Here is a 72,089-nt window from a genome sequence, read left to right as displayed (position 1 = left end):
CATAGATTATGATGAAACCTTTGCTCCTACTTCTCGTACGTCCACAATTAGATCACTAGTTTCAATTGCTGCTCATCATGGTTGGAAAGTGCATCAGTTGGATATCAAAACTGCTTTTTTGAATGGTGATTTGCAGGAAGAAGTTTATGTAAGTCAACCAAGTGGTTTTGTTGTAAAAGGTCAAGAGAAAAAGGTATGTAGATTGCGTAAAGCTTTGTATGGTCTCAAACAGGCTCCAAGAGCATGGTATGAGAAGATACATACTTATTTGATTGGCCAGGGATTTCAGAATAGTCCAACAGAAAGTACTTTGTATGTCAAAAAGAGAGATGGAGTTCTCATTATGCTAACACTTTATGTGGATGATATGCTTCTTACAGGCAATAATGCAAATGAAATTGAAGCGTTTAAAGATGCTTTGAGAAAAACCTTTGAGATGTCTGATCTTGGTTTGCTACATTATTACTTGGGTATTCAGTTTGTGCAATCAGAGGATGGCATATACATGTTGCAGGCAAAATATTTGCATAAAATTTTGGACAAGTTTGGTATGCAAAATTGTAAGCCAATCTCTACACCCATAGAAAATGGATCAAAGTTGAGCATGCATGATGCTGGAGAAACTTTTGATGTACATACTTATGCAGCAGCAGTTGGTTGCTTGATATATTTGGCAGGCAACACTCGTCCAGACATTCAATTTGGGGTTTCACAAGCAAGCAGATTTATGCACAGCCCAGGTATGCATCATTGGCAGGCTGTGAAGCACATACTTCGTTACCTTTCAGGTACCCCTAATCTTGCCATGTTCTTTCCAAGGGGGGATATGTATGGAAAGCACAGTTCTATGCAGCTTCTTGGTTACAGCAATTCAGATTGGGCTGGTGATTTTGACACACGACATTCCACAAGTAGAAATTGTTTTTTCTTGGGAAATGCATGTATATCTTGGCTAAGCAAGAAGCAACCCACAGTGGCTACATCAACTTGTGAAGCTGAGTACAGGGCAGCTTTCACGGCAACATTTGATTGTGTATGGATACGCAGGTTATTGGCAGATCTTTGTGAGTGTCAACAGGCACCCACTACCATTTTCACTGACAGTCAGAGTGCTATGGCAGTTGCAAGGAATCCGGTATTTCATGCAAGAACAAAGCACATAGAGGTTCACTACCACTATGTCAGGGAAAGGCTACATGCAGGGGAGATCACACTAACTTACTGTCCTACACAGGATAACATTGCAGATCTATTTACGAAGGCGTTATCACGAGAAAAGTTTGAAGCTTTCCGAAAAGCTTTGGGCTTACTCTCATACACATGATGATCTACTACCTTGTACGGATTCACACTATCACTACAGGGGGGATTTGTAGACATGTAGTAGTGTTAGTGTGTATACGCGCTTCACCAGGGGCACTTTTCTCCCACTGGGTTTTTCCCCCTGGACATCCGGTGTGAAAGGACACCTTATCTCTTAGGGTTTCATATAAGCTTTGTTGCTCTGAGTTTGTACATATTATTATTATTCCAATACAGAGAGAGACTACAGAGATCTCGTACCCAAGCTCTGTGTCTTCTCCTTCTCCATCTTCTTCCTACTCTGAGTTGCTGTCTTCCTTCTGTTTCCTGTTTCATCATCTTCAACAAAGATCAAGAGGCTTCTCTAGAAAGGGGATGCTTGCTCAAGGATGCTTGCTCAAGGATGCTCAAAAGAGCATGAATAGGTGTAATCCTTCCATGATTTTGCTCTCTTCTCATCTCTTCATTCTCTTGCTTGGCTTAAGTGAAATTTTTCTTCTAAACTATGGGTTTTTCATATTTGAAAGCTAGGCATCCTAAAGTTTCAACACTTTGCTTTGTGAAAATTAACTCATCAAAAAATTAGGTTTTATGTGTGCTAAGCATAGGTAATTGGCCTTGACCTTAGGTTAATGTAGATTCATTTCTCATTAGTCCTAGACTCTTAGTGATAGTCTTAATACTCCGTTCATTTTTAACATGACCTAGGGCTATGATTAGGCTTTAGTCTCTTTAGACCAATTGCCATTAGCATCTCAAGTTGGAAGCAAGAAGTGCTAAACAAATGAATCAATGAAGAAAAAAAGTGTCAAGAAAAAGTAGTACAAATGCTACTAGACACATGAAAAGAAAATTTATATGTTATGTTGTGTCTATGTGAGGCCTAGCACCTTATTGGCACTTGGCACGCGAGGGGAATCACATTGGCTCGCTTGGTCAAGGCCCTAAACCAATGCCTTGGGCTGATAGGGGTTAGCCATCACCTCAGTAGGCTAGCAGGCTTTTGGAACACCTTCTTGAGTGATCAAGAAGCCGAGAGTCGCACCTAGACTTGCCTTGGGGTGGTAGCCTTGTAATTGTGCTTTAATTTTTTCAATGAATGACAAAATCAAAACTTCCATGAGCTTCAAAAAGCTTTGACAATGTACTAATAGATTATGATCTTTTTTATAGCCCATAGACATGCTAAACTTGAATGATTTATTAAGATTGTTCACATAGTTTTCACGCTAGTAGGTTTATAAACTTGGATTAGCATAGGGTCATAATTGATTGCTTGTGTTTCATGCATAAAACTGAAATTTCAAAGTGGTTTAATCTTCATAATAGTTTATGTTTATTTTTGCTTTATGTTGTCTAGTTTTCGACTATGATTGATCCATTTTTTAGAAGCAAAAAATCACTTTGCATGATTGTTCATTTGTGCTTCATGTTTTATTCATTCTTGGTGGCCTTTGATGCTCATTACTTGTTCTTATGTTTTGCAGGTCAACATTTCTTCCATGGACTTGCTTTCTACCATGTCACCATGTCTTGCTTCACCGGCATACGACGACGTGGGCCAAATTAGGAAGAGGGGAATGTTAGCAGCGACTAACACAAGCTACACCAATTATGCACCAAGCTATGGATGTGGCATAGTGCACAACATTTCCTTTTCATTGTATAGGGCTTGGACTCATGTAGGAGTTTCAAAGTTGTATGAGTCTAAGCTAGAGAGATCAACTCTATCCAATAGTTGAACTAGGGTTTCAGACCCAAAGCTATAAAAGAGCCCTATGCTTAATGAGAAGTCATTCTTGGGTGAGGACTCCTCTTTGTAGAGTGTATGGTCATGAGGCTCATGGGCTTTCCATGCCCATGTAGCTCTTGATTTCTAATAATCAATTACTCTTTCTTTCTTATTAGTCTTCTTTGCTTGATTATGTGGCGTGAGATTGTATTAGTGTGATGGTAGATCTCTAATCCCTTTTTTGAGTTAATCTATTCTATCCATACCCTTGGCCATGGTGTGTGAGGGCTATGCCTTTCTTCTCTTCATCTCTCTCTACAAGGTGCAGTTAGTGTGTGTGCATACGTAGTCGTATTGAGGGGTTGTGCCGGAATGGACACACTAATGCGGAGTAGGTATGTTAATTGCACGCTTATGTGGTTGTGATTAAGAGTTGTGAATAAGAGTGATTGATGTGAGAGGTCAATTTCAACCGCATGATTGTGTGCAAGTGATTAGTAAGTAGGAATGTAATGTTGATTAGAGGAAGCCCCTTTCCATGGCTTCTCTCTATGATGAGAAGAAGGATCCCTTGAATCCTCTATGTCTATACATCTTAGGCTCGTGCTTCCTTGCCCTAGCCGGGTTGCTAGATCCACCATTTTACAATTTTGTGGGTTGCGATTAGGTCGTGCTACAACCCATCCATACATTTGGCGCTGTTGCTGGGGATAATAACTTAAGCTAGTGAGTTTAGGATATGTAGAATAGAGTAATTTTACTACTAATTTTGTTTGTTTTTTAGTGTGCGTAACTCAATTTTGATTTTGATTTGATGATGATGTGTAAGAAATTGATGCTAATGTTGAGTTATGAATACCCCAAACCCCCAATTCCACCCTCAATTTCACTAATTTCATGCTAACCCTTACTAATTTTGCTTATTTCCATGCTAAGTTTTACTAATTTTATGCTAATTTTGACTAACCTTGCCTACCTAACCACTAACATTTGAAGTGTAAAGTATGTTAAATACCCTTGCAAGAGGTGGAATAAACACTTTTATCAAGTTAATTGTGCTAATCTATGCCTAATTTGATGATTTAAGTGTATGATTTTTGACCTACAAATGGTCAATCTTTTGGCTAATTTGGAAGAGCCACACATGTGTGTGCATGATGGAATTGTCGCGTGGAGCAAGGATTAGCTTGGATGCAATCAATTGTAAGTGCATTGACCTACTCCATTCAATTTTTGAGTGCTTAATTTGATTCCAATGTGTTGCTAATTTAGTGCTAAAATTAGGTGTGTAATTCAATTAGCATACTTTGAATGCCTAATTTGATTGTTTTGGGATGAAATTTATGGTCAATTTTGACTAATGAATGATGTTTGTGTCAAGATAATGCTTAATTCCCAAGAAAAAATCATGTGTGTGCATAAAAATCATTGTGTGTGTGCATGCACCAAAGAGGAAAAAGAACTGTCAAATTTTTCAAGTGTGTGTGCACCTAATCTTGAATGTGTGCATATATAAAAATTGATGGAATTAATGATTTATGAATATGCAAGCATGTAAATGATGTGTATGCTAGGCTAATTTAATCCTTGGATAAGCCTAAATGCCAAAAAATTGGGCAAAGCTTGATTGTGTGTGCCTACTCAATGGCATGTGCAATCCGGTGCTTGGGTCGAGCAGATGATTAATCAGCATGTCAGTTTAGGACGGCAGGTCATGGAAAATGGAAATTCTTTTTAGGCCAGGTGGCATAAAATCTCCACTCTCCAACCACATATTTTTTCAATCGCTTGCTTTCAGTGGATGCATGGCATGTTTACATATGTTTGGTCCACGTAGCTCATGTCCTTTGTGCAAAAATCTACAATGCTCCTGGTAAAGTGTCTTGCTCAAATGCTCAGAGCGACGGAAGCCAAGTCGAGGAATAAATTTTAAACATGCATGATTGCCCAAGTAACTCGAGCCTAAAATAGCACAAATTTAAAATATAAAAGCGTTGGTATAGCCAGGAATAACATGTGTATGAGGCACTTACCTGAACACTCACCGAAGCCTGACCAATCGTGCATGGTCCACATGAGAATGCCTTGCACATGTACATTCTGTCGTCTGATTGGTTGGGACGTATCAACCACATCAATTTATGTACACACGATTTGGAAATGTTCTATAAGTGTTGCGAGATAGATGTACATGTTCTTTGCTTTGTACTTTCCTGGGAGGATCAGTGACAACAACAGATGGCCCTTCTTGATAGCTAGCCATGGTGGATGATTATAATTAACCTGACAATTAGGCCACAAATGGATTTACTCCATCCATTGCGAGACCAAGGTGGATAGATTGAGGCTCATTCTTTAATGTAGGCCAAATTTCCTCTATGTGCTTCCATGCATGAGAATCAGCAGGTACCCGCATCACATCATCTGTCGATCTAGTATTTCAGCGCCATGTCATCAAAGCTACTATAGGCTTGCACCTGAGCATACTCTTTATTCTTGGAATGATAGGAAAGTGTTGAAGGACCTATGTAGGGATAAATTTTCCTTGTGTGTCCTCTTTATACCTGTTTGATCCACAATTGGAACATTGTTCCAAATCTGCATACTCATTGCAAAAAAGTATACAATCATTAGGACATGCATGTATTTTGTGATAATCCAATCCCAAATTAGTTAGAAGATTTTTAGTGGCTGGACGGGTAGGGGGCATGTGATTCCCTTTATCATGCCATGGGTAGGACTAGGCGGGCACAGCCCTGGCAACGTGCCACACACACATGCAGTAAAGGTGTCTATATATGGAAGAGGGCCAAGGGCCTATATATATAGGATAGTTGGGACGTTATTAGCATGTTTTCCTACCCCATTGCCTTTCACTGGTATCAGAGCTCAGGGGCTAAGGGCATGGATGAATAGCCATGGAGGAAGGAGAGGACTAGTACTTGTTCTTGCATGAGGTTGCATGGTCTCTCTCTCTCTCTCTCTCTCTCTCTCTCTCTCTCTCTCTCTCTCTCTCTCTCTCTCTCTCTCTCTCTCTCTCTCTCTCTCTCTCTCTCTCTCTCTCTCTCTCTCTCTCTCTCTCTCTCTCTCTCTCTCTCTCTCTCTCTCTCTCTCTCTGAGTTCCATGGACACAGGTCACGGGAACGGTCCCTAGGAGGGCGGAGGAGTCGGGGTCGACGACAACCATGTGCACACCCGCTAAGAATTCCTTGAGCCCTATCCTTGACCTGCAGTAGGAAACCACGAAGTGGTGGACTCACTAGGGTCACCCTAGCCTCTGGAGCATTTTTTGACACTGTGTCTCCCCCCAAATCGTCCTGCAAAGCAGCGGGCTCCCTACCCCCTTCTCTTCCCTGCGCATATGCAACGGCCACCATTGTTGGTGTTTTTTTTCCTCCTTGTGTTCATATGGTGCCCTAAGTTGGGGAACCTTCCCTCCTAAGAGGTGCGCCCCATGCGATACGGCTGGGTAGCAATCGACGAACTGGCCAAGCTAAGAAGCATCATGAGGATCATGCGAAGCAAGAGAGAAACCTGTCAGAGGCGGCGAAGCACGGTAGGGACATGCACTTTCGCATGGCTGTGGATGCGAAAAAGCTTGGCATGCATGGTAATGCCATATGCAAGATATCGACAACAGGGCACGTCAAGTTGCACGATTCTTAAGGTATGTGATGATTTTTAGTTTGTTTGACAAAGTTTCAAAAAATGCTTGTCATGTAACATAGGTGAGTGAAAGTAAGGAAATTCAAGAGCAAGAACGGCTTGTCAAAGGTTACCATACACATTAACCTTTTGATGAATGCATTGTTAGCAACGACCACCGACTATTTTGTCCACAAAAGTCAAGCACAGCTTGAGTACAAAACATTCTCACTCAGAAGCATGGATTCTACCAAGTCCCTTGATAGAATATGCTTATCAAAGGTTGAATTTTTTTCCAAAGGCAAGGTCAACTGAAAATGTTTCAACATCTCAAGGAGTAAGGGTGCTCGGCATGGCCGACCACTGGTTATAGATTATGATGCCGATTATTTCACGTTTTAGATTTGAATTTTTTGTTATGGACATGGTTCCTAGGAATGTTTGATCACATTTTCACTCGCCCATGACAAACCTAAGTGATCAAGGGCAATAGAAATCACGCTACACATGTACGCATGCATAACTTGCACATATTATTCTACTTCTCCATAAGATTTAAAAGTAGACAAGGTCAATTTTTTCTGCATGATCGACAAGGTTGACTCTCTTTGCTATGACATCTGTCGTCAATAGCATTTGTTGGCAATAAGTCCAGACGTAGGTATATGAAGCAAGGCTTCAATTTATGCATCTTGCATTCAGACTCCCCACGTTTGGCATCTGCTATGAGCATACAGACTTGGGAAGGATTTGGCAATATGCTTGCTAGTAATTTCATTATGTGCCAGACGAGCCTATATGTCATGAGGTGCATGTACATACGACCGCTACCACTTGTGCAACAGATATGGCTATGAGCCATCTTTGAGTGTGTTTTCTTCTATGGAATCTTGGGACAATTGGTTACAGCAAGACAACCAGGTTAGACAATTTTAAGTTTTCCTTATTTCTTCATGTTTTCCCGTTTACTTTGGAAACTCTTGTTGCTGTGCAAAGAAAAGTTCTTTGACAGTTTCAGGTGAAGCAAGGCTTCTATCGTGTGTCATGATACAACCCATTGACTTCAAATCCACGGCATTGGCACACAAGTTTGGGGAACTTCTACAATAGGGATATCATATCACTGCATCCCTACCAGTACAAACTGTGCAAGGCACTTATGGTTTTGGCTCTCATGTTTGCGGCCATCTCTGTAACCAAAGGCTTACAATTCTGTATGTAAGGCATGCTAGCTAGGTGGATTCAATTCTACTACCCTTTGTTTTGTTGATACCATGATTATTCTCGATGATACCATGATGCTTTTTGTTGATACCATGATGATTTATTCATTTTTATTGATACAGTGATGATGTTTTGTTAATACTTTGATGATATTCATTGATATCACTACATTGATAAATGTCGTTTTATGTGCTATATACACATGTCATTTGCATCACATAATCATGTATCTTGTACTTTTACGTTCATACTTTATATACATATATATTGTCGTGCGTATATATGTTGTCAAAAGAGTGGCGTCATGAACCATCTCTTATGGCATTGTGAACATATATTATTTCACTAACGATGCTAAAAAAATTCATGACTATGTTTTTTGAGTCTATGATCTACGTAGGACTGATCAAAGAATTGATTTCATGAAGACAACTTGGTGAAAATAAAATATTTATGAAGACATGTTTGGTGATGTCATATTCATGACAACATGAAGACATGTTTGGTGATTCCATATTGATGACAACATTAAGACATGTTTGGTGATTCCATATTGATGACAAGCTACACAGCAGATTCACGGAGACACTTCTGATCACGAGCTAATCAATAGCATTTACACCTCTTTATTGAATCTTCTAATTCATTATTGTATTTGATAGGATAGGAGTGATGTAACTCCTCATAAAACATTCATTGTAAAAGGAGTGATGTAGCCCCTCATAAAATATTCATTGTAAAAGGAGTGATGCAGCCCCTCATGAACGTTTGTACATTCAATGATTTTTATAATATAACAGTGGGTGTATATAGAGCTGTGGATTTTTCCCTTGATCCCCCAAGGGTTTTTTCATCCACAGTTAAGGACCCTTATTTGAGCAGGGGGGTTGAGCTTATATGTGAAGCTACTCAATATATGGCTTCTCTATATATAGCACCCAAGTCCTCTCTATATATACATCATCTCATGTGTGTATTCAACACACTTTGGGGTTCTATTTCTGTGCTCTCTCTTTCTCTCTCAACAATGTAGAGAGTAGATGGATAAGATTAAGATTTAAGAAGAGATTAGGGTGTAGAGAGATGTGTGGATAGAGTAGATATAGAGGGTGTAGAGTTGAGGTAAATTAGGTAGAGAAGGAGGATACATAGAGATTCTAGATAGAGATTAAGTCAAGGGGAGACAGATAAGGTTAGGATTTAGGAAGAGATTAGGGTTTAGAGAGAGGTGTATATGGAGTAGATAGAGAGGATGTAGAGATTAGGTAGAGCGTTAACACAACCTTGTCCTCCCAACCAGAAACGCCTTGCACACACATCTAATCATTTGCACGATTTTGACTTTGTTGAAACTACCCACACCCCCAACTTTATCGCATGCCCAACCTCGACTCTGCCCGAGCTGTCCTCAACTCTCATACTCATCTTGAGCACCAACTTTGACTCCATTCTAGCTGCATGTGACTCTCTAGGAGTTATGCTTTGAGTCTCTTCATAGGAAGCATGTGCCTGTCGTGGCCACTTGAGCCTCATCTCAAGGCAAGTCTACATTCTCGGGGATCGAGGAAACACCCCCAGAGACAAAAAACCTAACACACAGGTCTTGAAAATGAAGTCGAGAAGCTTCACAAGGAGAATGAGAAGCTAAAGCATAGACTTGTGACCATCGAGGCTCAATAGTGGAGAACCACAAAAAGAAAGAGATGGAACATATGGAGCTCAATCTCAATAACACAAAGGTGGAAGTAGAGACCACCTTCACAAAGGAGGTCAAAACCCAAGTATAGGATATCATCTTTCGTAACGTTGAAGACTGTGTAGTGTCCACGCTACGTGAACGATAGTGCCAAGACAATATTGCCCTCAATGTTCTCATTGGTAGGCTTCCAAGTGATTGGAAAGGGAAGGGGGACCTCAATCTCAATAACACAACGGTGGGAGTAGATACCACTCTCACAAAGGAGGTCAAAACCCAAGTTTAAGGTATTACCTTTGGTAAGGTTGAAGATCATGTAGTGTCCACCCTAGGTGAATGACACTGCCAAGAGGATATCACTGTCAATGTTCCATAATTACTTTGCTCACATCCAAACAACAGCCTACATGGTACAATGGGGTCAACCACAATCGCCTCTCTTACACACGAACATCGCACCAACCATGCAATCCTCACTTTCAATATCAAGGTAGATCAAATCAAAATCCTTGAGCAATTGCGGATTCTCAAGGACACCAAATTTTGGTTTGGAGAAGATATAACACCCACCTAACTCAAACAGAAGAAAGAAGAACTGCAAAACATGTGAAGAAGGTAAAGCCAGTTATCCAAGAGTTTTGAACTACCAAATTGGTTCCCTCCTCACCTACCCCTTCTTAGGTTTTTTTCATTTCATCTTATCTTCCTTTTATCACACCTCGCTAGATCCTTACTCCTTAATTGAGATGTATTCAACACCCGGGGGTCCACCTTTCAAAAATACCTATAGCACGTGCGCTCAAGAGGTATTTTTAAAACCCCTATACACACACACTTCATCATGAATTAAAAGACCCGTCTTCCTTCATAAACCTGTAACTTTTTTTCAATTTCCCATTTTTAAACCCCTCTTGTACATGGAACTCTCTAACTCTTTGGTACATTAAAAACCCCTCCGGGTGAACTCACGTGCTACACTTAAATATTTTTAGGTAGAGCCCCCGAGATCCAACAAACCCTTTATTCAGAAGGAACTTTGTAATTAAAAAAATTTGGTCTCATAGGTCATATTTGACCTTCATAAGTGATAATTAAATCTATTTGTCTATATATATCTACCTATCATAGATGTCATAAGGACCAGAATGCATAATCATTGAGAATGCCAAATGGATGTCGGCACAAACATGGCAATGGCAATGTAAATGGCAATGGAAATGCTACAAAGTTTCAAATATGATGGTTATCTTCAAGATTATGAGTATGCTCCTAGTACTAGAATTATGATCATGCACGAAGGTTCTTAAGTCAATCATTAACTGCATCAGCTTCCAAATCATTAGTTGATTTTACTCACTCTTCAATGTCGAAGATGAGTATACCAACCCCCTATTTTAAATAGAGTTGCCTTGTGAGAAAAGAGTACCAAGAAGAAGCGACCAATATTTGTTGATGTGAACTATGTGCTAGAAGAAGACAGTCATAGACTAGATAAATTAATACAAGTTAATAATAAATATGCTCATCTGGGCCATCCAAATTGGATGGACCAGATGAGCATCTTTATTTTTGAAAATCCGTACAACGGTAATATGAGTGGTAGTATGTGAGGTAATATATGCGGTAATATGTGAGGTAATATGCATGGTAATACACAGTAATATACGAGATAATATGCACGATAATATTTTGGCTAATAAACACGACTATATTACCGCTCCTATTCCCGCATATATTGTTGTCAAACCACTACCGTGTCCTTTTCCGCTGTTATTGCCGTACACGCAATATTTTCTCTTTCTATTTTTTGTTAATCTGCGGCAATGCTAGCGGTTCTGGAGTTTTCCTCTTATAGTGTTTGAAACCCTCACACACCCGTTATTCCTGGCTATACCAACGATTTTATAATTTAAATTTGTGCTTTTTTAGGCTTGAGTTACTTGGGCAATCATGCATGTCTAAAATGTGGTCCTCGACTTGGCTTCCGCTGCTCTGAGCATTTGAGCAAGACAGTTTACTAGGAGCATGGTAGATTTTTGCATGAAGGACATGAGCTACATTGGCCAAACATGCCATGCATCCACTAAAAGCGAGCGATTGGAAAAACATGTGGCTGGAGAGGGGAGATTTTATGCCACCTTGACTGAAAAGAATTTCTATTTTCCATGAACTCCAGCCCTAAAGTGACCACCTGATTAATCATTCGCTCGACCCAATGCACATCTTCAAGAATGTGGGAGAGATCATATGGAAAACCATCACTAGAAAAAGGGAGAGCAAGGCCAAAAGAGATGACCTGTAGGTTGTGAGTCGAATGCCAGTGATGTGTCCTCAACTTAAACCCAATGGAAAGTTTGCTATACCAAAAGGACCATGGGTTTTGAGTCATGCAGAAGAGAAACAAGTGAAGAAGACTATATCTTCATTCAAATTCAAGACTCCCACTGGGTGCATGTGATGTTTCAAGACGGCCTTTACGAGAGATAAAAATCTTAGTGGTCTTAAGTTCCAAGATTGGCACAAATTTTTACAGTTTATCGTACCAATTTTCATAAAGGATTGTTTGGCATATGACATTGGAAGAAAATCTACAAAATCAGTGAGTTGCTACACTGGATTAGTTCATCTGAGAGATAAGAGTAGACAACATCGATGCGGCACGCTTAAATGCTATTGAAGCAGTGTGCATGGTAGAGAAGTACTTTCCAACAAACATTCTTACCATCCAAATGCATGTACTTGTGCATGTGGTCGATAAAGTTGTAGTTGTTGGGGTAGTCCATAGCAGGTGGATGTTCTTTTTTGAGAGATTTATGAAGACTTTAAAGGGGTTCCATCGTCAAAGGGCTCACCTCGAGGGTAGCATGGCCGCAGGATGGCTTGAACAAGAGTCTCTTGTCCTCATCAGTGAATTTTTGGGTCAATTGATCTAGACATGCCCCAAATGCGGACTATTGAGATCAACGTTAAGGTGACACGGGATGAGCCGCACAGACAAGGCATCATTAGGAATATGGAAATCACAATGCAAGAAAAGGTTATGAGATTTGGCCTTCTCAACTCAGACATCATGCAAAAGTGGCTAGAGAGGTACGAAGGGAAAAAGCAACAATGCTTGATAGATCGTCTGCAATTAGAAACCTTCCTTTTCCAGATCATCCTCAGTCACACCGTTGGCGAGAGACAAATACAATGCTGGAAGTCCAAAGCCGTCATGGTTGGATGCAGAGGAGTGGGCGGGGATTGCATGAGAGACACAAGACAATCCTGACAGATTTCAACAGGAGAGAGATACAGCTAGAGTACCTTTGGACTTTGTTGGAGAATCACATCCTGGTAGTGGAGGCTACCACATGCTTCAACATGAGTTTGTAAGTATGATACATATGCTTTAAATTATTAAAAATATGTTATTTGAAGATTTATCTCATGATTAAATCATAATTTTATAGGAAATTTTCGTGAAGCGCCTTCCGAAACGCCGAGAGAAGAAGTAGGGTACCAACATGGACTTGTGGCCCTTCTGACCCAGGTGCAGAAGGAGGGAGAGGACGTCGACTGGGAGACATTACCATGAGGGTCTTCTTGATATAGTTTTACCTAGTCATCTTTATACAGTCTTCTTGGTACAATATTTCTTGTAGTTGAGGTCTTCTTGATACAGTCTCACTCAGTGATTGTTTGCATATGTACAGATTTGCAGTGCTTATGTTCATGGTTTATGGTTATGTTTATGGTATGGCACAGATGTTATGGTTAGGGTTTGGCAGTCAAGTTAAGGTTATGGTTTTGCTATAATAGTATGGAAATCATGTGATGGTTATGGTTATGGTTATGGTTATGGTCATGGTTATGGTTATGGTTATGGTTATGGTTATGGTTATAGTTATGGTTATCGTTATGGTTATGGTTATGGTTATGGTTATGATTATGGATATGGTTGTGCAATTATGGTATGGCTGTTATGATTATGGTATGACAAGCAAGTTATGGTAATGGTTATGGTATGGCAAACATGTTATGTTTATGGTTTTGCAGTTTTTGACTCTTGGTTTGATTATGGTTATAAAATCTTTATGCCGTTATGCTATGATCAAGCTTTTGATTTTGGTTATGTTATTTTTACAATTTTGCTAATTGCCATACACTCGCTCTTTAGTGTCAGCTTGTAGGTGGAGTGCAGTTGTTTGTGCACTCTTCCTTTGGGCAGAGAGGGATGTTTCTCTTGCTATAGTACATGCAGCATCCACTACAAGAGGTACTTAATAGTAGCGACGCTCGGAGTGTGACGGTCAAATGTGAAAAACCACGGTGTCGTTATAAGCGTCGCTAAATTACAAGTAACTTAGCGACGCTCATAGAGACGCCTATAGCGACGCCGTCAGGGCTAAAAAAAATAACCGAGAGCGTCCGAAAACTCAAATCTCAGATCTGAGTTTTTGACGCGCGCTCAAGCAAGCAAGGTAACACGCGCTCTCCCCCTCTCTCTCTTTCTTCTCCACACACACACACACACACACACACACACACACATACGAGGAGAGGAAGGAGAGCCAGGTATGCTCCTTCCCTCTCCTCACTCTCATGTTCCCTTCCCCTCTTTCTCTCTCCCTCTCCCTCTCTCTCTCTCTCTCTCTCTCTCTCTCTCTCACACACACACACACACACATTGTGTTTTTGAGAGAGAGAGAGAGAGAGAGAGAGAGAGAGCACAAGCATAAACAAAAAACGCACACACACATGCATAAACAAAAAATGCACACACACATTGAGAGAGGAAAAGAGAGAGAGAGAGAGAGAGAGAGAGAGAGAGAGAGAGAGCATGCATAAACCAAAAATGCACACACACATGCATAAACAAAGAATGCACACACACATTGAGAGAGGAAGAGAGAGAGAGAGAGAGAGAGAGAGAGAGAGAGAGAGAGAGAGAAAGATAAAGATATAAAACAAAGAGAGAGAGAGAGAGAGAGAGAGAGAGAGAGAGAAGAAGAAGAAGAAGAAGAAGAAGAACAAGAGAGTCTTAACATCGTAGGAAACTATCCCAAGAGACCTTAAAGATCTAGTCGACAGGAGTTGAACTCAAGACCTGTTATTCATGAGGGAAATGGCATAACCAATCTATCACACTTCGGTGATAGAAAAGTTATATCATTTTTCTCCTTTTTTTATTGGCGTGCACACACACCCACACACACACACCCGAGAAGAAGAGATTTTAATTTAACGTTGTAGGAAACTAATTAAAGAGACCTAAAGATCTAGCCGGCGAGGAGTTGTGAACTCAAGACCTGTTATTCAAGAGGGAAATGGCATAACCAATCTACCACACTTGGGTGATAGAAAGTTTATACCATTTTTTTGTTTTTATTGGCACACACACACACACACACACACAAGAAGAAGAGAGTTTTAACGTCGTAGAAAACTATCCAAAAGACGTTAAAGATTCTAGGCTAGATGTAGACTTACGTTAAATTGGATTTAGGTTTATTTAAGTTAAATTAAATTAGATTTAGGTTTATTTTTAGTTAGATTTATGTTTGATTAGATTTAGGTTTATTTACTTTAGATTTAGATTTACGTTATATTAAATTAAATTTAGGTTTGTTTACGTTAGATTTAGATTTACGTTATATTAGATTAGATTTAGGTTTATTTACGTTATTTACCTGTTATTGAAGAGGGAAATGGCATAACCAATCTACCACACTGGGGTGATAGAAAGGTTATACCATTTTCTTCTTTTTATCGTTTAAGATAAGGTTAGATTTAGATTTACATTAGATTAGATTTAGGTTTATTTAAGTTAGATTAGATTAGATTTAGGTTTATTTTGATTACACCGAAGGATTATACTGCCTACACATTTGAGAGTGGCCGGTGTCTCGGTCACTGCGTCGGAGATGCTTAGGAGTGACTCGAACACTGCGTCGAGGTCACGTAGAGGCAAAGAATGAAATATTAGCAAGCAGGGGGCAGAAGAGAAGTCAAAGCAGCATGCACCAAAGAAGAGGGCACTCATGGAGAGCTGCTCACAAGCTCTAAGGAGAGTCAGATAGCTTTGTAGAAGTTCCAAGAGACGTGCAAGCAAGCAAGCGGGTCCACGCAATAACTACTACACAGCTACATAGCTTTTGAAAGTGCCATTTTTTCAAGCGCTGATCGCTTTGTTCTCAGATTAATTATAATGGGAGAGACCGCCTCCCTGATGGGCAAACTGGAGAAAGCTTGCAAATTGTCACAGGAGAAGCACTCTAGATATCGCATTACAGCTCTAAAAGCTGAGAAGAAGAGTTTGGTATGTCTTTTACCCTTCAATGGAGCGAATCACCACATGTTCAATTAGGTTAGATTTAAGATAAGATTTTGGATTGAGTTTTTATATTAGAGTCTAACTTCGAGATTACAGTAAAAAAGTTAGAGTTAGACGAACAATGAAAAGGTCTACTATGAAAAGATGTTAAGATGCTGTGAAATGCTACAGCTAGAGAAGAGGCAAAGGGGTTTTGTCCACTACATGCAGTATCATGTAGACGTGGGTGTGTAGATTTCTTGTACCCACAAATATAGGCATTGACCAATAAAGACGAGATTATAACCCGTTGGTTCTGATCTCCATGCACCTCTAGACCGAGGTGTGTGGGGATTGGACATGACTAGAGAATGTGAGGTAGTTTACAGTGTGAACAAAGAGAGAGAGAGAGAGAGAGAGAGAGAGAGAGAGAGAGAGAGAAAAGATGAAGAATTCCAATAGAAGATTAAATTTATTTTCCAGGTTATAAGATTTTTACCCTCATTATGAGTAGTGACGAGGATGTGGGGCCGTCCAACCGAAACACCTATATCTCAACAAGGATCTTATGTCCTTGTAATCATTGCAAGCATGCTGAGCGACGGACAAGACGCGTTTCTTTGCAGCACATTCGCGAATTTGGCGAGTTCAATCCATCTATTATAAATCGAGTTGTTGCCAATTATAACTCGTCGGACTCTGACATTGGCCAACAGGCAGCAATCTTGCAACCCAATAGACGTGTTCGCAGGCGCTTTGGTCAAACAGCATATGTGAGGCCACAAGATGTAGCCTCTGATAGCTCGGGGGATGATCATGCAGACCACATTCCCAAAGAGGCAATGTTAGAGCCCGAGATTGATGAAATGATCGAGACGATCATGGATTCAAAAGGGCCTATCTATGATGATATGAAAAGTGAAGCCGATACGCCATTGTATTATGGAGCACGTGTGTCTAGATTGAAAGCGCTCCTAGTTCTTCTCAACATGTAGGCAAAGTTTGGATGGAGTGACACTAGCGTCAGAGCGCTTTTCAGGTGATCTATTAAAATTAGTTTACTTTAATAAAACTCTAAATGTATAATGATCTGATAGATTTTTACACAATTGTACCGTATTTTTATATTGTGTAGATTGCTCAATGAGCATGTACTACCAGCTGATAATGTGAGAAAGATTTTTGCGAAACTTGGGGATGGACTACAATTCGATCCACGCTTGTCCTAATGACTGCATTCTTTTCAGAGGGGAATACATAGACATGGAGAAGTGTCCGAAATGAGATTCCGAGAGATATCCAGTATATCTCCACGGAACAAAAATTCCGCAAAAGGTTTTGCGACATTTTCCTCTGCTTCCTCACATCAAGCATTTCTTCGAATGTAAGTCCATGGCCGCCCTAGAATCATGGCATGAGGAGAATAAATCTTCGGATGGTGTGCTACGGATTCCTGCAGATTGCGCAGCCTCGAAACATATAGATGGAACATGGTCGGATTTTGCCAGGGAAGCTCGAAATTTGCACTTAGGCCTGGCTATGGATGGCGTAAATCCATTTGGTCAAAGATCAACATCTTACAGTGTATGGCCCGTTGTCATCGTCAACTACAACATTCCCTCGTGGTTGACTACTGAGGGGCACCTATGGCTAAGCTTGATTGTGTCGGGGCGATATAAAGTGAAGAATATGGATGTGTATCTTCGTCCACTATTGGAAGAGCTACAACAATTGTGGATTGGCATAGAAGTGGTGGATATGAGCCGACACACAGGTCGACGGAATGCTTTGATCAGAGGCATTTTGATGTGGACCATGCATGACTATCCCGGACTAAGAGAATGCTCAGGTGATCTATTTACACTCCTTACTCAGACAGTGTAAATCTTGGTTTTTCTCAAGCTGATCTATTATCATGTGTATACATGCAGGGCTTCAAACAAGCGCATATAGAGCATGTTTCACATGTGGTCCTAGACTGAATGCACGTAGGGCGCCCTCATTGAAGAAGCAAATCTACGAAGATCATCAAGCGTATCTTCCAGAGAATCATGTGTTACGCGATGGCTATTTGGGAAGAGAGCCACCGAGGATGTCTGCACAAGCATGGTTAGAGCAGAAGGAGATGTATGATGAGCCACCGAGGATGTCTGCACAAGCATGGTTAGAGCAGAAGGAGATGTATGATGACGGATTGTCCCCAGGGATGAAGAGACTATCTCTATGGTACGAGTTACCATATTGGCCCCGACTCATGATCAATCACTTGCTCGATCCAATGCACATATTCAAGAATGTGGGTAATCTACTATGGGATCATCTGACCGGCAAGAAAGATACTTTGGGAGCCAGGGTTGACCTTAGAAATGTGGATCGTATGGAGCAATATTGGCTGCAAACAGCGTCCGATGGATCAATAAAACTCCCTAAAGCACCATGGATTTTCACAGGATCCCAAGAACACAAAGTAAAAGAGACCATTCGATCTTTGCGGACCACCACTGGCGTAATGCACTCGCACCGAACGTGTTTTACTAAAGAAGGAAAGCTTACCGGTTTAAAATCACACGACTGGCATAAAATGTGTCAGGTATGATCATAGTGGGAATTGTGTAACAAATTCGTGTGTGGACTTTAATATCATTGTTGCACGTGTTTTTCAGTTTATTTTACCGGTTGCCATTGAGGGATGTTTGTCTCTTGACGTCCGTAACACAATCTACAAACTTGCGAATTTGGTGCAATGGATCTCACAAAAGGAGATCAACATAGACTCCATACCATTCACCAACTAAACACTGCGGAGGTTGTGTGCATGTTTGAGAAACATTTTCCTACTACCATGCTAACCATTCAGGTGCATCTTCTTGTTCACATAGTTGATGAGGTGGAAATAGCTCGCACAGTACATTCCAGATGGATGTTCTTTTTAGAACATTTCATGAAAACGCTCAAGGGATATGTGCGTCAGAGAGACCCCTGTCGAGACACCCAGGTTCACGCGTCAACGGTGAGAGGGCTTGCCTTACTCTGTCGACTTCAGCGGCGGCATCATCTTGGATGATGAAGGCAAGAAGGTGATTTTACGCATGCGCGGTCTTTGCTCTCAGGTGTTTAGACACTACATACTAAACACCTGGAGTGAATTATCGAATGATTTAAAAGATAGAGTCATCAGCATGCTTCATGTGACGAGTTTCCTGTTCCAACACGGGATGACCGCTTCAATGAAGACGTGATGAAGGTTCGAATGCGCGAATACTGCAAGCACAAGAGTTCTGAAGTGCAAAAAGCAATCAAGCATGGGTGGAACAGACCAGATTGGATGGCCAAAGAAGATTAGAAGAATACGAAGAAAGCAGCGCGCGAGAATCCCGACAAGTGGAAGCAACAAAAGGAGGCATCCAGAGCGCGAGTAGAGGGAGGGAGCTCGCGCCACTTGGGGAGCGGCGGGTGGGCATCATTTGAGGCCGATTTTGTAAGTGTTTTTGCATTGCTCTCTATGTTTGATAGTTTAGGGTTTATGGGTTTTGAAATTCTAACATAATGGATTCTTTGTATGTTTTGACAGTGGTCGATAGACAGGACGTGATCCCACACCGTACGAGCGTGAGTACGCAGGCAGGAAGGGCTTGAACACCCTTATGGACATTCTGAGTTCTCGCGGCGGCATGGTTAGTATTAGGGTTTATTCTTTTCTATTTGTTGTATTGTTTTATAAACGTCGCTATATGTTTATACTTACAAAAAGCTATCTTATTGTTTTTTTTTTCAAAATCCGACCGATACGCCTCTTGGACGCGATGAGACGTCTAATTAGACGACGTCACTTTAGCCATAGCTAGATAGCATTAGTTTCTTTTTGTCATAGCTTATGTATCATGAGACGACTTTTATACGTCTATTTGAAAACCATGTATATTTTTTAAATAATGACAATGGTTTGTAACTATTACATTTGCAAAGTTTAACAATCAAGTGATTTTGTCTAAGTGTACAATTGTCATTGATTTACTTTCATCAATTCACGCTTGTCAGTTTTGTATCTTTATTTTGCAAACAATGCGTACTATGGATGATGGAGTTAATGGTCATATTGTCTTGTGGGTGACTATTTTGGGTCTATATCTACCTTTGCACTTTTTTTCAAAGGTGAATCAATTAATGAAACATTCAATATGGTTGATGGGTGGATGCCCTGCCACCAAAAATTTTTCCTCTCGGGCGTCGCTATGAATGTTGCTATTTAAAGCTCTGCAGCGTCGCTATAGATGGCTCTGTAGCGTCGCTATAATCGTCGCTATAGACATCGCGATATAGCGACGCATATAGCGACTGTCATAGTGATGCTTATAGCGACGTTCACGTATCGACGCTAGTAACGACGCTCTTAGCGACACCGGGGGTTATAAAAACCCAGTGTATTTCCGTCGCTAAAAGCGTCACAAGAGCACACAACCTCTTGTAATGATCAGTTCCCAACCCTCTCTGTCCAAAAAACAAATCAAGTTTGGTCGTCGGTATAGAATACGGTACAGGTGTAGATACACACTTCGGAAGAAGCATCGGAATATCCTATAGAATTACCGGTGCATATACGGACGCTTGCTTAGACATGTATTTTAGAGATTATTTTGACACCAGATATACCGACAACGCGAGATCGGCATCTTTTTCGATGCCTATTTTAGTTCTTTTTATGCAACAAGAGTGTTTTAATTATTTTTTGCATCATTGGTAGATAAAGTATGGACAATAGGATGGCGTGTCCTTGTGCACATTGTAAGCATGAGACCTTTCGAAAATGAAAAATTTGTGACCACCACATACGCAATCACAGTCTCTTTCCGATAGAGCAACTACAAAACATGTGCTATCTATCTCATGGTCCAAAGACAATAGATCAAAATCCACAAGTAGATATTGCTCCAACTTCATCCCAGAGTAGACGATTTTCAGATGAACACCCATCGGCTGAGTCCTCCCAACCAATAACTGATGTGGAATTTCAAGAAGTAGAGTGGAGAAGATGTTAGATGCGTTCTTTGACATGCATCCCATCATTGAAAACATAGAAGAAAACATCATTCAAGGCAATACTACTAACCAACCTCAGTCCTCCCGTCCATATCAACGGCATGATAGCAACAATAAAGAGGGCGAGATGATGCAAAATCTTTCACGCATGCCGCTTTACAATGGTGCAAAAATCTCAGTTCTCTGTACGCTTTGGCAATGCTTAATTTGCAGTCTATCTATGGGTGGTCTGACACCTCCGTCATAGAGCTTTACACGTAAATACATTCTATCCTAAGCGTGAGAAGCGCAAGCTATATTTCAATAATTTGATCAAGGGGCTGACTTGTTCATGTAATGACAAGTTTCTCAACAAGCAAATCCTACCAAAAGGGAATCACATGTCCCTTACCCGTTGTCATGAGTTTTTTGGAGCAAGGGATTGCGCATATGTACATACACATGCATGGTGCATCAAATAAAGAATTGACCATTTTCCAGAGCCAGGTGGTTACGTGGGGCCCACATGTGTACAGGTAGGACAGCATGTACATAGTTCATCGATTTTCACTATCACCAGTACCAGTATATTTTTTCTACAATAATGAGGAGTTTATAGCGCGTAAAACTTCTCGAGGAAGCTATCCGAGGGCCGACGAAGTGAGGTCAGCAGGTGCGTCAGATGGCATCTAGTGGCGTCAGGAGGGCGAACAGGGTCAATACTTGCACGCGGAGAAGTACGCACACAACGTGGGTGTTTGCTTGTGAGAATTATGCAGAAAGTTCATCATGAGGACCTTTATTTGGGGCCACTTCACGTGGTTGCGGGATGCATTATTGGGGAAAGCTGAGTGCTAGGTGTGCGGATGATGCAAAAAAGGTGACAACTATGCACTGCGAGGTCAGTTTTTGGCTTGTTCGGGGTCCGTTTCAGGTCATCTAAAAGGCCAAGGGTGCCCAAGTAATAAAGCTAAGTGTGGGAACTGAAAAAACAGAGAGAAGACCAGAAAAAACATGGAGAAGAGAGGAGGAACAGCCGCAGCTGTGTTTTTGCTCATTTTGGAGCCTGTTTTGGCCGTAAACTGCTCATCCGAGGTCGGATTTGAGCACTTTGACATTGTAGACTGGGGTTTTGGGCCGTTCCGGACGCGATGGCGCTGTCCATTTTGCCAAATTCCTCCCTCTTTTTCTGTTTTTTTTCTGTGTAAGTTTCTCCTATGAGCGAAGTTTCTGCTCCAGTTTGTGATTGTATCTAGCTTATTTTACCCATACTGTGTGAGCTATTTGCCCCATTGGTGTTGGCCCGAGCTCATTTGTATCTACACATCAAAAATTATTCTCTTTTGAGCTGAGTTTTTTGGGTGTGTGTGTGTGTGTGTGTGTGTGTCTGTGTGGAGTAGGCAAGTGGATAGTCTCTCTCCTCTCACTCCAGAGGTGTGTTCCCTGTCTCGGTCAGGTGTGTTGTGTAAGCCGAGTGGTGCCCCATAGTGTGTGTGTGTATCTTCCCAAGAGTGTGTGTCGGGTTGTTATAGAGGCGCTGTGTGTGTTTTCATCCCGCTCACATTCTTTTGGTGCTCCCACGGAGGATCTTCTTCGAGTACCTTCTGCTTCGAGCTTCAAGCTTCGAGATTCGGGATTACAGGTTGCAGGTTGCAGATTATAGGTTACAGGTTACAGGTACAGGTGATTCACACAGGTACAGGTAGCTGGAGTTCAGTGATACACTAGCAGTGATGTCACTTGCAGTTGTTGTGGGTATGCATCACTTGGCGCCTATTTGAGCGCATTGTCTGCTGGATTGTACGTTACTTGTGGAAACTGCCATTGTACGCATTTGTGGAGCCATACTTGGTTGTATTTGGCAGTCCCAGCCATTTCTGAGACTTGGTCTGGAAGATAGTCATTTCTGAGACTTGACTATACACGATTTGCATAAGCCTTCGTGTGAGGGTCGATAGCGTGAGGTTTTTATTGAGCTGGGGGATTCTCAAATATGGAGATCCTTTCGGTGATACAGGTAGCTGGAGCACCCTTTTCGTGACCTCGCCATAGGCTATGTACTAGTGAGTCCTATTTGATGCTCGGGTTCTATTGTTGGCAGTTTATGCATACAGATACAGTCTATATTTTAAGTTCTCATTGCTCTACTTCTGGGGAAACTCTGTCGAAATTTTCCCAAGTTATGATGGCTGGTTTTTTGGTATTTTGAGCCATTTATGCTGTTATGCTGCTGAAATTCTGGCAAAATCAGAGGTTGAGTCAGGTGTGCCTTCTTGGGAGCTTCATGGTTGGCTTTAATGGATGATCAAAATGGCCCCCAGTTCACTCCTTTTCATTTAACTCAAAGAATTCAGATTAATGTTCATGTGTCCAGGAAGATCTTTTTCCAGCAGCGCATAGTCTTTTTGTTTGGGCCAAGAAGATTGAGAGAGATCCTGGAATGTCCTTTGCCTGTTGTCATTCCGATGATTAACTATGAAAACTCATTTGATGTGCATGTGTTTGTCCTTATCTAAAGTTGAGCTCCATTGAAGTTTCTCGGGATTGGGTAGTGAAAAGTTTTGGGTTCTTGCACGTGTGTTCGAAGGGGTTCTCAAAGCATCATAATTTGGGTAGCCATGGCTTTCTCTTATCCGGAGTTTCATGGAAGAAGTGATGAAGATGTGGAAGAATTTTTGGAAAAGATGGAGGTTGCCTGCATTAGCAACCAGATTCATGACCCTACGCAAATGTTACGCCTTATCCAAATTTGTTTGAAGAGTGATGCACGAGTTTGTTCTAAAGCATTTGAAGAGGAGTTGCGTGCAACAGATCCACCTATAAGATTGAGTTGGGACAATCTAAGGCATGGATTGGAAGTGGAGTTTGTGAAGATAGAAGATCCTGACAAAGTGTGGCAAGAAGTACAAGGTTTGGTGCAGAAGGAAGGTGAGCCAGTAGATGCGTACATACGTAAGTTTTCATTGGCATGGGAGCGAATGTGCAAGGCTTTAGCACCACAGGTACCCCCGCCTGACATGATGAAGAAGGACAGGTTCTTGGCTGGTCTTTGGGAGAATATACGTTGGAGAGTGGAGCTAAAGAAGCCTAGGACATATGAACATGCACTAGAGGTAGCAAGGAACAAAGAGTGGAAGCTGAGGAAAATGAGCCAGTTAGGGGTGGAGTCTTTGCCAATGAGGTCTGAATTTCAGCCTATAGAGTCTTTACAAGGGCGCATGTCAGGGGTTCATCATGAACCAGTAGTTCCTGTTACTACTCAGGTTATGCCAGCAGTGGTCACTACAGCAGTGCAAGATGATGGGCTAAGGCAGGACATGAGGCAAGTGGTAGATTTGATGAAGAATCTCAGCCTAAACATGCTAGGTCAAGTGGGAAATAATCGAGGTCGAGGGAGGTTTGCAAATCAACCAAGAGGTGAAGAAAGGCCTAGGAATGGTGTTGGACAAAGCAATGGTAGGTTTTGGAGGCAGACGCCCACATGTTTTAATTGTGGAGAGTTGGGTCACATCACCCCGCAATGTGATAAGCCACCAAGGATAGGGGGAGACATGTATCCATTGCCAAGACAGGTGCTAACTAGGTCAAATGATTATGGCATCGAAATTAAGGGAGACGAAGGAACCAGTGGACTGACCCAGGAGGAAAAAGGGAAGACAAAAGTGCTAAGTGTAGTCACCTTGGAGAAGGCATCAAAGCTAGAGGATACATTAGTGATGCCTATTGGGAAGAGGACCACAGAGGAAAAGGAAGGAAGAAGTGCCCCAGGTCCTAGTAAGAAGAAAGGAAAGAGCCATGAAGGCGAGGATGTCAAGGCCAAGAGGAAAAGGAGAGCTCGTCGAAAGTTTCATGTTTCAGATTTTCCACTAGGGGATGGGCAATTAAGCTATGACTTGAAGGAGGATCTGATGAGCAGGAAGGCAGATGTTACTTTTGGGCAGCTTATAGAGATGGTGCCTAAGCTAAAGCGACAGTGGAAGAGGATGGTTAACCCAATGGAGAAAGAGCCAGAGAGAGGTTCAGTGAAGGTGTTGGCAATGGACAAGCTACCAAACATTTGCCCAATAGTAGATGTGTGGCATAAAAGAAAAAATTTGGAACAAGGTTATGTGGATGGCGGAGCCCAAATATGCGTCATAACACACTCATGTGTTGAGAAGATGGGTCTCACAGTGGCTGGGGTGTCAGGTTTTCGGATCAGATTGGCAAACCATCAAAAAGTAAAATGCTTGGGTGTTGTAAAGAGCTTAGAAGTGGAGGCATATGAAGCAAAGGCAGTGGTTGATTTTCATGTGATGCCAGCAGGGTTGGGAGCATATCCCATTATACTGGGCAGACCATGGTTACGTGCAGTGGGAGCTGTTCAAGATTGGCGACATGGTACGATTAGCCTCTATGGAAAGACAGGTACCAAGAAGCTTTATAATATGGACACAAGGAAACAATTAGAGGAGCTTTATGAAGATGAGGATGAGTCTAGTGATGAAGACTCTTCCACGGTGACAGATGAGGACAGTGATAACACTACCAGCAGTGATGAGGATGCTGATGTTGCATTTCTTTTGATGGACAAAGAAATCCAAGAGATTGGTTTAGTTGCATTTGTGAATGAGGTTGAAGATGAAAGTGAAGGGCCTTATGAAGTGATTGAAGGGCTGATGCAAACCAAGGTTGAGTTGTCAAAGAAGCAGGAATTAATGACGCAAATGATTAGTGGAGACCTCTCAGCTATGGAGAAGGATATATTTTTGCATATGCTGGCTAGTTTTCCTGATTTGTTCATTACTTCATATGAAGAGATCAGAGGGTTCAAGGGTGGAGAGATGCATATAGAGCTGAAAGAAGGTGCTAAGCCAGTGCGGCAAAGGCTAAGAAGGATGGGTCAAGAGCAAATGGAAGCCTTACGGGTAGAGGTGGACAAGTTATTGAAGGCAGGGTTCATAGTCCCTGTGGAGACCACAGAATGGGTGAGTCCAGTAGTAGTCAGTCCAAAGAAGGATGGGAAGTGGAGGATTTGTGTAGATTTTAAACCCTTAAATGCAGCCACTAAGAAGAACCCATATCCTCTTCCATTCATTGATCAGATCTTGGATTCAGTGGCAGGTTATGAGAGGTACAGTGTGTGTGATGGTTTTTTAGGCTATTTTCAATTGAAGATTTCTCTTAAAGACCGCACAAAGACAACTTTCATTACGCCATGGGGCTGCTATTGCTACACAGTGTTGCCGTTTGGGTTGTCAAATGGACCATCTTTCTATCAAGAGAGAGCGAATTGGGTGTTGGAACCATTCATTGGTAGTTGTGTTAAAGCTTTTATGGATGACTTCTGTGTTTATAGCAGTAGGGCTGAACACCATGAGAAGCTACAGATGGTATTGGCTCGATATGATGAATGTGGAGGACAACTAAATCCAAAGAAATGTCATCTAGCATAGCCAAGGGTGAAGTTATTGGGCCACATGGTGTCAGAAAATGGCATTGAGGCTGATCCAGACAAGGTTAAGTCTATTATTCTTCTTCCATCACCTACGAGTACGAAGCAATTGGCAACCTTTATACACAAAGTGAAGTACATGGCACGGTTTATTCCATTGTCTTCGCAGCTTCTTTATCCATTACAGCAAGTGGCAAAGCATGATCCATTGCAATGGGATGACAAGTGTGAAGAAGTGTTTCAAGAGGTGAAAGAGGTGTTAGGGGGTTTGTCAGCCATGCAAGCTCCTGATTGGGAGAAAGTTTTTTATGTAAATCCATCAGTAGGGGATGATGCCATTGGAGCTATGCTATTGCAAAAGGGGAAGGGCAGCCATTATATGAGGCCAGTGTATTGTGCAAGCCGAGTGAAGTTGGTAGCGGAGAGAAAGTTATCGGAAGTAGAGCTAGTGATGGCCAGTGTAATATTTGCTTGTCGACGATTTCGTCATTACTTGCTACCACGGCCTTTTGTTTTCTTGACGAGTTATGCCTTTTTGCCACAGTTAATTAATGGTACTAACATGTCAAATGTGGTGAAGAAATGGGTAATTGAGCTGCAAGAGTTTGAGTTCTCTTTTCTAGTGGAAGATAGTACAAGGGCTACCCTAGCTGATTTGTTTACCTACAAGGAGAATCCCCTTATTGTTAAGGAAGAGGTGGTGAGAAAGGTAGTTGAAGAAGTGCCACAGATCAGCAATGCACATGTGTTGTTCTTTGATGGTTCATACAGAAAGAGCCACGATGCAGCTTCAGGGGGTATAGCACTTTATGATCCAGAGGGGAAGCTAGTATGCAAGAGAGGGTTCAAATTGGATGCTCATAGTAACAATGAGGCTGAATATGCTACTCTGGAAGCCGGATTACACATTTGTTTGAAGCATGGGGTTCGAAGGTTGAGCATAAAAGGTGATGCCTTGTTAGTGGTGAAGCAAGTGCTGCGTGTGTGGAAGAGCAAGAACAGCTCATTGAAGGAGACGTGTTTCAGAATTAAAGGCATGTTAAAAAAGTTTGAAGCATGGAGCATCAGACACATTGAACGTGCTCTAAATGGAGAGGCACATGAAGCAGCTCAAGGCATGATTGGGGAGCTATTCGTGTTGAGGACCAATTTACCTCTTTATCATGGCCGGGAAAGTTTGGCTCAAGAAGAGGAGTTTTTGCTAACAGGAATCATTCCAAAGGAGATTCAGAAGTCTAAGAAGTATGGCTTTGTGCGTAGAGCATACAGGTACAAATTGATTGGTGATGTTTTATACATGAAAGGGGCTGATCTCGTGTTGAGACGTGTACCTTGGCGGGAGGAGCTTTACAGAGTGTTGGAAGAGAATCATGAAGGCGCATGTGGTGGCCATTTTGCTCTAAAGATCACCTTGCATAAGATTTTGCAAGAGGGGTATGTATGGCCTAGTTTGCACAAGGATGTTCACCATTGGTGTATGTCTTGCAATAGGTGTCAAGCATTTGGGAAGAGAGTGTTGAAGCCAGAGCTACGAAAAACCATTATGGCATTTGATGTGTTTGAAAAGTGGGGGATTGATGCAATAGGCCCGTTACCTATCACAAGCAGGGGCAAAAGCTATATCTTGACGGCAGTGAACTATCTTTCTAGATGGGCAGAGGCTATAGCAGTAAAACAGATCACTGCAAAGGATGTGGCAAAATTTGTGTATGATGAAATATGTTGCAAGTTTGGGGTGCCATTAGAGCTACTTTCAGATAAGGGGCCAGGATTTAGAGCTAAACTGCTAGACTTCCTATGCACAAAGGTGAAGATTAGGCACCAGCATACCAGTCCTTATTACCCACAGTGTAATGGCTTAAATGAAAGATTCAATGGTGAGTTGGTACAGATTCTTTCGAAAGTGACAGAGCACCAAGGAAAGAATTGGGATTTGGAATTGCCTAGTGCATTATGGGCTTACCGTACTTCGGTGAAGACAAGTACAGGGTTTACTCCATTTCATTTGGTGTATGGAAAAGAAGCACTATTGCCTGTGGAAGTAGAGTTGCCTGCAGTCAAGATGTTAGAGAAGTTTCTTGGGCCGCCTAGTGATGCATTCAAAGAGAGGCTCTTGCAGTTACAAGAGGTCCAGTTGGATAGGATGAGCGCATTGGAGCATTATGGGCAGATGCAGGATAAGGCTTTGACAAAGATAAATGAAAAGGTCAAATGTAAGGGTATCAAGAAACATGACTTGGTTTTGCACTACAACAGTAAGCTGGATAACACCTTCCAAAAGAAGTTTCAAATTAAGTGGGAAGGCCCTTTCAAGGTAGTGGAGTGTTTCCCGAATGGTACATATCAGTTGGCTAACCTGGATGGGATTTTACATACGTCAAGGGTAAATGGATTGCGTCTTAAGTTGTATCATGCCAGGTTGATGATGGTAGAGCAAGATGGGTTTTCTGAAGAGCGAGTGATGTCTGTGAGGGATGAGGAGACCTGTGATGCGGCGAGTCTCATATCTCTCTTTGCTGCTGCTGATCATGAATGATCTAGCAGGCTAGGGGGTGGGCAAATTATGTCAGGAGTTTTTTGGAGCAAGGGATTGCGCATATGTACATACACATGCATGGTGCATCAAATAAAGAATTGCCCATTTTCCAGAGCCAAGTGGTTACGTGGGGCCCACATGTGTACAGGTAGGACAGCATGTACATAGTTCATCGATTTTCACTATCACCAGTACCAGTATGTTTTTTCTACAATAATGAGGAGTTTATAGCACGTAAAACTTCTCGAGGAAGCTATCCGAGGGCCGACGAAGTGAGGTCAGCAGGTGTGTCAGATGGCATCTAGTGGCGTCAGGAGGGCGAACAGGGTCAATACTTGCACGCGGAGAAGTACGCACACAACGTGGGTGTTTGCTTGTGAGAATTATGCAGAAAGTTCATCATGAGGACCTTTTTTTGGGTCCACTTCACGTGGTTGCGGGATGCATTATTGGGGAAAGCCGAGTGCTAGGTGTGCGGATGATGCGAAAAAGGTGACAACTATGCACTGCGAGGTCAGTTTTTGGCTTGTTCGGGGTCCGTTTCAGGTCATCTAAAAGGCCAAGGGTGCCCAAGTAATAAAGCTAAGTGTGGGAACTGAAAAAACAGAGAGAAGACCAGAAAAAACGTGGAGAAGAGAGGAGGAACAGCCGCAGCTGTGTTTTTGCTCAGTTTGGAGCCTGTTTTGGCCGTAAACTGCTCATCCGAGGTCGGATTTGAGCACTTTGACATTGTAGACTGGGGTTTTGGGCCGTTCCGGACGCGATGGCGCTGTCCATTTTGCCAAATTCCTCCCTCTTTTTCTGTTGGTTTTCTGTGTAAGTTTCTCCTATGAGCGAAGTTTCTGCTCCAGTTTGTGATTGTATCTAGCTTATTTTACCCATACTGTGTGAGCTATTTGCCCCATTGGTGTTGGCCCGAGCTCATTTGTATCTACACATCAGAAATTCTTCTCTTTTGAGCTGAGTTTTTTGGGTGTGTGTGTGTGTGTGTGTGTGTGTGTCTGTGTGGAGTGGGCAAGTGGATAGTCTCTCTCCTCTCACTCCAGAGGTGTGTTCCCTGTCTCGGCCAGGTGTGTTGTGTAAGCCGAGTGGTGCCCCATAGTGTGTGTGTGTGTGTATCTTCCCAAGAGTGTGTGTCGGGTCGTTATAGAGGCGTTGTGTGTGTTTTCATCCCGCTCACACCGTCTAGCCACTAAAAAGCTTCTAACTAATTTGGACTTGGATTATCACAAAATACATGCAAGTCTTAATGATTGTATACTCTTTTGCAATGAGTATGCAGATTTGGAACACTGTCCCAATCCTGAATGAAACAGGTATAAAGAGGACACACAAGGAAGATTTATCCCTACAAAGTTTCTTTCACACTTTCCTATCATTCTAAGAAGAAAGAGCATGTTGAGGTGCAAGTCTATAGCCGCTTTGATGACATGGCACTCAAATACTAGATCGATAAATGATGTGATGCGGGTACCTGCTCACTCTTGTGCATGGAAGCACATAGAGGGAAGTTGGCCTACATTTAAGAATGAGCCTGGATGTATCCTCTTTGGTCCGGAAATGGACGGAGTAAATCCATTCAGATTACGGAGTTCATCATGGAGCACATGGCCTAATTGTCGGGTTAATTATAATCTTCCACCATGGCTAGCTATCAAGAAGGGCCATTTGTTGTTGTCCCTCACTGATCCTCCCAAGAAATTACAAAGCAAAGAACATGGATGTCTCTCTCACACCACTTATAGAAGATCTCCAATTCGTGTGGACATAAATGGATGTGGTTGATATGTCCCAACGAATTGGACGATGGAATGTACATATGCAAGGCATTCTCACGTGGACCATGCGCAATTGGTCAGGCTTTGGTGAGTGTTCAGATAAGTGCCTTTGAAACCCTCACACGCATGTTATTCCTGGCTATGCCAACAATTTTATATTTTAAATTTGTGTTGTTTTAGGCTTGAGTTACTCGGGTAATCATGCATGTCTAAAATGTGGTCCTCGACTTGGCTTCTACGCTCTAATCATTTGAGCAAGGCAATTTACGAGGAGCGTGGTAGATTTTTGCATGAAGGACATGAGCTACATGGACCAAACATATGCAAACATGACATGCATTCACTGAAAGTGAGTGATTGGAAAAACATGTGGCTGGAGAGGGGATATTTTATGCTACCTGGACTGACAAGAATTTCTATTTTCCATGAACTGCCGTCCTAAAGTGACCTGTTGATTAATCATATGCTCGACCCAATGCACATCTTAAGAATGTGGGGGAGATCATATGGAAAACCATCATTAGGAAAAGGGAGAGCAAGGTCCAATGAGATGACTTAGAGGCTGTGGGTCGAATGCCAGAGATGTGGCCTTGACTTAAACCCAATGGATGCTATACCAAAAGGACCATAGGTTTTGAGTCATGCAGAAAAGCAACAAGTGAAGAAGACTATCTTCATTCAAATTCAAGACTCCCACTCTGGGTGCATAGGATGTTTCAAAACGGCCTTTACTAGAGATGAAAATCTTACTAGTCTTAAGTTCCACGATTGGCACAAGGTTTTACAGTTTATCTTACCAATTTTCATAAAGGATTGTTTGACGGATGACATTAGAAGAACAATCTACAAAATCAGTGAGTTGGTATGCTGGATCAGTTCATTTGAGAGATAAGAGAAGACAGCATCAATGCAGTACGCTTCAATGCTATTGAAGCAGTGTGCATGGTAGAGAAGTACTTTCCAACAAACATTCTTACCATCCAAATGCATGTACTTGTGTATGTGGTCAATAAAGTTGCAGATGTTGGGATAGTCCATAATAGGTGGATGTTCTTCTTTTAGAGATATATGAAGACTTTAAAGGCGTTCAATCGTCAAAGGGCTCACCTCGAGGGTAGCATGGCCGAAGGATGACTTGTACAAGAGTCTATTGTCCTCATCAGTGAATTTTTGGGCTCAATTAATCCAGACATGCCCCGAATGTGGACTACTGAGGTCAACGTCAAGGTGATAGGGGACGAGCTACATGGAAAAGGCATCATTAGGAAGATGGATATCACAATGTGAGAAAATTTTATGATATTTTGCGCTCTCAACTCAGACATCATGCAAAAGTGCTAGAGAGGTAAGAAGGAAAAAAGAAACAACACTTGATAGATCGTTTGCAATTAGAAATCTTCCTGTTCCAGATCATCTTCAGTCACACCATCGGTCACTAGCGAGAGACAGGTACAATGTTGGTAGTCCAAAGTCGGCATGGTTAGACGCAGAGGAGTGGGCGGGGATTGCACGAGAGACACAAGATAATCTTGACAAATTTCAGCAGTAGAGAGATACAACCAGAGCACGTTTGGATTCTACTCGAGCGTCACATCTTGGGAGTGGAGGCTATGACACGCTTTGACATGAGTTTGTAAGTATTATATGTATGCTTTGCATTCCTTAAAATATATATGCTATTTGAAGATTTATCTCATGATTAAATCATAATTTTACAAGAAGTTACTGTGAAGCGCCTTTCGACACGCCGAGAGAAGAAGTATGGGTACAAGCATAGACTTGTGGCCCTTTTGACCCAGTTGCAGAAGGAGGGAGAGGACGTCAACCAGAAGGCATTACTATGAGGGTCTTCTTGATACAGTCTTACACAATCATCTTGATACAGTCTGTACAATCTTTTTTTTAGATGTGGTCTTCTTGATATAACCTTACTGAGTGATTGTTTGCATGTACAGTTTTGTAATGCTTATGTTTATGGTTTTTCATTCCGTTTGAGATTATGATTTGTTTCGCAATTATGGTATGGTACAGAGGTTATGGTTATGGTATCTCATAAAGGTTTTGGTCATGGTTTGGCAATCAAGTTATGGTTATGGTTTTGCAATGATGGTATGGAAATCATGGTATGGTTAGGGTTTGACAATCAAGTTATGGTTATGGTTTTGCATTGATGGTATGGCAATCATGTGATGGTTATGGTTTGACAATCGGATAAGGTTATGATTATGGTTTTGCAATGATGGTATGGTTGTTATGGTTATGGTATGACAAACAAGTTATGTGTTAAGTATGGAGCCTGATTTACCCTTGTAATTTTTTGTGGTAAAAGCGCACATTTGTAAGGCCCCCATTATGAGGAGAAGCCATCGTGCGTGAAGGAAAATCACTCACCGGAAACCAAAATTTTCACGGACAAGAATCAAGGGCAACTTTAAAGGCCTCGGGGACGGAGGCCCCCGAGACTTTTTTTCACCGGAATATTCCTTTTCGTCGGAATATTATGGCCGGACGACGGTCGGAAAACAACCGGTCGGTTGGCCGGTGACCGGTAGTCAATGGCCGATGGCCTGTGGTCGGAAGTCAATGGCCGGTGGCCGGTGGTCGAATTCAAAAGCGGACTTGTCTTCTCAAGGGCGGCCACACATGGGCGGATTGGAGGGTCCGATTTGGACTTATTCGCACAAGGGCGGCCACACATGGGCGGATTGGAGGGTCCGATTTGGACTTATTCGCACAAGGGCGGCTACACATGGCTGTCTCTCATGAGAGAGGGCAGCCCTTTTGGCCTATAAAAGGAGGCCATTTCTACACACATTTCATAGTGTGAAGTTGATGCAACAAGGTGAGTGTGAGGTGGTGAGAGTGAAGCAAGGCGGGAGCTCCATTAAGGGTATAATCCCTTTGTAAACTACTTCTTGTTTTGAAGTACTAAAGCCATTGAGTGGCTGCTTTCCCGTGGACGTAGCCCACATTGGGTGAACCACGTATATCGTGTGTACTCTCTCTCTCTACTCTATAATCTCGTGTATATAAATCTGTCTCTCTCCATTAAGTAATCTACTCAATTATCTATTTAGCTACGTCTTATTTCCTAACATTATGGTAATGGTTATAGTATGGGAAGTGGATTATGTTTATGGTTTTACATTTTTGAATCATGTTTTAATTATGGCCATAAAATCTCTACGCCGTTGTGCCTATGGTTTAGGAGTCGACCTTATGGTTATGCTTTTGAGAACTTGTCAAGATTAAGCTTTTGATTTTGGGGTTTTGTTCTTTTTACAGTTTTGCTAATCTGTATATACTCACTCTTTAGCGTCAACTTGTAGGTGGAGTGCGATTGCTTATGCACTCTTTCTTTGGACAAAGAGGGTTGTTTTTTGTTGCTGCAGTACATGCATCATCAGTTCTCACTCCTCTCAATCCAAAAATAAATTTGCAGGTTTGGTCATCGGAACAAAAATCGGTATATGAAAACATTTTCTGCTTAGATAACTGCATTTATAACAGCGTATATTCCAGTGCAATAACAACGTGTATTTTGACAGGTTCTACCGGTGCATACCGACGCTACGATACCGGAGTTTATGACGCTTATTCCAGTGCATTTTACTTTTAAAAGAAGCTTTGTCTCGACGGTATCTACGCCGATTTTTGCACGACTTTATAGTGAAAATATCCATAAATGCTAACAAATTTCACCATCTATAAACTGGCCGTGCTTTTTCACATATCATGTACAATAATTAAATATCAATGCATCATAAATAAATCCCAGTACATGTAACATGTGACAAATTAATCTTTTAAGAAAATTATGATTCTTAATATCAAATGGTTAGTCAACTTGGAAGAGTTGTTGTCTTAGATACTCATCATGTGTTTGATAACGTGACCACTACTATGTCTAATAGCCATGTTAATGTCAAAATTGCAAACAATGTGATGGTATTTTGAGTTTGTTACCTAAACTTCTAAAAGATTACAGGATGTGGCTGCTTATGCAGCACAAAAGAGTACACCGAATATATTGTAAGTTGTGAAGGGTGGTTATGCCAGCTTGTATTGAGTCCCCAATAAGGCTGTCGGGCTTGAATTAGGATTAAGTACAGGTTCAGGGGCAATCCTCTTGCCCCTCTCGCCTCGACTGTTCTCTGCAAACTTAAGGCTAGCATGGTGCATGCCCTTATTCTGCTCCTCCTGCGACCACTCTTTCGAGTAGTAAGCCTCCTCCGTGGCAGTAGGACTTGTGGAGGCTGGCCTAAGCATGCCTCCCCATTGGGGAAAGTAGACTCCCACAATGGGAAATGTGCAACACACAATCATGATGCCCATGAGGCTTATTCCGGTCTCTGTCGAGTAGGCAGAGCTTGTGAAGAAGATAAGTTGTGTAAGGATAGCTCCCAAAATCCCACCTGCCCCTATAATCCCAGAGATTACACCCAACGACCTGCTAGCAACAATATAGACATGTACAAGCATTGGTGGGCATTTTATACAAAATATCAAAATACAAGCTAAAAAATACTAAATCCCACCTCCGTGAAACAAAAGGAATGATCCCAAAGGTGGCTCCTGCCGCTGCCTCTGCAAAGCAAGAGAAGATGATCATCACCACAATGGCCGCACCAAGGTGCCCAAGTCGCCCGAGAAAAATACAAGCAAGCCCGCCTGCTGTCTGCACCAACCACAAAGTCCACAATCGACCACGCATTCCAAATCTTTGAGCCATCCAATCGGATAGATATCCACCGAATGGGCGGGTCACAATGTTGGCCAAGCCGAAGGAGGATGCCACTACGCCCGCAGTATGAAGTGGCAAGCCAAAGCGGTCATAGAAGTATTGAGTCATGATGTTGTCTATTGTTAGCTCCACCCCAAAGCAATACCCGTAAGAAAGGGCGAATACCCATGTCTTGTGGTTGCTGACGCCATGTCGAATGACCTGGTCAACATCAATGATAAGCACTTAATATTTGTATGGCCAAAATGACCAATGAAAGAATGAATTTAGATTTACCTTCCAAGAGCTGTCCTTGATTTGATTGCCCGTCCTCTTCAGCTCGCCAAAGTTGCCATCGGGAAGATCTTGGCCCAATGTAAGCACCATGAGAGCGCTGACGATGTGCATGATGCCGGGCACGAAGAAGGCGATGCGCCAAGCAACGAAAGCAGGGAAGCCGAGCGGGCCGGCGAGGAGATTGTGGATGAGGGGCATGACGAGAAGTGTTGCTCCGCCGCCTAGATTGGCCCAGCCGGCAGTAATGCCATTCGCGGTGCCCACGATCTCTGTGGAGAACATGGAGCTCATCCAAAACTGGCAGGTGACGAAGCTGGCAAGGGAGAAGCCGATGAGGAAGCGGGCCAGGACGAAGCCGGTGGCGGTGCTGACGGACGCCATGCTGAAGACGGCAGGGGCGGTGAGCAGGATAAGGAATGCACAGGCGTAGCGAGGACCCACCAGATCGCAAAGTGTTCCGATGAGGAGGCGTGAGGCAATGGAGCCCGCCACCGATGCTGTGCCGGCATTGCCGATTTGCTGCTTAGTGAGGTCTAGGTTATCGCGGATGACAGGCAGAAGCGGCGCCGCTGCGAAGCTAGACACGAAGCTTGTAAAGAAGGACACCCACGACAGGTGAAACGCCCTCATGTGCGGCTTCGCCACCGAAAACAGCTTTATCTTCCTGGCCTTATGCTCTGAATCCACTGGCAGTGGAAACAGGTCGTTGTTAGTATCAATGTCAGCAGTCTCCAGTGGCAACTCGTCCGCTTCCCCCTCTTGTGCGGTTCTAGGGTGAAGGGGCGTGGTGTTACAGCTGCTGGACACAGACAGCGCCGACATGGAGTGATTCCTATCCATTATCACTCCGTACTCCAGTGGCTTCTGCTTGTTCTGCTGATCTTCCCCCATTAATCGGATTCTAGATTTTGTTCTGATTACTAGCCTATGTGTGATTTAATAAGATTAGCAATATGCTTATAATGAACAGCCTCTGTTCTTGTGGGCGCTGTGGATAGTAAGTATCCCCTACAGATACTGGCACTTCGTGCGCAGGTATATGGAGATTCAGGATAGTGCCATCCACGTTTCCAAGAATCTCATAGATGCCGGGCGTTCTCTATGGGTTCGTACTGTCCACGCTGGCGAGGGCTCACCTACACCCGCTTTTAGGAAAGTTTGTCTTCCCACAATGTTGCACAACAATGCAGGTCGTTTGGGTCAAATTGAGCTTCCCATATAGGCTCATAGTACTATGTAGAATCATGTGCGATCCGATTTTCTATGTAGGATCATAGAAGCCTTGCTGATTGTGCAATACCCCTTCAACTCTTCAATTTTGAAGCGAGTAGGTGTCTAGACCTAGCCAATTTTCATCTTGGGGTGTTTTAAAGGGTATCTTGAAAGATCCCCTTTTGTCTTCAAGAAAAAGTGGGTAGGCGAAAAGAGAAGTCGATGGCACGTGGAGGGGGAAGAGAGAGAGAATGAAGGAGAAGAAGAAGAAGAAGAGAATTTTAACCGTGGTAGGAAACTATCCCAAGAGACCTTAAAGATCTTTAGAGAGAGAGAGAGAGAGAGAGAAGGTGTGCGTCGATTGAATCTCAACCCCTCTGTCTGCGAAATCGGGCCTGGAGCAGCAGATGCAAGTGCGAAGGAGACACAGCTTAGAGAGTTGCGACAAAAAGGATGCAGCAAGTTGCAGGCTGTGGTATAAGAATGAGTTAGGACAGACATTGAGATTTTCGAGGCATGCGTAAGATCTCTCTCTCTCTCTCTCTCTCTCTCTCTCTCTTCTACAACGCAACATGCCCATTCTCCGACAGTCCACCCTCCTGTAGAGGATGATGAGAGGGGGTTGTTCCACGTGGTGGTGAGAAGGGGAGGAGGTGGGGAGGAAGCACCATAGGATGGCGGGAAAAAGGGGGCAACCTCACATGGAAATCTTTCCAAGCTTGCTCACATTACTAGTTCAGTCAGGCCCAATGTATCGCCCTCTGGAATGTATGGAACTACTGTGTGCAGCCTTGTTCACATGAGCGAGTGCGTTAGCACAAGGCTGCTTTTTGAGGCTTACAGATTTTGTTGTCCGACGGTGCAATGGATGAGAGGGTCTCCGTTTCCATGACTTGCTAGCGTTGATGGGAGGAAGGCGCATAGCGCGTGCGTTAGCGCAAGGCTGCTTTTTGAGGCTTAGATGAGAGGGTCTCCGTTTCCATGGTTTGCTAGAGTTGATGGGATGAAGGCACACGGCGCAGCAGTGGCAAGCCACATGGGGAAGAGAGAGAGAGAGAGAGAGAGAGAGAGAGAGAGAGAGAGAGAGAGAGTAGTAGTGGCTTCGATGAGAGCGAAACAAGCGGGTACCATGGTGAAGGGGGCAAGCACAACACAGAGATGGCAATGGCAAGGGCGGCTGGTGCAGGCATGGCAATGATGGCGACATCCAGGGTTTTGCCTTTTTCCAAATTTTGGGTGAATCTTGGAATCTAAGGCATTAATTAATGGGTTTTGCGATTTTGGCCCGAGTTATAGTTTTGTTTTGGAAAGCACGCATCCAAGCATATCTTCTCCTACTTTGTAGCCCAAGTTGACCTTCTCTATGGGTGCAGCCAGAGACTTTCTCCTCTTACCCTTGCAACTCTTGGTGTGACTCTGCCCTTCGATAGGGCACTGCCGCTGGCCTCTTCGAGACTCGAGTAAAGAGTATCACTCACATGAAGGACATCAAACTGCAGTCAGGACACCATCCACAAACTACATAGTTAATCGTACTTTCAAGGAATCAACTTGCGGAGAAAATTTGTCTGCCATGCTAACCCCCTCTAGACACTACATCAAATTTTCCTTCAAGTGCGCATCTTTGCATCATTTACTTATGCTATTTACACAAACTTTTACTGGCAATGGAAAAGCAATGTTATGGGAAAATGCCTAACTCACTCACGTGAGATTTTGATTTTCTATATGAGGCTGTCCCCCTTTGGATCCCTAATTTTTCCTCCTTTAGATCCCTGTTGAGACCGGTCTGGCAGCCTTACCAATATTCTATCTTTTACTCCCCTGGTACCTCCCCATATTAAATGATCAGTTTAACATGAGAAAATCATTTGGGAGCATTAAATATTAGTTTTTATGACATTACCTCTCTCTTGAAATCATAGTTTGTCCTCCACTATGAGGTAGAGAAGAGAAAGCCTAGTCATTAGTCCGTTTGCTAGCGGTAGAGGATCCCTATTTTACCCTACGACACCATTCCAAAATGGATGACTAGTCCATTTGGTGCTTGAGAGCCTTGGCTGCCCTGCAAGGATGTCTGCACATTAGTCCGTATCAATCTTCCATAGTAGAGTGATAAGCTCTACTTAGTGTTTGGGAGACGTCGTCTCCACAAACATTATCCTAAGCACAATTTTTTTAAAAAAAGAGAGTCCTATAAGACAAAAACTTTGTTTATTTATATATATTTACATTTGCTTACTCTAGGGAATCATTGTAAGAATTGACAAGGTTTAGGTTATCCTTTAATTGTATGTCTTGCATCCATCTAGCATCTTCAAAAGGATAATTTTTAAACTTGATAAGATATTGTCTCGGATAGTCTTACCACCTCTCAATACCTTGTCTTTATGCCAGAGAATGGACTCGGACTGTAGCACCTCTTCTTGGTCCTTGATCTCTAGTGGGTCTTCAATGGTTGCTTCTTGAGGTGGATCTCCTTCGTAAGGATTAAGTAGGCTGATGTGGAAAGCATCGTGTATGAGCCAATGGTTAAGAAACTTGAGTTAATAGGCCATCTCATTGATCGGCCTAAGAATCTGAAAGGGGCCATAGTATCTTTTTGCTAACTTAGCATAGTACTTTTGGTGTCTCATAGGATTCTTGCCCACCGTGTGCCTTAATCAAGCCTTGGGAAACTTAAGCAAGACCCAATCGTTTTGTTTAAAGGCTAGGGATCTTCTATGTTTATGAGTAGCAAGCAGTCTTTTACCTTTGCTGAGAGATGGATATAGCATCCTTAATCTTTTGGAAAGATTCTTGCAGGTCTCGGCTATATTCATCTATAACGAAGATCTTCCCATGCACCTCGAGTAGTAGGGGACTTTTTTATCTTCCCTCCATCACTTCAAAAGGTGCTTTTCCCGTGGAAGTATGTACAATGTTATTATAAGCATACTTCACTAAAGGTAAGTACTTCTCCATTGTGACTTTTGATCTACTCCTGTAACATAAGCTTTTAGTAGATCAAGGATTGTTAGGTTAGCTATTTCACTTTGACCATCGGTTTGGGGGTGATAGGCCGAAGAGAAGTTTAGCTTTGTATCTAAATTCTCAAAGAGACCCTTCCAGAAATTACTGGTCATTCTAGGATCTCTATCCAACACTATGGACATTGGCAAGCCGTGGTACTTGAAGATTTGTGATATAAAGAGGGTTGCCATTTGATGGGTCTTGATAGTCTTTTTGACAGGTATGAAATGTGCTTATTTGCTAAACCTGTCCACTATCGTCCATATTCCTGTATTCTCATAGATAGACTTGGGAAATCCAAACATAAAATCCATGGATATGCTCTCCCATGGTGAATCAGGGATTGGCAAAGGTTGAAGCAATCAAGGTTGCTTCCCTCTATCAAAATTCGTCTTTTGGCAAACCACACATTTTGAAACATACTCTTGTATGTTTGCTTTCATGGCAGGCCAATAGAAATATGTTTCTATCCCTTTTAGGGTACACTACAAGAGGTCACTTAAATTTCGGCTCCAAATTACTGACGTCAATGACGGGCCTCGGTATATGTGTAGGTAAGTATGGAGGGACATGAACATTAAAAAATATATTTTTTAAAATTTTCAACGCCTGTACCGATGTATCTTCCGGCGCCTGTATAGATATGTATTCCGATGCCTCTTCCGATGTTTTTTCTGACGCTTACACCAACACTTGTACCAAAAACCGAACCCACGGGTCTTTCCTTGCACATTTCTCTAGTTTGTGCGCCTCTTCTCTTGCTCTCCTCCTCCTCACCTACTGCAGATTTGGTGCCCAACAACTTGCAGCAGGTGAGAATCTTGCTTGTGGACTACCCCTTAGCATCAAGGTGAGATTCTTTTCAAGTTTGTTTGTAGGTTTAAGGTTTAGGGTTTAACATAGTGTGTGTGTGTGTGTGTGTGTGTGTGTGTGTGATGTGCGCGCGCATTTTTTATAAGTTTGAAGACGTTTACAAGACTCTTTCTTGCTCAAATAGGCCGCATATGAGTGCTCGAAAATTTTATGCATATTTAATTAATTTAAAATTATATTGTATATAGACAAAATAAAATTTTATTCATTAAGATTTCAATGCTTTAAATTTTTATGCAATTTTGTTTAAAAATTATGCTTTGAAAAAATTTGTTTTGAAATTATGGTTTGGGATAATTTTGATTTGAAATTATGCTACGAGGAAAAAAAAATTGAAATTATGCTTTGAAGAAAATTTATTTCAAAATTATGCTATGGAAAACCCTAAACCCTAAACTCTAATCCCTAAATCCTAAACCCGGTTTTTAAAATACTTGCTATTTATCGTTGTTTAGGGTTTGGTTCATGCTGTTTATCGCTTTAGGAATATCAACCATTGAGGCATTTGCGGTCTTTGCTTTAAGACGGTTATTACTTCTTGGATCAAGATTTGCGTCCACATTGACGCATTTGAGATTCAATCTTCTATGACATTTTAGGTGTTTTGACACTATGTATGACGCTTGCGAATCTATGGTCGTGACTCATGTAAGTTGGAGTTCTCGATCTCTACAATCTTTGAGATGTTGGCATTGCGAACATATTGGGTACATTCGGCGGCGTTGCTTCCGTTTTATGAGACAGCGCAAGAGATCATTGCGCGATGCAAACATACCTTTAACACAGAGAGCTAGTTGCAAAGCATACTTATGTCAATGACGGTAATGTCACTTACGCTTCTGGAATACCTCTTTCTACTTTTGTTTCGTGGATGACACACGGTCTTCTCATTGGTTGCTAGATGTTGATGCGCTTTTCCATGTCACGTGTTGCTGTAAGTGATTCAACTGTTTTTCTATTGGGAGATTTGGTAGTATACAAATTGCTGACGGATTGGCATATGATATTCAAGGAGTCAGAGATGTATGCTTGTCATTGTCTAGCGGCGCATCTCTTACACTTCGCCATGTACGATTTATTCCTGAGATGAGACAGAGTATCAATTCAACACCACAGCTACGAGCTAGTGGTTGTCAAGTATCGCTAAAACGTGGTCTTGTCAGATGCAAATGAGATCTCATGTGATAGCTAGAGGAGCCCGCAATGACTTTGTTTACCCAATGTACGTTTCTGATGTACGAGACGATAGTCTCAATTATCCTACAGTCGTGTAGTAGACAGAAGACCAGACATGTGTTTTTCGCAGACGTTGTGCATTTTTTTGTGGATTCAGAGGGAGAGTGGCTATGCTCTAGTGTGCTCTAGTGAGTCACAGCAGGGTGAGTCAAAGATGACACATATAGAGTTATTTGATACACTCATGCATGAGACTGACATGGTCATGATAGGATATGTGGGTAGAGTTCCTATGGAGTTCAAGGAGGCAAGACAGTCTTATGTGACTACTCCTAGTGATGCACATAATGTAGTAATATTTACACCATTCCATCAAAAAACTCATCCTAATCACTAGGACCACATTCAAAGGCCAATTTCACAAAGCTTAAACCGCAAACCGAAAGGCATAGCTTACAAGTGCTTGGAATTCAAAGAATCTGTAATATTTACACCATTCCATCAAAAGACTCATCCTAATGACTCCCTAACACTTCTTTCATTTTCACTATTCAAAAATATCATCCTCATCATTTTCCATAGTAGCAGCTACAGATGTATTGCACATCCAAATGTACACTGCAGCAGACCTTTCATCAACCTGTACTGCATGCTCAAGGGCCCACCTGCCAAGCTCTATACTTGGCCAATTACGAGAAGCAGCTATGAATGCTGACCACAACAGAAGACTGTCACAAGGAGAAACGTGCTTCATCACATTCAAAGCCCTGTCAAATAGCCCTGCACGACTGAAAACATCAAGCATGCAAGTTTGGTGCTCTTAAGTTGGAATGATGTGGTAAAGGCTGCTCATCATATGAAAAAAGAGTTCCGCTTCCTCTACAAGGCCTTCATGACAGCAAGCAGTGAGTAAAACAACAAATGTGACTTCATTTGGCTCTATATCTTCCTCTACCATTTTACAAAAAAGAGAATAAGCCGTTTTGACCTGCCCAACCTGAGCATATCCACAAAATAATGCAGTCCATGTGGCTACAGTCCGTGCTGAAAGCTCATCAAAGACTTCTTGGGCCTGTTGAAGGCTGCCACATTTCACATACATATCCACCAATGCATTGCCAACATTGATGTCAGTCTCCAGTAAACCCTGCCTATCCACATAATCGTGTATCTCTTTGCCTTTATTGAATGCTCCCAGGATACAACAAGCTTTTAATTAACTGATATAGGTGACTGCATCTGGGGAGACGCCCCCATCTACCATACGTTCAAACCAGCACAGGGCTTCATCACCAAGCCCATGCTGAGCATATCCAGCAATTAATGCATTTCATGTCACTACATTGTGTACTGCAAGCATGTCGAATACTTCTTGCGCTTTTGCAAGCACACCACATTTGATATACATGTCCACTAATGCAGTGCCGAGTACAGTAACTTTCTCCAATAATCCCCGACTTTGGATCTCATCATGCACCTCTTTGCCCTTGTCGAATGCTCCTATGCTACCGCAAGCCTTCAAGACGCAAACAAACGTGACTGAATTTGGACAATGGCCCTCGTTCTGCATTTGTGAAAAACACATTACCATGCCCATGTTCTGCATATCCAGCAATCAAAGCAGTCCACGTAACCACATTCCGGGCTGCAAGATTACCACAGAGTGCTCGTGCTTTCCCAAGTGCACCACATTTGGCATACATGTCCACTAAAGCATTGCCCACCCTAACATCATTCTTCAAGAAGCCTTACTTGTCAATTTCATAGTGTATCTCCTCCCCTCTGTCTATTGCTTTAATACTCCCACAAGCTTTCAGAATGCAAATAAAGGTCACTACATCTGGATCAAAGCCTTCCTCTCACATCTGCACATAGCACCCAAGAGCTTTATTTGCAAGACCATGTTGTACGTAACCAGTAATCAGAGCATTCCATGTAGCAACATCCCGTGCTAGAAGCTCTTCAAACACTTCTTGAGCCCGTGCAAGATCACCACACTTTGCATACATGTCCACCAATGCATTTCCTAACACTATATCTTTTTCTAATAACCCCTGCCTACTGACTTCGGCATGTATCTCTTTGCCTTTCTCAACTGCTCCTACGCTGCCACAGGCTTTCAAAATGCAAGTAAATGTGACTGTGTTTGGGGAGAGGCCCTCATCCTGCATCAGTTTGAAGCAGTTTAAAGCTTCATCACCTTTCCCATACTGGGTATAGCCAGTGATTACTGCATTCCATGTGACTACATCTCGCGCCTTAAGCTCCTCAAACACGACTTGTGCTTTTAAAATAGCGCCACATTTGGAATACATGTCCACCAACGTAGTGCCAAGTACTTGATGTCTTTCTACCAAACCCAGCCTCCTAATCTCAGCATGTACTTCCTCACCTTTTTCAATTGCTTTGACATTGCCACAAGCTTTCAAAACACAAATAAAGGTGACTGCAGTACGAGATATACCCTCATCTTGCATCCGAACAAAGCAGTGCAGAGCCTCATGGCCAAGTCCATGCTGCGCATATCCAGCAATCAATGCATTCCAAGTGACAGAATTATGTGCAGGAAGCTCTTCAAACAACTGTTGTGCAACTGGAAGTGCACCACACTTGACATACATGCTGACAAGGGCATTGCTGAGGTAAATATCTGTTTGAAGCAAGCCTCAGTTGGCAACATCTCTATGTATTCTGCAGGCCAGGCGCAGGTCCTTCGCTTTTCCACAAGTTTTTATCAAGTCCAATAAAGCAGAATGGGTTTGAGACCCATGCCTGTCCCCCGCATTACTCAAGCCTCTTTTTTGGAGTTCCTCACTGACCCAATTAGGCGGGTTGTGCCAATCGTTTATCGATAACGGTTCCATTGTATGTAAAAGCCTAAAGTCTGAGGACCCTGAGCCTTCCTATGATGCAAAACAGCACCAGTTAATACTGATCCTGTGAAAAATCATAGGAAAGATTGAAAAACACTCCCATGGACATGCACGCACACGCACACGCACATGCACACAAAGAGAGAGAGAGAGAGAGAGAGAGAGAGAGAGAGAGAGAGAGAGCTCACCTTGCCGTTCCCATGGTCCTGAAAACCAGAAGGAATTCCTTCCGTAAGATATGAATAACTTTGCATGCCATACGCTTTTGGACCTCACTAGGTTCCCTTTCAAACTTCTCCATTCAAAGGTGTTAAACGTGCCGGCGCAATCATGTCGACATCTCAGGCTTTCAGAAGCTTTGGCGATGCAAGCAGAAATCTTTAGCTTTACCTGAACCTCATCCATTTTCAGCTTCTGTAAACAGCCAACCTTTGCGAAAACGCGCAGGGCATTTGAGTGTTTCATATATAGAGTTTTTCTCTCGCTCTCGCAAATCCTTTTCTTTTGGTTTTCCCCGCAGCATTGCGCAATAGAGTTAAATCAAACGAGGTGATAAAATCACTAGGTAGGCCTGCCATAATAAGATACATAAGGGGAAGAGAGTTGTTATGATGATATGAGAGAGAGAGGTTGTGATCCTAGAGTAAACATCCTCTATGTGGAGTATTATTACAAGCTAGCAAACCATGGAAAGGCTTCTTCAACCCTAGTCTTCATGGCATTTAAAACAATTCAATCATATTTGGGCTATTATATTGGAGGAATCAACTCCAAAACAGGCATTAAACGCGTTGCTGCTACAAAAGTTGTTCTCCAAAGGGACCACAAACCACATAAGATTTGCAACACCTAAGAGGATTCTACCACTTGCTTTCCATGATGGTAATCATTTTTTTGTTTTTCAAATCTGATGGTTCAAATGGAAACCAATTGTGATGCATGAAAAATACAACGGGACATTTTTTGTGCTTTCTTTTGAGCATCAAGGTGGATATTACGAATGCTACAAAATACTTTCTAGGATAAGACTTCGAAAACCACCTATGAACACATAGTGGTTTCTATGGGATCAAGCACTAATTTAAAAATGGTCAACGTCAACCTCATTAAAAGAAAATTACAAGGAAAACCATCACCACCGGGAACCAACACTGAGTCAATGCATAACAAATACAACACCTTTCCGTATGAAAGGCCAAACCACTCCTACACTCATTTTTGCAAGAGGGATAATCTAGAGAGAACTCCTATGCTTCATGGTTAAATGCTCGTGATGCTTGAGCACTTATAACCTCTTGTAACATTTGCTTCTTTTAAGGTGAAACACCATGGGAGATGAAGTATAGTTGGAGTCTCCCTAGAAATAACATGGAAAGCCCTGACTAAAAGATCTAGTGATTGCAATCCCAAAACACATTGAAAAAAAGTTCTCCAATGATTCTAGTGGACTTTGATGCAGCAAATGAAGAGCAGTAAAAAGATCTAGTGATTGCAATCCCAAAACGCATTGAAACAAAGTTCTCCAATGATTCTAGTGGATTGCATAGTGCAAATGAAGAGCACTTTGATGCAGCAAATGAAGCTAGGATTGTTGGAAGCCCTATCCCTACAAGAGCACCAACCATTAAGATAGGTGAGAGGATCGGAGCATTGGTAGCACGATGTGTTGTCTTTTGAAGACAGTATTGACAAGTTGGTTTAGGACATGGATCATAGGAGACCTAGAAAGTTTATCTATGCTGAAGCGCCTGAACATGCACCCTACATCACAAGGTTGATCATTAGCTTCTGGAGAGGATTCAAGAACAAGACTTGGTTGCAAGCATTGGTACATGTCGCCATGGCCAACAACTGCTATGTTAGATGCATGATGTTGGTAAATGTGAGTACGTGGTGCGCGCCTGGGGGGTTCACTATATTTAAGACCACTATATCACATGCGTTCAGACTCTTTTTCTAAAATCCCTATTCTGTGAATTTTCTAGGAAATATAATGAACCCTTTTCTTTTGAATTCTGTAAATTTTTTTGAGATTTGTAAAAAAAAACATCCTTATGTAACTTTATTTTTGTAAGTTTTTAGGGATTTAAATTCTGTTGAACTCACGTGATAGGTCACATAGTATGTAAGGTGAACCCCCCCGGGGTGCGCAGAGCGTACGTGCATGTGTGAGAGGCGAGTGCAAGGGGAGAGGGTTTGGGTGGAGCTCTCAAAGGTTTATCCCCTCAACCCCTTATTCCCTATATGTATAAAGAATAGGTAAGGGTTAGTAGAGTCAATGGGCGGTCAGACATCGAATGTTTGGCCCGGGGTAAGGGATAGCAACCCACTTAAAGGCGAGTGTGCCGATAAGTGGGTCCTACTAGCTAAGTACTAGTATGTACAAGGAAATAGGTGAGAGACTCTCTCCACCGATGCCCACTAGCTCACTCTCTTGATCTACATGCACTTGTAGCGGCTCTAGGCGAGTGCGTGAATCCATGAAAGAGCTTGCATGCAAATCTCGCAAACAACTCTGTATGGTCTACAATGCTGTCATGCTAGTGTTAATCATTGCAATACGAAAAATCCCTAATACTGCAGATGCTCCCACTACAGCCGCTAAGTTGGGCCTCAACACTAACAGGTTGTACATGAGACGCCATCTGCGCATTCCTCACTCTCTTAGTCACCTCAACGTTATCTGCATGCACTGCAAAATCAAGATTACTCATCTCGTAGGGGTTTGTCATCGCCGAAACTGGGATGGTTACGTCACTGTCATCCATAGGTGGTATCCCATGTCTTGGCATCACCTCATCAACATCTAGCATGAGCATATCAAAGAACTCGATGTCGTCAATTTCTGTTAGTATTGCGTTAAGACCAAACACCATATTGTAGGGTGTCGTTCCTAGTGACGTTGGTACAGCCAAAGTGTGTCGACCATAGAAGATGGCATGGGCAGATATGTGTAGGTTAGCAGAAGCATGGAAAAAGGTTGGAGCACCTAGAAGGATCATGGACTGACAACAGCGGAGATGTATGAGTGATGCGGTTGATAGGCCAAGAAAGGCTCTAGAAGGGGCTAATTTGAGGAGCAGGTGAAGGAGATTCAAGGTGTAGTCTTTGGATCCAAGAATGTAGAGCTTGAAGTGTTGAAGGAGCAGGTCCAGATGGCTCATCAAACTGAGCTATGGAGCCCAGGATATTGGAGTTTGAAGGTACTGTGTGTAGCAGATTCTTGCCGGACAGGGCAGCTGGGGACAGGTGGCCCAAGTGGATGTCAGGGTAAAGGCGCATAGTGCTCAATTTATGGAGCCTACCTGTATTTTCATATTGTAGATCAGAGCTACACATTGCAGTTTATGGCCAGTTGAAGTTTTGTCGGGGGCTAGGTTGGTGCCCGCCTAACCACATGGGGAATCGTGCCATTTGACATCTTTTGAGCACAACAAGGTTCTAGAGCAAGGTATACATCATACGGACTCAACAGGAATTGACGGGAATAGCGGTGGTGGAGATGTTGAAGGTCAAAGTTGGGGATGCTTTGCAGACGGAGAGTATACAAATGATTTTGTTGGGTTTTTGCGGCTTCAGATAACGAGCCTGAAGAAGGCGAAAGGGGGTGAGGTTTGCACGGTTGTAGCTGACGTGATGGAGCTCTAACGTGGCCTGGTAACTTGAGATTCCGCCCATCTAGTCATAGATCGGAGCCTAGGGAAGGAGGGCCAAAAAAAAAAAACAATGTATGAGGATTTTTTTGAAAATTTGCAAGGGCGTTGGAGGCTTGGGGGTCTGTGGTGGCTGCCATGTGGCACTGGGCAATCCCATATGCGTAGTGTGGTAACCGGCAAGCAAAGTATAAGAGGCGCATCGTAAGTTTGATCATGGATAGAGTGGGAGCTCTCGTGTTGCGTGGATATGGCAGCCCACTAGGGCGCTGTGCGGCAGTTGCACGCTGGCCTGAGGACGGCGGCGCTACCGTCCAGGCGGCGGATTTTGATGGTGAAGGGTGGCGGGGCAATGGCCTGTGCCGGTTGGTGGCGCATTATAATGACTTGGCAAGCCCGTCAGGGGTCGGTTCTCACGATGAGGGCCCAAAAACCTTTTGGAGGACAAAGTAAGTCCCCCCCCCCCCCCCAATAGGGATGTCGCTATTGCTTACTTAGGGGAGGGGTCCCGCGAGCAGTGAGTCAGAGAGAGATATAAAGCATTTCGAGAAGTTCTAAGGCGCCCCAAGCCCAAAGCAATTTAAGGGGAAGGGTCTCGCCACAAGGGTCAGTGGAGAAGCAGTGGAGGAAGTAGTGGGGAAAAAGGTAGTGAGAGAAAGAAAGAGGGCGGATAATGCAAGGGTCAAGCTGGGCGACCGAGTCGGGCGGACAAAGAGGTGTACCATGTGACAGTTACCAAAAATAAAAATGTGCCAAGTGGTAGCAATGCAAGAGAATTCTAAATAAAGCTTCAGTTGATTGCACGAGTTGGATAGCTCCTTTTTTATATTTTTTATCCTTAGACAAGCCCTTTAAAAATATATATAAGTGAATTTTGAAGGGCTTTTTTGCTGGAGAGAGTTGTTGAAGGCCTGCAAGCCTGTGTGCATTGGAAGCTTTCCATTGGAGCTGCAGACTTGGTTGTAATATCTCCCTATGCAATACTACTAAGCCTTTTCCCCTCTTTCTCGTGTTGCTTCTCCCCGTTCCCCTCCTTTTCTCTCGCTCTTTGTGTGCTTGTCAATGCTTGCGGAAGGGTATGCCTGCAGCTTGAAGTGTGTTACCAAGAGGGTAGAATCGGGTTTTTTGTGAGTTGGAAAGGGTGAGTTGAGCAGTGTGAGTGCATTTGTGTTGAAAGGTGTTTCTGTAGGTTAGGAGATAGTTGTTATGTGTGCTAAGGTGGGTCTGTTAGTGAAAATTAGCCAATTTGAAGGTGTTATTTGATAGGTTAGGGGTGTTGTGGATACCCTGAGTTGTAGGGGCTTTGTGTTGTGTGTCGAGTGTGGACCTCATTCCCCCTCTCCATCTTCTGGTGCCCCCACTGAGAAGCAACTGATTGCTTGTCGGTTTTGATAAAAGAAAGTTATTTCCATCAACGAGAGATGGAAGCACACAGTTACGGACTAGTTTTCACCGGAGAAGAAGATCTGGAAGAGTGGATGGCCGATTTTGAGTTGTATATGGTATCACTACATATGCCAAATGAAGATAGCAAGATGCAAACGATTCCACTACTGATGTGGGGAAGAGCAAAGACATGGTTCTATGCCTTGGAAGGAGAGCCAAGACTTATGTGGCCGGCGTTGCGGACCCGTTTTCTGCATGATTTCCGTAAAGAGGTATCTCTTGTCAATCTGAACGCAAAGTTGAAGAATTTGAAGTAGGATGTGAATGAGGAGTTCGGTGTTTTCCTCGCCCGTTTCGAGGAGTGCTGGAGGGACTTTGCATTGGCCAGCTAATGGTGGTGAGTACTTTAAATTGGAAAAATTTATGGCTTGTTTGCATCCCAAAGTTCATGAAAAGGTGGATTTCGAGGGCTCGAAGAATTACAACGGGGCTATTGCTATTGCACAGTCAAAGAGCCAAAAAATTAAATAGAAGATTGAGCAAGGTGTGTTGGGATACGAAGCAATGGTTCCCAATCCTACCTCAAGTCCGAGGGAAGAAGTTCAAGTGGAGAATCAACCTAGTCGAGGGATAGCAACCGTTCCTCAACAATAGGCACGTACAGTTCAAGCTTTGTCTGAGCAAATGCAAGAGTTGTGTTTAAGTGTTATGGACAGAGGCTAGGCAAGGACAGGAAGAGGCAAAGCTAGGCAATTGCCTCGCAAATGTTACAATTGTGGAGAGTAAGGCCATTATGCTCCAGATTTCCCTCACCCACTGAGGGAAAGGGGCGGTATGTATCCTCTGTTTGGTCGAGGAAGGGGTCAGGCGCAGTTTAATGGTCAAAGGGAGTAGCAAGCAGTAGAAAACCAAATATAGGTGGCTTCATCAGGTAATGATGAAGTGCAAAGGGTTAATATTATTGGTGTTGATAGGCAGGAGGTTCATATTATGGCTAACAAAAGAGCAAGAGGCGAAAGAGGGACCGAGACGGAACGTGAAACTAGAGCAAAGAAAGGTAAAGAGAAAGTGAACGAAGGTCGAGAGCAACCAGAACCAAGCAAGAGAAGGCAAAGACGAAGAATTATACATACGGATTTTCAGTTGGGACGCGGTAATCCTGAATATGATTTGGTAAGAGATGTCCAAAATAAAAAAGACAACATCACTTTTGGGCAGCTGCTCGCATTAAACCCTAAATTAAGGAGGCAGTGCTCAACCAGTGTCAGTACGAGGCTTCCTCGAGTAGGAGGAGATGTGCATGCGGTACAGAACATAGCCCTGAGGGTGGGGAGTCCGACTGATGTGCTTCCAATGGTGGATGTTTTGCTTGAAAAGAAGAAGCGTGTGCAAGACTATATTGATGGTGGTGCCCAGGTCTGTGGGATCACAGAGTCTACTATGAGGGATATTGGTATTAAAGTTGTCGTCGGGTCCAATGTGCGAATGAGGATGGCCAACCATGCCAAAGCTCGGTGTTTAGGAGTGGCACAGGATGTGAAGGTAAAGGTCATGGGAATTGAATGCTTACTTGATTTTTTTATCATGAAAGCAGGTGAAAATGCTTATCCAATTATATTGGGGAGGCCATGGTTGTCAGCAATTGGGGCCAAGCAAGATTGGGAAAAGGGGGTATTTACCTTGCCGGATCAAGAAAATGGAGTGCAGATTGTGCTAGATCTGAAGACTAGGGAAAGCCGCTTTCATCCGTCAACCGGGGGTGATAACAAGGATTCTATCACCAGTTACAAGTATGAAACCGAGTCGACGTATGATGAAGGGTCCACTAGTGTCGAAAGAGGAAGAGAGCGATGAAGATTATTGAAGTTGGATATAGAGTTATTCAGAGTCACCATAGATTTTGCCAATGCAAGTAAAGGTATGCAAGCCCCTGTCTGTTGTCTGAAGGTTAAAGAGGTAGAAGATATGCTAGGTACAGATTTAACCAAGCAGGAGAAGGAAGGCTATATGGACCTATGTGCATCCTATCCCGATTTATTTGCGACGAAGTATAAAGATTTGAGAGACGGATACAGGCCAAAAGCACGGAAGCTAAGGAGGTTGGGGGATATTCAAAAGGAGGCTCTATGGCAAGAGATCAACAAGTTGCTTGAGGCAGGTATTATCTATCCAGTGAAAGAGTCTGAGTGGGTTTCTCCTGTTTCATTACTCCAAAGAAGAATGGAAAATGGAGGGTATGTGTAGACTATAAGCCCTTGAATGTTGCGACCAAGCGGAATCACTACCCTCTACCATTTCAGGATGAGATTCTAAATCAGGTTGTCGGACACGAACTCTATTCTATCATGGATGGTTTTTCAAGGTATTTTCAGATTGGTATTGCTTTGGAGGATCAGCTGAAGACTACCTTCATCTCCCCATGGGGGTGCTTTGCCTATCGCAAGATGCCTTTTGTACTAGTGAATGTGTATGCTACATTTCAGGACTGGATAAACAAGGTGTTCGGGCCATACTTGGGTAAGTTCATCAGGGTTTTTATGGATGATATTGGCTATTATAGTTCCAGGGCGGAACATTTATCCAAGCCGAGGCTGTGCTTTCAAAGGCTAGATGAAGAAGGAGGGCAATTGAACTCAAAGAAGTGCAAATTGGTGCAACCAAGGGCTCAATTGTTGGGTCATGTGGTATCATAGAATGGAATAGAAGCAGATGCAGAGAAGGTGAAGGCATTGGTTCTCATGGAGCCTCCCATCAGTGCGATAGGGTTGGCATCATTCGTGCATAAGTTAAAGTATTTGTCTTGTTTCTTTTGGATGTTGTCTCAGTATGTTTACTATCTTCAGAAAAGGGCTCAACAGGTGCACGGATTTCAATGGGATGATGAAGCTCAAGAGACGTTTGACAAAGTGAAAGGTATTCTATGTTAGCTACTTACAGTGTGCCCTCCCAACCAAGAGGATGACTTTTATATTACTATGACGGTGGGTACAGTGGCCATTGGAGTAGTGTTGCTACAAAAGGTGGGGAGAAGTTATAAGCCTATTTACTTCAAAATCAGGGTAATTAGTCCAGGAGAGACTACTTATACGAGGCGTAATAGTGGATGATGGATTTAGTCTTTGCCTACAGGAAGTTCAAAATGTATTTGATCGTTCGTCGTAAATTTTATGTGTTGACAACTAACAATCTTTTGCCTGAAGTGGTGCTACACTTGAAGCCAGAGAAGCGAATCATGAAATGGGTGATAGAGCTTCAGGAGTTTGAGTTCGAGTTCAAAGTAGATCACACGAGTTGGTCTCATTTGGCGGATATTCTAGTTGACAAAGAGGTCAAATTACCGATTTATACAAGGATAGTGTGAGAAGAGGATAAAGAGGAACTAGGCTTGGAAGGGGCCTTCACTATGTGGTTTGATGGCTCTTACAGAAGGGTAACACAAAAAGCAGGTAGAGGTGTGGTCAGTCAAGATCCACACGGCACAATCATTTTTTCCAAAGCTTACAACTTGGAAGAGGTGCATACCAACAATGAGGCAGAGTATCTTACTTTACATATGGGTCTAAAGCAGTGTATGGAATTTGGCATATCAAGGTTAGTAGTGAAAGGTGATGCTCCATTGGTTATTAGACAACTTTTGGGCCAATGGCAGGTAAAGAGGGATTCTCTCAAGAATTGGTTTTTCTCTATAAAGAAGCTATTGAAGTTTTTTGAAGAGGTGCAGTTCAAACATGTGAGAAGGGAACAGAATTAGGAAGCAGATCGGTTGGCTAGCAGTCGTGTTCAAACTCATGTGTCGAGTTTGTATGTGGCATTGGTTACTTATGTAGGAAGAGAGACTTTAAAAGACATTGATGATTTCTTGAGTATAGGTAAATGTTTTGAAGGGCTTTCCAAGCTGCAAAAGAGGAGAATTTTTCAAAGAGCTTGAAATTTTTCTCTGGCAGGAGAAGATCTTATGATACACGGTCGAGATGGGGTGCTACATGGAATCCTTTACAAGGAGGAGATTGGAATGGTATTGGAGCAATGCCATGAAGAGAGCAGACATCACGGTAAGGATTAGGTCTTGTTTCGTATTTTAAGAAGTGGGTTTTGGTGGCACTATTGGTGCAAGACGTGCCATCAGTACCAAGTAATGGGTGAAAGACGACTGATAGCCGAGCAGCAAGGGGCTATCATAGCATATGACACTTTTGAAAAGTGGGGTTTGGATGCTATTGGTCCATTGCCCAAGTCAGCCAACAGTAAAAAGTATGTTGTGGTGGCCATAGACTACCTCACCAGGTGGGTTGAGGCTAAATCAGTACAAGAGATAAATGCACATATTTTGCCCGGTTTGTTTTTTATTGCATATGCTGTCGTTTTGGAGTACCTTGGGTACTTATATCTACTCGAGGACAAGGGTTCATAAGTAAGTTGGTGCATGCCCTAGTAGAAAAGTTGGGGATTCAACATCGATTTTCATCTCCATACCATCCCCAATGCAATGGTTTGGTGGAAAGTGCCAATGGACAGATAGTGAAGATGCTTACTAAGTACATTGACCAGCAGGTTGAAGAGTGGGGATCTAACCTTGACAAAATTTTGTGGGCTTACAAGACTTCGTACAAGGTGGCTACCAACATTACTCCTTATGAGTTGGTCTATGGCAAGGAAGCAGTATTACCTGTACATGTGCAATTAGGGGTGCTCAAAGGTTTGTGGCGGATTGATCAAGATCATCAAGATGTTTTGCAGGATAAGAATACAAGTCTTGAAACTTTGAAGATGGATCATGAGGCGGCAGCAGACTTCTATATGAAGCAGCGAGAGAAAAGAGTAGCAAAATTCAACAAACATTTGCCAGAAAGGCCAGTTGAGAAAGGAGATCTAGTGATGAAGTACGAGAGCTATCTTAACTTCACATTTCAGAAGAAATTCAAAAAGAAGTGGATAGGGCCTTACAAGGTCCATCAGGCTTTTCCCAATGGCACCTATGCATTGATGAGGATGGATAGTCGTTTTCTCAAGAACAGGGTCAATGGTGTGCGTCTCAAGCTTTATTTTGAAAGGGAGTTGGTGCCAACAGTGCATCATGTTCTAATGGAGGGGGTTGGGCAACCAACCTAAGCAATCTTCTCATATGCTAGGAATAAAACTATGTACATACAGTCGAGTTTTTTGGGTTTTCTCATAATGTGCTCAGTGTTTGCTGTTTGTAGGGGAATAAAGCTCTTATGTGGTTGAGCATGAATTCTCAACTAGGGGGTGGGCAATGAAGGTACAACCAAAGTGTGTCGACCATAGAAGATGGCATAGGAAGATATGTGCAAGCTAATAGAAGCATGAAAAAAGGTTGGAGCAGCTAGAAGGATCATGGACTGACAGGTAGCAGCGGAGATGTATGACTGATGCGATTGATAGGCCAAGAAAGGCTCCATAAGGGGCTAATTTGGGGAGCAGGTGAAGGAGATTCAAGGTGCAATCTTTGGATCCAAGAATGTAGAGCTTGAAGTGGTGAAGGAGCAGGTCAAGATGGCTCATCAAACCGAGCTACGGAGCCCAAGATATTGGAGTTTGAAGGTACGAAGTGTAGCAGATTCTTATCGGACAGGGAAGCTGGGGACACGTGGCCCAAGTGGATGTCCGAGTAAAGGCGCGTAGTGCTCAATTTATGGAGCCTACATGTCTATTCAGATTGCAGATCAAAGCTACGGATTTCAGTTTATGGCTAATTGAAGTTTTGCCGAGGGCTAGGTTAGTGCCCACCTGACCACATGGGAAATCGTGCCATCTCGCATCTTTTGAGCATCGACAAGGTTCTAGAGCAAGGTATGCATCATACAACCTCATCAGGAATTTACGGCTCGCCGAACGGAGTAGCGGTATATTGAAGGTCAAAGTTGGGGATGCTTTGCAGACGGGGAGTATACAAATGATTTTGTCGGGTTTTTGCGGCTTCAGATAACCAGCCTGAAGAAGGCCAAGGGGGTGAGGTTTGCATGGCTTGTAGTCACGTGATGGAACTCTGACACGGTCTGATAGCTTGAGATTCTGACCATCTGGTGATACATGGGAGCCTGGGGAAGGAGGGCCAAAAAAAAAAAACAATGTATGAGGATTTTTTTGAAAATTTGCAAGGGCCTTAGAGGCTTAGGGGGTCCGTGGCTGCCATGTGGCATAGGGCAATCCCATATGCGCAGTGTGGTAACCGGCAAGCCAAGTATAAGGGGCGCACCGTAATCCCTTTGTAGAGCGTGGATTAGAGTGGGAGCTCTCGTGTTTCGTAGATATGGCGGCCCACCCGGGGCACTATGCGACGGTCTCGCCACAAGGGTCAGTGGAGTAGCGGTGGAGCAAGCACGTGGGGAAAGAGGCATTGAGAGAAAGAAAGTGTTGGAATTAGGGTTGCAGAGAAACACACACAGCTTGGAGAAGACGAAGAAAGCTCAAGGCACACAATAGAGAGTGTGTTACTTAGTATGCAATGGAAAGATAGATAGCCCTAGAGTGATGGGCATATATACAATGCATGGGGGAAAAAACCTCCTAAAGAGGGAAAAAATGCCCGGCGGTCCTAGTGTGTTCACACACATCACTACCACATGTATATGGTAACAAATCCCCCCTGGAGTGATGCGGTGAACGAGAGCTAGCACATGAGTAAAGGGAAGTGCCATGCTCTGAGGATATGATCAGTCCACAAAGGGGAGTAAGCCCAAAGCTTTGTGGAAAGCTTCAAGCTTCTCACGAGACAATGCCTTTGTGAAAAGATCTGCAAGGTTTTTCTGTGTTGGCACATAAGCCAAGCTGATCTCTCCTGCTAAGAGTCTCTCCCTGACATAGTGGTAATGCACCTCAATGTGCTTTGTGCGAGCATGAAAAACTGGGTTCCTCGCAACTGCCAATGGGCTCTGACTGTCAGTGTAGATCGTGTTGGCAGTGTCCTGTCCAACACCCACATCAACCATAAGGCGTGTGAGCCATACACACTCAACCATAGCTGTGAAGACTACCCTATACTCAGCCTCACAACTCGAAGTGGCCACATTAGGTTGCTTCTTGCTCAACCATGATATACATGAACTGCCAAGCATGAAACAAAAACCACTTGTGGACACTCGCATGTCAAAACAACCAGCCCAATTTAAGTCCGAAAAAGCATGTAAGTCTGGCGGCAATGATCCCCCCTTGGGATAAAACAAGCCAAGATGTAAAGTGCCACTAAGCTAGCGGAAAATCCTCTTGATAGCCTGCCAATGCTTAGACCCTGGGCTATGCATAAATCTGTTGACCTGTGAGACTGCAAACTGAATATCTGGCCTTGTGTTGCATACATAAATGAGGCAGCCAACAACAATTTGGTAATGAGTGACATCAGTAGGATCGCCAGCATCATGTAGACTCAACTTCAAACGTGTTTCCATTGGAGTGACAATAGGTTTGCAATCCTCAAGTCCAAACTTACATAGCAATGTCTCTATGTAACTTTTCTGACACAAAGCAACACCACCATCACACTGCTTAAACTGTATACCCAAGTAATGATGCAACAGTCCCAAATCTTTCATCTTGAAAGTAGCATTCAAATCAGCCTTAAATTCAGCAATATGTCTCTCATTTGGTCCAGTGATCAGCAAATCATCGACATAAAGAACCACAATGAGAAGTACATCACCCTCACGCTTTACATACAATGTGCTTTCTGTTGGACTGTTACGAAAGCCTCGTTTAACCAAATGAGTGTCAGATTTCTCATACCAAGCATGAGGAGATTGCTTCAACCCATACAAAGACTTGTTACATTTGTACACTTTGTCCTCTTGTCCTTTAATGACAAAATCGCGAGGCTACGTTACATAAACTTCCACAAATATGTCACCATTCAAGAAAGCAGTAACAATGTCTGATTGATGTACATCCCAACCAAAATGAGCTATCAATGCACATAGAAAACGCACAGTAGTCATACGACAAGTGGGAGCAAAAGTCTCTTCATAATCTATGCCTCATTAGGAGAAATATGAACCTTGCATGGGCCTTGTAAGGAATCCTAATTTTTAGGGATTAAGGCTAATGTTGTGTGGGGTTTAGGGGGAAAGGGCATTGAAGAAGGTAGTTTTGAGTAGGCTTTTCTAGCCTTTTTTTTAGACAAATGTAGGATGTGGACCTAACAGGTTACTTTCTCTCTCTAGCTTTTTTTAAAGTGAAGGAAGCATAGGGGTGTGTCCACATCAGCAAAAACGTGGGTCACAAAGAGACAAAATTTGACTTTTTTTAAAAAAAATCATTTTTACTTGTTTCCAACTTAAAACTCCCTCCCAACATATATACATATCCAAAAATCATTTTTTAACCCACAAGCTTAGAAAGTCCATTTTTTCAAAACTCTTTTCCCCCAAAAAGTAATAAACATTTTGTTCTCTCCTCCTCCTCCCTCCTCTCTCTCTCCCTCTCCTCTCCCTCCCTGCCCCTACCTTCCTCCTCCTCCCCAATCTCTCCCTCCCCCCCCTCCCTCCTTCTCTCCTCCCATGTTCCTCAACCTCTCTACCCTTCTCCCTCTATCTTTTCATCATTTGCTTCCTCACGCAACAGCTTCCATGGTGCTCACGGACATCACAAATGGTTTGCTTCCACCACCACGTACTCCGCACACCAAAAGCATACATATTCGCTTACCCACGGCATTTGCACTGAAGAACACTAGTGAAGGTGATCAAAGGTCATCACAGGAACGTCGCACCGCTTGTGAGACCAATGTTGACATTTGGGTGGATGGCCATTTGTACGCTTATGATCCTATAAGCTGCTTCCATCCACCGTTTAATTGACTTTCCACATTTCTTCAATTTCTTGGGAGGGGAGAAGCAGGTTTGTTAGGCTATTGCAAGCGGTTGTATGTGGGTGCAGGTGCTTCTTTGCATATGTGAATGCACGAATGTCAAGCTCTTCACCTCAAGACGACGGCATTACAAGAGAGTGTTGCCTCTTCGGAGAGGGTAGTTAAAACTCTTGAACAACAAATGCAAGAAAAGGAGTCCCACATCCAAAAGCTTACCAACAACATCACATACTTGAAAGAAACACCCCTTGGTGCAAGGGAATGCAAACGCACGTATTCATCCATTGAAACTCTTGCATATTCAGGAGACAGCACGCAAACGACGAGTTACAGCCACAAGGTGATTTGGCCTTTACTTGCATGATGCATTCTTACTTCACACTATTTTCTAACATTTATGTTTATTTGTTTCTAGAAACTTCATCCAGGAGGCATGCGGTGGAACAAGCCAAGATGATCGAGTCAACCTTCTCACTAGTTGTATCAATACCCAGGACGTGATTTCTATCTTACAATCGCCTGGAGGTAAGCACATTAAGGATGCAATCACCAAGGACCTTATGCGTAAATTAAGAAATGTGGTTAGTGATGATGACGTTCAACAACAAGCTTGTGATGAGACTGGAATAAGCACCAAAGCCTATCAGGCTATTTTCCAACTCCTAAAGGATGCCCTCAAAGAACATGGCATTGTGAAAAACCTATTTCCCTTTCCTCACAAGGTCAAGCTCGCAAAGAAGGCCACAAATGAAGATGTGTTCTCCTGCATTGGGACATACCTACACATTGAGGTCACAATGCCATCTTCCCTTTATGCTTCGTGCGCAAAAAAGACAAGGAGAAAAGGTAAGAAACAATCCATAAGACCTTTGGAGAAGGGCTTTCCTTACACAATGTGGAACAATATTTTCGTGGATCTTAGAAGGCTTCAAGAAGCCATGCTTAGATTTTACGAGTTACCTGAAGAAGGTGACACACGTTACTTTTTTCTTTGGTATTATTCTTATCATAGACTCTGAAGTTTAAGGTCTTAGCACTATTTATTTTGTAGTGCTTGGCACAAAAGTCGCTTTTGTGCTGAAACTCGATGAGTGTCAAATAGTGAAAGGCCGAAGGTTAGAGAGGCTAAGTGTCACTCTAATGAATGAGGCCCTTTTGCAAACCAAGTGAAGGGATTCAGTCAAGCCATCTCCCACCCCATCTTTTAGCGTGCAATCAGAAAAAGACATTTGGTGGTTGGGTGCTATTGAGGTGCCCAAAGAGACCAATGGAGTACTTTCATGTATTTTTGAGAGAACTCCATGGATCACAGAAGTAATACACTCCCAGATTGCAGGTCAGAAGTTGGAGATTGACGGTTTTGGTAGTTATGATGTGGAGTGGCACTTAGGTGGGGATTTGAAGACCATAAAGTGTTTGCTTGGCTGCAAACAAGGGGCTTCTTCTCTCATGCCTTGTCCATTTTGCACTCGAGGGTACAAACCTAATGGAAACAAATCACATAAGAGCACTACAAAGGCCGGTTCCATGCTTCCATGGCAAGGACATGGAGAACAAGGGTTAGATTGTCGTGATGTCGGAGATGAAGGTAGAGAATGGGAAGCGTCTATTCTGAGATTTCCCATGCTCAATGCCCCAGACCGTGATCAAAAGGACCACGCTTGGAATCCAATCTTTTGATTTCCTCTATCAAATGTACATTTTTGTACATTACACGCATTCGTGCGCATTTTTGATAGGCTATTGAAGCTCCACATTGACTATGCTTTCACAATGAAACCGTTGGAAAAGTCCCAGGAAGCGATTGAAAGAGTGGAGGTACTCTTGAATTCCATTGGCTGTCACGGTTCGTTGCTGCAAAGAACACAGGGGAGGCCCATGAAATTGCTCAACAAGTGTCAATGAGTGGACAAAAAGCTAGACACTTTTTGAAGAAAGTTTTCCAAGGAAAGCCAGGTCGACATGATGCTCAAAACAGCTCCAACCAGCAGGCAGGTAACCTTTGGGAGCTTTGGAAGGAGTTATGCAAAGCTACTACCGACAATGATTCAAATGGAAAGCTTGCAAACAAGCGCAAGCAAGTTTGGGCACATTTTGATAAAATGGTCAAGCTTATGGGCCTTAACAGCACAACAGAAGAACAACGCCAATCATTTCAAAAAGCCTTGGCGGATTTTACCAAGGTCTTCACCCTTTCTTCGGGTGAAAATAACATCACACATTACATGGTAAGTCATTTTACATGGTGTATTCATTACAAGGGATTGTTTTTATTTAATAATGTGGATCGTTTACTCATGTGAACAGCATATCTTGTTCGCGCATGGTGCATTTTTTATGCACAAGTATGGATCGCTTGAAATTTTTAGCACTCAAGGCATGGAGAAGTCCCATTATCGAGCAAGGGGAGTGTACTTCAAAAATACTCGACATGGTGGTGGAATGGTGCAATCCAATTATTTGGAGGAGATGTTCAATTGGTTTTTTCGCACAACATTTGCTCGTAAGCTCACAATGGAGCGTGCGCAACAATCCAAGATTGCTATTGAAGTGCGGAACTGGAGTCGTCAAGAGCATAGCAACAAGTGGCAAATGTCGCAAGGTCCCACCAAGCATGCTGCATGGCAGCGATGCAGAGTGCGACAAGGATCAAAGTGGATACTGCGCGAGTCACTAAACGTGAACGCAGGGTCCAACTCTTAGCGACATGTTTATTTAAAAAATAATACTTTAAAAAAAAAAATTAGTGTGAACAGGGCTCTTTTTAATTGGGCCCTTATAAATATTGCATGCTCTCATAAACCACTCATTTCTTAAGAATAGGTGAGCTCTTACCAACGAAATGGCGCGCACCAAACAAACCGCGAAAGAGCATCCGCCTGCCAACAAAAACACCCTCCAAGGATGTGAGAAGCCGTCATGGCTTAAAGGCACAAGAAAACGGCCACGAACACCTGGCCGTTCCAAGAACTCATTTGGTAGTGGGCATGGTGGTAGGGCACGAGAGTTATCGAGGACTGTTGAACCTCCACCTCCTCAAGATATAACACATAGAAGGAGAATGATTTGACTTTCCAATGACAATATGCTCAACAGTTGTGTCTACTATGTCTATTATCTTTGTAATGAAATGACTTTGTAATTTCAAGTTCTGTATGTAATTTCAGTCAATTTCAGTAAATTTGTGCTTTTTAAGTACCCTTGGGGGTAGATAAGCCTATAAGGGGCAAAAAAAAGCCTGGCCACAAGGGCGCGCAAATGGCCCATCCATCAGTTTTGGATGGGCCATTTGCGCGCCCTTGTGGCCAGGCTTTTTTTTGCCCCTTGTAGGCTTATCTACCCCTAAGGGTACTTAAAAAGCACAAATTTACTAAAACCCATTGGTTTTGCAACATTATTTTACATGGATCCTTGTGGACACCCTTTTTTGGCCATTTCAAGCTTTGAATTCCCTATAGGATATTAAAAAAAATAACATATTGTGAAACCAAGTGTCTATGCAACATTAATTTGGAGATTTCAAATGTCCAATGTAATTGGACTTTTTGGTGCAGGGGTGTACTAGGTAGAGCTAAAGCAAGTGATAGTGTGCTAGAAACTTCATTTCATAATTAATTTCACCTTTTCTAGTGTCCTTGAGTGTGAACATATGCTGAAATTGCCATAGAAAGGGTGCATCTAAATTAATGATGCAAAACCAATTCATTTCGATAAATTTGTGCTTTGTATGTATCCTAGGGGGTAGATAAGCCTACCAGGGGCAAAATAAAGCCTGGCCACAAGGGCGCGCAAATGGCCCATCCAAAACTGATGGATGGGCCATTTGCGCGCCCTTGTGACCAGGCTTTTTTTGGTCCTTGGTAGGCTTATCTACCACCTAGGGAACATAAAATACCTAAATTTACTGAAATTGACTGAAATTACATACAGAACTTGAAATTACAAAGTCACTAATCAAAACAATTTTCATATCACCAATTGAAACAATTTTCAAGATTGACAAATCACATTCAAAAGAATTTGCAAGATAGAGAGACAATTTCAAATATTTTTTATTACTTCCAAAACGGTGATTTTACATTATGTATCTAAGGAGTTCATAATTTTTTTGACCATTTCCTGGCGCCTATTTTGCGCGGAAGGCAACTCCCCAGTCAAGAGGGACTGCGCTATGGCCTTTGGGTCAGTTGAGCCAATGGAAGCATGTATCCCTATCTGGGCAAGCACTTTACCACGAAAGCCAGTACCAAACGCTGGGCATACAGGGGATTTACGCACTAGGAACACTTGATGCGCAGTTTGAGCAATGGTGCTCAAACACAAAAACTTGCTCAAAGCTTTTAATGACCAAGTCATAAAATGGGCTTGGGGAGTAAATTCATTATGGATAATGGCCACATCGCCAGGGGGGAGTTGTCCTAGGTAATGCGCAAGGGAAGCTTGAGGTCCAAAGCCCGTCCGCTTGCCACCCATCCTTGCAGAAAAATCATCAACCTCCATGACATCCTGTCATAAACCGATGAAGGTTGAGAAAAAAGACAATGAAGGATAAAATAGTAACATGAAATTTAGGATACAGTTTACCTCCTGCTCCTTGTCGTCCTCCTCCGTGTTGCCCTTTTCATCCAAGTCAATGCTCCCATGCACCACAGATACGACCTTTGGATCATCAGATGGGAGGTTGCATAATGGCATAGGCATCCTAGCAGCCTCAACCTTGGCTTGCGTGGCTTGGAATTCTTCATCAGCCACGTGCAATTTCTCTGTTGCCAGGACCTCCGCACATACAACTGCAATAGTGTCAGCAACAGAGTCCCCATCTGGCAAGATCTTGCTTTCTAGGGCATTTGGCGTATTGTCTAAGGGACATTTGGTGTTGTTGCATAGCACGCTCAAGCATTCATCCATGCGCACGCCAAATGCTTTCTCCAAATCATGCAGGAACACATACTCCTCCCCATCCACTAACACTGAGGAGAAGCAGTTGATTTCTACCTCTAGGATAGCCACATCCGTCAGTGGTAGTGGCACTGGAGTGTCACTAGGGCCAGTCGCAAATATGGATTTCTCAACTACTTCCTCAAGACCCCTAGGGTACTCGAGCCGGTGTGCCTTTCCTTCCGCTTGCAGGGTTCATGGGGATAACCTGCTGCTCCTTGGTGTCCTTGATAAAGGACCCAACCTGAAGGTGTGGTAAGCGAAGCTCCTCCAAATCAGGTTCCTCGCTCACCAAGAAGATAAATGTTGCGAGCCGAGAAAGGTACTCCACCCCCAACTTGCGCTTCTTGAGCGCTGACACCCCTGGGGCTTGCTCGTCCAAGTAATGGCCTGCATTGGTTGCAATTTCTTGGAATCGTTGCAACTGCTTGGAGAATGGGCAATCACCTTTGTGTATATAGCGCAAAAGATCTCAAGGCACCTAGATCTCTACATGTGGGGGGATAGATACATAATATTTTATCTCCATGAACGCAAAAATATCGGCAAATGCATCCATGTGAAGGGCAACTGTGGCATCAAGGTCAGGGAGAGGAGTAAAAAAGGTGTGGAGGTCCAACTTCCCTTTGTATTTGGTGTCCTCGAGGAAGAGGATGAAGCGTGACAAAGGGGTGGATGTGGCTGCAGATGCAGAGGCTGTGGAAGCATCCATGTCTAGCCTAGGGTGTAGATAGAGAGTGGAGGAGCTCAAGAGTTGCAAAAGTGAAAATAGTGAATGAGTTAGGTGGCCCCCCTATTATAATGAACCCTTTTTTTAAGACATTAAAAAAAAGGCACTTTCACCAAAAAATGATTTCTCATCCCAATGCAAAAATTTGTATTCAAAGGGATGATTTGCCGAAGCAAATTATGTTGATTACAGCGGGGATCAGTTTGAAAATTGCAAGAGTTACAAAGTTATAAGATCGATAGCATAGTTCCATCCATCCCCCAGTCCTCCTCGACCTTCAATTTGTCTTCCATTCTCTTCCCAATTTGCGGACATTCATTACAATAAGCATCCAATGATCGACAAACCATGATGTATTGAAAATGTGGTGGAAGGATTCTCACCTTGTGACCTTGTAAACGAAATTGTGCTTGTTGAAGGGCCTAAAAACCCATAATAACCAAATGTTCTCGAACATTACTGAGAGTCCAATGCTTGTTCACTTGGACTGCCTCCAAAGCATCGTTGGGCATCTTCACTGCAATGTCAAAGCTTGCAATAGCGTTGTCTACACTTTGTAAGGGAGTCCACACTCCAAGCTTGCACATCCAACGATCATAGTGAAATCGTATGTACAAGGAGGTGCGAGATTTTAAATAGCGCATTCCAATACCTGAAGGTCCAACCTTACAACGGTACTGGTCCCCGTTGTGCATGCCCTCCACAAAACCCCAGTCCTCTTCTAAAAGCCTTCCTAATTCCTCGTAATGCGCATCTTTACATACAAGCATTGTGGTAGTCTCCACAAATCTAAACTCTTTAAAAATGTGCACAAAACAATGAATAGGCAAACACCAACTCAAGCCCACAGACCTAGAAGCTTTAGAGTATTTCAAAGAGTTTTGGACATCCATTATCATCTTTTGCTTGAAAGATGCTACCGACCACAAATCTGGCACCGGCCACTTCATACTTAATAAGGAAGTTACTTTGATGGGTTCAAGCGTTCCAAACGCTTGTGTAGAAGTAGGGACAATATAGGAGTGAGAATAGAAGAAAATCCTTCTTTGAACCAGTTTGGTTGGGCAAAGATGTGGGAACATTATTGCTCCAATATCCGCATGTATAGCATTGAATGTGCCGGAGAGACTATGTAGTGGCTGCTCCTCCACCAACGTGGATGGAAATATGACTATAAATGCATGACAAATCTTAAGTATGAATCCATAATAACATTACACTGTGATTTCACACCTAGCTTTGTATTCTCAAAACATGTACTTACAATGTGTTGGAAATCGAGGTGGTTGTTACAAATGCATGGTTGACACTGAGAAAACATGTTGCACAATGGCTACGGTCCCCTTGTCTTTGCGGTTCTTGAAGCCAAGGAGCTTTCCTTTCCAATGAAGATCCAAGTTTGCACGATTTCGCACACGATGAGGGCCAATAGCAGAGGGTTGCATGTATACCCAAGCACCTTTGGTAAACTCTTGTGGCACCCAATCATCATCTACACCTCTAGTGTTGTGGCATGCAAGTGCTGTGACCTCATCCTTTGGCCGCCTTTGCGAAGTAGAGTTGGCCATGGTTGAGCAAAGAAAACTAGGAGGAGGAGAAGGACCTTGTTTGTTCCTACAATGTACAGAGGATAAAGTGATATGAGAAGGTGGATAACCCTTGTGGCAATGGGAGGAGAAGGTGGAAAACCCTTGCTTGGTGTGGCAATGGGAAGAGAAGGTGGATAACCTTTGCTTGGTGTGGCAATGGAAGGTGGTAGGGGAGGAGAGAGGAGCTTCCTTGCTGCAGCAATGGAGATGGTGTAGAGAGAGAGAGAGAGTATTGGAGTAGAGGATGAACCAAGGAGGGGTTGGATAAAGGGGTTCTAGAGAGAGAAAATCACTTTTTGCCTAAGAACTACTTTTGGGGGAGCTCTGGATAGCAAAAAAAGATTTTTCAAAAGTTTTTTAAAAATTTTGAATTTTAGGATTTTTGGGTGCACGTTTTGACTTTTTGAGGTCAAAAAATGCTTTTTTGACCATAAAATAGTTTTAGGGGGGTTTTAAGAAGATGAAATTTGAGTTTTGAAATTTTTGAAAATTTTGAAAATTTTCAAATTTTTGGGATTTTTTCATAACCGGATCAAAAAGGAGGGAAGTTGGAGGTTCCATATGGCCCACCCCCCCCCCCCCCCCCCCCACCCCACCTTCTCACTAGGTAAGAGCCCATTTAAGAAGTGTAAGACTACTTTGTCCCCCTGCATTTTTGAGGGCATAGAGTGTGTCCACCACCCTCTTCTCATTGGTTGGCCTCTAATTAACCTTAATCCCAAAGGGCCCCTAGAGGGTTCATATTTTTCCTAATGTTTTTGTTGTGCATAACCCTTTGCAATAAGTCGAGCCTTATGGTGATGGATCTCACCATCCGGCTTGCGTTTCAACTTGTAAACCCACTTCGTACCAATGGCCTTTTTTCCAGGAGGCAAATCATGTTGAGATGTCGAGCTCTACATCGTGCGCTGGCATCCACTACGGGTCTTGGCCGCTTACGGCATTTACTCACTGGCGCGTTAGGTGACCGACACGGAGGATATCTACCAGTGATTCTACAACTGGACTACACTTATAGTGCCAGCCTAGTATGCTTCTAGTGAGTTCCCACTTAGTGACCGCATGTACATATGTACTATTTTTCAGCTTTAGCACTTAGTCATTTTGTACTCTCTTTTCTGTGCGAAGAAGAAGAAGCTTTCCATCTCTGTGTGCTTTGTGCTTGTCTTGTGTAGCTCTCTTGCATCCTCTTTCTTTACAAATCACATAAAGTCCATGTGTCATTTTCTATAAGTGCATCATATTCTGATTGCATGGCAGCCATCCAATTTTCTGAATTATGTGCTTCATCAAAAGACAGAGGCTCCTCAACATCATGTAAGCTAGACACAGCCAAAGCATAACAATCTGATGCATAAGATGCATGGCGAGAGCTTGAACGAGTACAACTAGACAAAGGTGCGTTAGCTTTACAATAATGGCAATGCATCTTCTTTTTGCCCTTATCACCAGAATTTCCAGATGAAGTGCTTCCAGCAGAAGCATTAGGAATAGAAGTTTTGCCACTCGCAGCAGAACCATAAGAAGTGGGTGCATTGCTGTTACCACCCTTTCTTTGAGAAGCAATAAAAGCCTGTTCAACTGCACGCTGTCTAAGTCCTGTTTTTTCTGGAAAGTGACTCTTGCAACAGCAATGTGCATAATGCATCAAACTTGACATCTTCTGGATTCCCTTGGGTCATAAGTCTCCAAGTACTAGCAAAAGTCTGGTAAGACATCAAGAACAGTCTGCACAAGGGAACTATCTGAAATGACTTCACCTGCAGAAATAAGTTGCTCATTGATATCCTTGACACTAGCAAGGAAAGTGTCCATATCATCTTCCTCATGCGTAATCTTCGACTCCAGCTCTTTACGCAGCAAAGCAATTTTAGCCTCATTGCGACTTGCATAAAGACCTGCCAAAATATCCCAAGCCTGTTTTGCAGATTTTGCTGAACGGATGTGAGGAACAATGGTGCGCTTCACAGACAATGCAATCAATGCATGAGCCTGCTCATCCTTTACATCCCAACGAGATTGTTCTGCCGTAGGAAAAAAAATTCTAATAGCAGAAATCCTTGAAGCAAGACCTGCAATATCCTCAACATCACCTACATCCTCAGTACCAGGACGTACATCAATGCCCTACACAATATTCCAAACGCCCATTGACACAAGAACATGTTGCATCATATAAGCCCACATAGGGTAGTTGTCCCCATCCAACCTATCCTCAGCAGCAAACATCTTGAACACATCTGTGTTGTTGTCAGCCATGGTAAATGCTGCACCTGATGGAAAACTGCCCAAAAATAGGAGTAACGGAGCGGGAACAACACTTGCTATATAGCACAAACCGTAGAAGACTATGAGACACCTGCTATGCAGAAAATGGCACTGACAGAAATTCTGCACAAAATGACAAAATAGCATGTGCAGTATTGCATGTAGTGAAAACGGAGGCCGAAATGAGCGCGAATCAAAAATCTGAGCAGACTAAGCTCTACGAGCTTTCTCTGAATATTTGTCGACCTACGAATGCTCGCCAAACCTCACTGAAATTGAAGAAAGTGAGCAGGCGTGTGCTGAAGCAGCTGGCGACTAAGCCCGGGAGGACTCAACCTGCTCTGATACCAATCGTTGGAATTAGGGTTGCAGAGAAAAACACACAGCTTGGAGAAGACGAAGAAAGCTCAAGGCACACAGTAGAGAGTGTGTTACTTAGTATGCAATGGAAAGATAGATAGCCCTAGAGTGATGGGCATATATACAATGCACGGGGGAAAAACCCTCCTAAAGAGGGAAAAAATGCCCCGACGGTCCTAGTGTGTTCACACACATCACTACCACATGTATATGGTAACATAAAGAGGCCGGATAATGCAAGGGCAAGCTGGGTGGACGAGTCAGGCTGACAAAGAGGTGTACCATGTGAAAGTTACCAAAAATAAAAATGTGCCAAGTGGTAGCAATGCAAGAGAATTCTAAATGAAGCTTCAGTTGATTGCACAAGCTGGATAGCTCCTTTTTCTTCTTTTTTAGCCTTAGCCAAGCCCTATAAAAGGATATAGAACTGAATTTTTAAGGGCTTTTTTGCCGGAGAGAGTTGTTGAAGGCCTACAAGATTGTGTATTGGAAGCTTGCCATTGGAGCTACAGACTTGGTTGTAATATCTCCCTATGCAATACTACTAAGCCTTTGCCCCTCTTTCTCGTGTTGCTTCTCCCCGTTCCTCTCCTTTTCTCTCGCTCTTTGTGTGCTTGTCTATGCTTGCGGAAGGGTATGCGTGCAGCTTGAAGTGTGTTACCAAGAGGGCAGAATCGGGGTGTTTTGTGAGCCGAAAAGGGTGAGTTGAGTAGTGTGGGTGCATTTGTGCTGAAAGGTGTTTCTGCAGGTTAGGAGATAGTTGTTCTTTGTGCTAAGGTGGGTATGTTAGTGCAAATTAGCCAATTTGAAGGTGTTATTTGAGAGGTTAGGGGTGCTATGGATACCATGAGCTGTAGGGAGGCTTTGTGTTGTGTGTCGGTGTGGACCTCATTCCCCCTCTCCAACATCTTGTAAGCCACTCTATGGGTAGTATTGCGTTAAGACCAAATACCATATTGTAGGGTGTCGTTCCCAATGACATCTTGTAAGCCACTCTATATGTCCACAATGCCGAATGTAACATCTGATAATTCCAGCCACATGCGCTAGTTTCTCCTAATCGGGATTGCTTCTTTCCCTTTCCACTTCCCCTATTGTATATACAAATCAAAAAGTCAATTTCTTCCTTAGAATGCATGAGTTCATTCTACTCCACAAAGTAGCAATCTTCTACAACACCGAATCTAGCTTACTATAGGTAGGTTCCCACACTGCACATAGATCAAGAGCGGATGTAGCACCCGAATTAAATTTTATACAAGCATTGTTGTCTTCCTTCCAACGAACTATACTCTAGACATTGATTTCCTCTAAATCTTCCCATTGCTTCCATAACACACAAGTCGACTGACCTAATTCCATCATCTGCTATACTGCTGCAGACTGCCTCTATCTATACATAGATTTTCATCAATGATTGCTTCAAAAATTGACACCTTCCACTAGGGAAGTTCCAACATTGCTGCAGACTCCTTGCTTTCCAATCATTGTTAATGCTCTAATGATTTCAAGCTTCCGCTTTCCTTGATTCAAAGCTGCCTTCATAGAAGACCTTCCATAATTGATTATTGCCTGCACACTAAGGCTTCATCCTTAGCTCACCGAGAAGACCTTTGCATGTGTTGAGGATGCCAGTGTTGTCTCACTTGTGCTTTGATACCAATTGTGATTGCAAGGTGCACAGAGCGTGTGTGCGTGAGTGAGAGGGTGAGTGCGGGGGATGTGGGGGGAGCTCTTAGAGGCTAATCCCTTCAACCACTTATTCTCTATATGGATAATGAATAAGTAAGGGTTAGTAGAGTGAGTGGACGGACGGACATCGGACGTTCGACCTGAGGCAAGCACAACCGCCTTTAACCCTAAGAGTAAAGTTTTGATACAGAGACTATTGGACATGATGGGGGCCAATTCAAGAGGCCCGAAGAGTGGGGGGTTTGGTTTCCCGAGAAAACCTCAAAATGGCGAGTTCAAGTATACAATCATGGGACATAGTGGTACCAAAAATGTGGCATGATTCACCAAGGAGAGACCAAAATAATAATGTGGACTATGTTCATCTGATCTCATCTCGTGCAGTACTGTCGTATCCACATGTCATGCATATTTACAGAATTGCAAGCTGAGAGAGAGAGAGAGAGAGAGAGAGAGAGAGAGAGAGAGAGAGAGAAGCATGTGAGCAGCCGTGGGATGGTGTGTGGCTCAGGCTCTTTAACAACAAACTAGATTGTTTACTATACAAGATATGGTTCTCGCACTAGTTGTTAGTATTTAGGCCAAGGGCCACAAATCCAACTCTACTTTCTATGTTCTATGCTTGTGGACATTTACATTTTTTGATTGTGGTTCTTCATGGTTTGATGGAGTGCATTTAGTTATGTTTTGTTATCTACAATTAAAGATGTATAAACTTGTCTCTTTGCTTTAGTTAATTGATTGGGAGTTTAGTCTTATAGATGATCCTTGAGGTTAGTAGGCCATGAATTTAGGTTAACGCATTCACTTGACTACTTAGTCATAGTTACTAAAGTGATAAAGAGGCTTACTCATTCAAACAACAAAGACACTAGTAAGAATACAAAGGAAATGGAAGCAAAAACAAAAGTACCACAAGTGTAAAAGGTTAAGTTGGAAGAGAAATCGCGGCTTGATTTTGATACTTCCCATCTATGGTACTTAGAGTCCTAGAGGTTCCTAGTGTGGACACTTTTCTTTGAGAAGCAAAAAGGCCTAAGCATACAAATAAGCACATACGTCAAATGATTTTGAATCAATGTGAAACAAAAAAGAAAAAATAAACAAAAAATAAAAGCAAGAGAAATGAAATGAAAAAGACTTCCATTGAGCTTCAAGTAAAAAATTTCAAGCTTTTGTTTGGAGTTGTGAGAGCTAGTTAGCCAATCAAAGTTGAAAGATAAAATTAGGGAATCTTGCATTTAGACAATCTTCTTAGCTTCAATAGTACTACTCTTCTTCACCCTTAGTCATAGCTTACTAATTGAGAGATTTGTCCATAAGCCCAAAAATCTTGATTAAGTAATTTTAGCAAGTGCAATTTATTTATCCTTTAATTTCATAATTGTTTGCATTTACTCATTACCACATGTGCTTTGCCTTCCTCTTATGCTTTATTGCCATACAATTGAGTTTGCTACCTCATCGATTTTTTCTTTTACAGGCACATACCATTAGCAGTTTTCACCTTCTTCATGCACACATTTTTCCATTTGTTATGTATAGAGTCATGGGTTCTCTATGAGTTCCAAGTTATATCTATTTGTTTACTTTATGTGCCATTGGCGGCGGCTGGACATTTTTTTGATGCCCTAGGTATTCTTTCTCCTCATTGCTCTTGATCTCTCTATGGACCCTATACTCTTGACCTCTATTCATCGCTCTCCTCTATGTGTCCTCTGACATTCCACATCAGAAAAGATCCTTTCCTCCCTCTTCATCTCTCTCCTCCACCTGTCGTCTCCCCTCTTTTTTCTTACAAAGTCATGGAAGGCATCTCCTTAGTTTC

The 72,089-nt window shown here is 42.7% G+C and overlaps 1 protein-coding gene and 1 pseudogene across 1 annotated transcript; both read right to left on the bottom strand.

Moving 5' to 3' along the window:
- Nucleotides 1-34,504: 34,504 nt before the first annotated feature.
- On the bottom strand, nt 34,505-36,663 carry LOC147425798 (high affinity nitrate transporter 2.5-like). The gene is made up of 3 exons (XM_086499636.1): nt 35,679-36,663; nt 35,197-35,603; nt 34,505-35,108 (listed from the first exon to the last, which is right to left on the bottom strand). Exons 1-3 carry the CDS (start codon nt 36,567-36,569, stop codon nt 34,709-34,711), a joined length of 1,698 nt encoding a protein of 565 aa, XP_086355762.1. The 5' UTR covers nt 36,570-36,663; the 3' UTR covers nt 34,505-34,708.
- A 5,757-nt stretch (nt 36,664-42,420) lies between these two features.
- Nucleotides 42,421-45,387, bottom strand: LOC147425797 (pentatricopeptide repeat-containing protein At3g09040, mitochondrial-like; annotated as a pseudogene).
- Nucleotides 45,388-72,089: the final 26,702 nt, after the last annotated feature.

The sequence above is a fragment of the Adiantum capillus-veneris genome, chromosome 25 (genome assembly GCF_014529385.1).
Source record: "Adiantum capillus-veneris isolate H3 chromosome 25, ASM1452938v2, whole genome shotgun sequence".
Classification (NCBI taxonomy): domain Eukaryota; kingdom Viridiplantae; phylum Streptophyta; class Polypodiopsida; order Polypodiales; family Pteridaceae; genus Adiantum; species Adiantum capillus-veneris.
Note: the sequence above shows the minus strand (reverse complement) of the source record. Positions and strands in the feature narration are given on the sequence as shown.

Excerpts from the sequence above, each read along its gene's own strand:
- LOC147425798 (XM_086499636.1), bottom strand. The coding sequence starts at position 36,569 with ATGGGGGAAGATCAGCAGAACAAGCAGAAGCCACTGGAGTACGGAGTG. Across the intron at positions 35,604-35,678 it reads TCAAGGACAGCTCTTGGAAG|GTCATTCGACATGGCGTCAG; the intron begins GTAAATCTAAAT and ends GATGTTGACCAG. Across the intron at positions 35,109-35,196 it reads ATTCCTTTTGTTTCACGGAG|GTCGTTGGGTGTAATCTCTG; the intron begins GTGGGATTTAGT and ends TGTTGCTAGCAG.